The sequence below is a fragment of the Solea solea genome, chromosome 10 (genome assembly GCF_958295425.1).
Source record: "Solea solea chromosome 10, fSolSol10.1, whole genome shotgun sequence".
Taxonomy (NCBI): domain Eukaryota; kingdom Metazoa; phylum Chordata; class Actinopteri; order Pleuronectiformes; family Soleidae; genus Solea; species Solea solea.
The window spans coordinates 19,669,208-19,735,303 of record NC_081143.1 but is presented as its reverse complement, the minus strand read 5'-3'; the positions used below and the strand labels follow the sequence as shown (position 1 = coordinate 19,735,303).

General features: G+C 39.1%; 6 protein-coding genes across 10 annotated transcripts in view; all 6 read right to left on the bottom strand.

The window, feature by feature from the left end:
* The window catches only part of xpa (xeroderma pigmentosum, complementation group A), a 3,445-nt gene extending 79 nt beyond the window's left edge, over window positions 1-3,366 (bottom strand). Inside the window, exons 1-5 of the mRNA XM_058640605.1 lie at window positions 2,894-3,366; window positions 2,078-2,183; window positions 1,778-1,943; window positions 1,055-1,172; window positions 1-961 (exon numbers count right to left, since the gene is read on the bottom strand). The exon at window positions 1-961 is cut by the window's left edge and continues 79 nt beyond it. Coding sequence (XP_058496588.1) covers window positions 807-961; window positions 1,055-1,172; window positions 1,778-1,943; window positions 2,078-2,183; window positions 2,894-3,167 — 819 coding nt within the window. The 5' untranslated portion in view covers window positions 3,168-3,366 and the 3' untranslated portion in view covers window positions 1-806. The remainder of the gene's footprint in view (window positions 962-1,054; window positions 1,173-1,777; window positions 1,944-2,077; window positions 2,184-2,893) is intronic.
* A 1,783-nt stretch (window positions 3,367-5,149) lies between these two features.
* slc24a2 (solute carrier family 24 member 2) lies at window positions 5,150-21,136 on the bottom strand. Of its 2 annotated transcripts, XM_058641529.1 has the most exons (11): window positions 19,605-21,136; window positions 17,272-18,402; window positions 11,694-11,729; window positions 11,425-11,536; window positions 11,094-11,204; window positions 10,636-10,674; window positions 10,442-10,521; window positions 9,991-10,128; window positions 9,798-9,887; window positions 8,509-8,675; window positions 5,150-8,094 (listed from the first exon to the last, which is right to left on the bottom strand). In XM_058641529.1, the coding sequence occupies exons 2-11, from the start codon at window positions 18,193-18,195 to the stop codon at window positions 7,845-7,847; spliced, it is 1,947 nt and encodes a 648-aa protein (XP_058497512.1). In that variant the 5' UTR covers window positions 18,196-18,402; window positions 19,605-21,136; the 3' UTR covers window positions 5,150-7,844. The 2 variants fall into 2 exon arrangements, with proteins under 2 accessions (XP_058497512.1, XP_058497513.1); XM_058641530.1 differs by lacking the exon at window positions 10,636-10,674.
* A 3,257-nt stretch (window positions 21,137-24,393) lies between these two features.
* On the bottom strand, window positions 24,394-29,414 carry LOC131466991 (sialic acid synthase-like). The gene is made up of 6 exons (XM_058640649.1): window positions 29,152-29,414; window positions 27,921-28,136; window positions 27,250-27,349; window positions 26,523-26,677; window positions 25,985-26,251; window positions 24,394-25,378 (listed from the first exon to the last, which is right to left on the bottom strand). Exons 1-6 carry the CDS (start codon window positions 29,281-29,283, stop codon window positions 25,169-25,171), a joined length of 1,080 nt encoding a protein of 359 aa, XP_058496632.1. The 5' UTR covers window positions 29,284-29,414; the 3' UTR covers window positions 24,394-25,168.
* A 654-nt stretch (window positions 29,415-30,068) lies between these two features.
* Window positions 30,069-36,022, bottom strand: LOC131466992 (sialic acid synthase-like). Its single transcript, XM_058640650.1, has 6 exons — window positions 35,814-36,022; window positions 35,500-35,715; window positions 35,266-35,365; window positions 34,168-34,322; window positions 31,774-32,040; window positions 30,069-30,654 (listed from the first exon to the last, which is right to left on the bottom strand). The coding sequence occupies exons 1-6, from the start codon at window positions 35,943-35,945 to the stop codon at window positions 30,469-30,471; spliced, it is 1,056 nt and encodes a 351-aa protein (XP_058496633.1). The 5' UTR covers window positions 35,946-36,022; the 3' UTR covers window positions 30,069-30,468.
* Window positions 36,023-37,275: 1,253 nt separating this feature from the next.
* Window positions 37,276-46,861, bottom strand: clta (clathrin, light chain A). 3 transcript variants are annotated; one of them, XM_058640457.1, is made up of 7 exons: window positions 46,559-46,861; window positions 45,380-45,408; window positions 44,474-44,591; window positions 44,114-44,225; window positions 42,660-42,713; window positions 39,865-39,900; window positions 37,276-38,392 (listed from the first exon to the last, which is right to left on the bottom strand). In XM_058640457.1, exons 1-7 carry the CDS (start codon window positions 46,734-46,736, stop codon window positions 38,221-38,223), a joined length of 699 nt encoding a protein of 232 aa, XP_058496440.1. In that variant the 5' UTR covers window positions 46,737-46,861; the 3' UTR covers window positions 37,276-38,220. The 3 variants fall into 3 exon arrangements, with proteins under 3 accessions (XP_058496440.1, XP_058496441.1, XP_058496442.1); XM_058640458.1 differs by lacking the exon at window positions 39,865-39,900; XM_058640459.1 differs by lacking the exons at window positions 39,865-39,900; window positions 42,660-42,713 and having other exon boundaries at window positions 46,559-46,858.
* Window positions 46,862-47,993: 1,132 nt separating this feature from the next.
* Window positions 47,994-65,500, bottom strand: gne (glucosamine (UDP-N-acetyl)-2-epimerase/N-acetylmannosamine kinase). Of its 2 annotated transcripts, none has more exons than XM_058640444.1 (14): window positions 65,299-65,500; window positions 59,406-59,471; window positions 59,005-59,153; window positions 58,658-58,904; window positions 57,322-57,529; window positions 57,077-57,229; window positions 56,712-56,924; window positions 56,399-56,486; window positions 55,498-55,708; window positions 55,232-55,361; window positions 54,873-55,094; window positions 52,793-52,975; window positions 51,304-51,420; window positions 47,994-49,898 (listed from the first exon to the last, which is right to left on the bottom strand). In XM_058640444.1, exons 2-14 carry the CDS (start codon window positions 59,436-59,438, stop codon window positions 49,663-49,665), a joined length of 2,190 nt encoding a protein of 729 aa, XP_058496427.1. In that variant the 5' UTR covers window positions 59,439-59,471; window positions 65,299-65,500; the 3' UTR covers window positions 47,994-49,662. The 2 variants fall into 2 exon arrangements, with proteins under 2 accessions (XP_058496427.1, XP_058496426.1); XM_058640443.1 differs by lacking the exon at window positions 65,299-65,500 and adding an exon at window positions 62,915-63,108.
* Window positions 65,501-66,096: the final 596 nt, after the last annotated feature.

Here is a 66,096-nt window from a genome sequence, read left to right as displayed (position 1 = left end):
ACCTTATTATTTATAGCACATTACTGTGAAGAAAGAAAGAAAAAAAACACAGATCATGACATTTTTACCTTTAATAAACTACAGGATCTACACTTGCACTTAGATTGAACTGCCACAACATGAATGTGACAGCTTTTACTTGAGGATGCAAAGATGTCAGGTCTTTAATCATAGTCTTGAGTAAAGCCATAGCACCGTCTCTCTGTATCATCGCCATGTAAACATCTGAATGACATCACACCAGAATAATTTCTAACTACATCTTTGCCCAGCCAAATGTCTACATTGTAATTACTAAATTGATGTTATTAAAAAAAAAAAAAGTATGATGAGAGAGGTTTGAGCTGAGCAGTGGCACAATGCTGTAATCTGATTCCGTTCAGATGAAAAAGATTAATAAGCTAATAAATTAATAAGCAGCTTTTAGACCTGGTTGTGACGTTGGACACTTTAGAATTCATTTGACTGTCATTTAAAATGATGTCTCAATTCAGTCCAAAAACAGTTGGTACAAACTAAAACAAAGCACCACCTCAAAATTCACATTTTGAGGACCATGAAATTGAAAGTTTCAACATTGTGTCTCCCTTGATTTGTAAAAGGAGATTCCTAACAGGAAGTATAGCAACCAGCAACAGCAGTGAGAGGCAATCTGTTAAGTTTCTGCTAAAAATAGCAACGGAAACTCCAGAGTCACTGTTAGAACTGGCGTGACTAAACTGCCTTTTAAAGGAGAAATAACGTAATAATGCAAGAGTGATATTGGCTCCTTATGTAGGAGAAATGGTGTGTGTGTGTGTGTGTGTTTACATCTTCTCGTAGGTGAGTTCATGTCCGCAGGTGGTGCAGGTTTTCTTGTACAGGTCGTCCTCTGGGTCCACCACCTCCTCTGGTCCATACTGATGCTGGTGAGCAGTGGTTGTTTTGGTCCACATGCTGCTCCTCACTGCCCTGCGCAGCTCTGACACAAAAACACACGCTGACTTTGAAAAACAACAGACTCAGTGTAAACGGAGTTGGCAAGGTGGGTTTTTGTCTCAAAAAGGAAACTGACCTTTGACTTTCTTGTTGAAGCGTTTTTGTTTCTTCACCTCTCGGTTTCCTTCCCTTGTTTCCTTGGCCTCCTCCAGAGCCTCCTCTGAACCCCACACCTCCATACATCTGTTCTCCACCTGGGGTGCACCAACACATATATAAATAAATACACGGATAATACATACAGTACATAGAGTACATAGAGTTGTTTGATTTGTTGACTTCTTTGCAGTAAGAAGATCCAAGTTCACAACAAGGGTCTTTCTGTGTGGAGTCTGCATGTTCTCCCTCTGATGGGACACTCTAAATTCACTGTAGGTGTGAGTGTAAGAGTGGATGATTGTCTCTGTGTATATACACTAGAAGTTAATGTGTACTTATTTAGAGCAGCTGTAATTTAGTGCATTATATTTAACACAGGTACACCCTTGGTAAATTGCCGTGGGATTAATACCCAACTTCTTCTATGGACATCCTGGGGATGTGTGTGTTTTAATGTTTATGCTTAGGTGTTGTTGAGTCAGTTATGATTAATTTCATATCACATATAGAAGGAAAAAAAACGATAATGTGCAGAAATCACAGTTTTTATTTTATTTTTTAGTACTCTTTGCTCAGGTGTGTTTATATAGTTGGTGAAAATGAAAAAGAAAATAATTTTAATCAGATTGCATATAGGTTGCGCTGAAAAGAAAAGGATATAAGAGACTCTACACTGCAGGGAGAGAGAGTAAAGCTGTACCTGTACTTTGAGGTAGAGCTTCATATCCCCCCAGCGTGAGTTGTGAGGGTTTTTCTTCAGTATAAACCTGAGTGGAGGATCTCGCTTGTCCAGGTCACAGTTCTGGAGCAGGTACTGCTGCTTGGCCTCTGTTCTGGAGATCAGCTTGTGCTTCTCCTCATTGTCCCTGAAGAGAAGGATGTTTAAAAGGTACATTTGACTGTGATTAAGTCATGTCATTGTACAGCAAACACTAGAAATGTTTAAGAAAAAAAAAGGGACAGGAAAACAAAACTAAACCATGAGACATGGTGTGTGTACCTGCACTTGTCACACACGGAGAGGTCAAAGCTGTTGCTGAGGTAAGAGTCCATGAAGGGTTTTCCACAGTCATCGCACACCAAGTAGTCTGGCTTAATCACTGGAGCTGGAAAGGATAAAACACATACATACACAATTACATTACATTACATTACATGTCATTTAGCAGACGCTTTTATCCAAAGTGACTTACATGCACATACAAACACACACAGTTGTTTTTAAGGAATTCAAATTCAGTTCCTTTAATTTGAACAGCCTAAACCAGGGGCTACCAAACCTATTTGACCCTTAAAATCAAGATAATATCATAAAGGTTTTTTTTATACATATACAGTATACTATATAACTACAAAAAAACTGTTGACAATTCATTGCTGTTTTTTGCTCTTATAAAGTGGAGAAAAAAGAACTACTTTGAAATTAAATAAAACAATATTTGGATTGTATGTAGTTCATGCTAGAGAAAACCAGTATGTAGGGGTCCAAAGTATGTGGGTTCAAAGATGGACAGGAATCCAAATGTGTACTTCTTTGTGTGCACATTACTTCATTTAAGTGTTGGGAATGGCTTTTGGCAAGGGTTTTTCAATATCGCATTTGATGTAGACATCAATAATAAATATTTTTTCTTCATAGCTACAAGGAGCCACTACAGAGCGGCTGAAGAGCCAAATTAACCAGTTAATTCTTAACCTAACCACAATTCAGATCAGGTTTTGGTCTCCATGGCATGAAGACTATTGGTCCTGACAGGGTCAGTGTATTTTATATTATGTTATATATTATATTATGAACACACACACACACACACACCTGGCTCGTGCACCACCCTCCTGGTCCTGTGCTCTTCTTCTCCCTCCTCCTCCTCCTCGATGAAGAAACCTCCACCAGAGTCGACGGTTTTGGACACTTTGGAAGACGTTGCTCCCTCCACAGCAGACAAAGGGCGGCTGGCGACCCGGGCCTGTCGGAGCATCAGAGCGCGTTGCCGGTTCCTCTCGATCTTGGCCCGCATTGCTGCAGAGAGTTCGGAATTCGGACTCTGCTCTGGTTCGGGTCCAGCAGCGTCCACTGCCTCTGTGTCCATGTTGTTTCCCTCATACAATGATCACCGCATGAGGGCGAATCAAACTAACTGCTCCCCGTAATAGACTCGGAATTATGCTCTGTTGACAGGCTGTTGTTACCAAAGTAAAACATGCCTGTTTCCGGTGCCGTTTTAAAGTTATTTGAATGGTCTGTTGTTCACCTATCAAACAACATCCATGTTTCCGGTTTCTTCTTCTTCTCCTCCCTTCTCTCCTTTTTTTATTTTGAACTTTTAGGCGCATTATCGCCCCTGGCGGATTTGTAAAGTACAGCATCCAAATCGCAAAGTTTCTGTTCACAGTAGTCAAATATTTCCTTCAGTAAAGAGACTATTACTTTGATGACATTTTACCTTAACGTACAGTGTGTAACACTGGGACGGATTATGAGCAGAAATGTAATGTAACATATTGATGATGTAGGGGAAGTGTAATAATGTAAACATCTTAACTGTTCAGACAACAACGGTTATTATATTGTTTAATTGTTTTTAGTGTTTACAGAAATAATGAGTTGATATTGCCTTCACCTTAATGTATTTTCCGTATTCTTCTGTATTCTTTGCATTCTGGAATTATTGTGCAGTTAACATTTGTTGCCGCTAGTGGGCGCTGTTGCACCATGAGAGCAAAAGTGTCCGACCTCAAATCCGTTTGTAGTCGCTTTAAAACCACTTGATTACCTTAGACCAGGGGTCTGCAACCTGTGGCTCTACAGCCACATATATATATATATATATATATATATATATATATATATATATATATATATATATATATTATTTTCGTCCTTCTTATTTAGAGATCAATGAAAGTGTTTTCTTATTTGTGTGCATTACATCCAATGTCTACGTCAAATGTGATATTGAAAACCAACCCAAATCCTGACAAAACTGTCCATCTTTGGATGCACATACCTGTTTATGCCAGGCAAGTTTTCTCAAGCATGAACTACATAAAATAAAATCCAAATATTGCTTTATTTATGGGTTACTTTTAATTAATTATCCACCAACAATGGAAGGACTAGGTCTTTATAATTCTGTATCTACATATATATTGGCTCTATGTACAGTATATATGTATATGTATATCTGGATATGAAAAACATTACATGTAATATTATCTTAATCTTATCAAATGGGTTTTGGTATTCATTTTATTTGGGTGGAGAGGGGACAACAATGGCTCTTTTCATTCTAAAGGTTGCAGACTCCTGCCTTAGACAATGAATGAGCCTTTACGTGGCATCACCTTTGGTAACACACCCTGGAGTGCAAAACATGGTCCAGTGAAGTTCCATTGACACTCCAATGTTTGTTTTTTTGGACAGTTGTTGCTACATAGGGTGAATCATCAACAAGGAGACAAGTCTGAAGCTCATTTAAAACTGAAATAAAAGTAGCTACCTTATTTACTTTCTGAACAGTGGAAGGAGGGTTGACAGTCTTCTCTGCGTCCTGCAAAAAGGGGATATGATTATCAAATATCAAACTGACTGTTTTTAATCAAAGGAATACCTGAAGTTCAATAACAAAATAAAACATCACTGTGTGCCATTGTAGAGAGAGAGACACATAAACAGAAAGGCAGGGGGAAAGCAAATTAGTATGTTGTTTACTGACTGTCCTCAAGCATCCAGCGAATCCCCGTTGCATCACACTGGTCAAGGCCACACATGCTGCTGTAAGAGGCTTGTGTCAAAGAAAAGCAGATCACATCCTGATAGATGACACTGCAAATGTGCTTGCTGCTGTGAGGAGTCCAAGGTGAGGGTGAAGTGACCTGAACTTTTAAATGGTTTGTTAACTTATCATTTTAATTGGATCCTTTGAGATGAGAAGGTTTCCAAACTTGACAAAACCGTACTGTCGAAGTGACCCAATTTCATTGGTTAAAAGCAACATGCCAAATCAGTCATCATTAGTCTGTTTCTGGGCCTTTAACTCAAAACACCACTTGTGAAAATGTGAATTTTGATTTATTTGATCACATGACACATTATACACAGTGGAGCGACACATCTTTTTACAGTATAATACACAGTTCAGATAGTACATGGATATGATACCATGCTTGCATAATGTACACAGTAGATTCCAAAGCGAAAGCATTTCACCATTTGTCAAGGTAATCAAAATAGTTGAGAAGATGTTGCTAAATGCAGTCATTCACACACATACACACACACACACACACACACACACACACACACGTCTCACATTCACATGAGATATGGAAACGATGCTGCATTTACAGGCTAAAATTAGAAGCTGGAGACTTACATTAAAAACTGTCTTCAGGTTTGTAAACTATGCTCTGACTATCATTACATACAGGCTTTTATGTACATGCCTCGTGTTACAATACAAAATACACAATTGACCACTGGGGGAATGGGAATAATTGTGCTCAAATTCATGGATAAACTTATACAAACATATATTAATTTGTAGTGTAAAATATATAGTGATTAGTGAAAACGTTAAAATAAAAAAAAAAATAGTATGGAGAATATAATGTATAACTGCTGTTTATGGACAATCCGATCCAGTGATGTGAAAAGGGAAAACCCATTTATGACATAGTTTTGCACTGAAACTATTTAACAATTAAACACTGAACAACTCCTGCACCACTGTACGAAACAAAAGCAGAGGAGGATGCTATTCAGACAGATGAAAGCATTTTAAACATGTCTGGGATAATAACTTATCTCCCTCATATTGTTCTATTTGACATAGAAGAAGGAAACATGTGTCACATGTTCTTCTGTAGCGGGCTGTGGGCGACTGGACTTGCTTGAGTTCAGTTGAATACGTTTCACCTCTCATTCAAGAGGCTTTTTCAGTGGGAAGAACTGACACAAGGTGTTCAGTTCAGGGTCACCTGAACTGTTCAACTTAATGACTCTCTAGACCGGTATCAGCCTCAGGTTCTTCCCACTAGATTGGTCAGAACTGAAGAAGCCTCTTGGATGAAACGTCTTCAACTCAAGCAAGTCCAGTTGCCCACAGCTAACTACTGAAGAAGACTATGACCTGGATGACTGTTATAATGTCTGTCTGAAAACCTGTTTGAATTCTTTAAAAACAATCGATTATCAAAATAGTTCACTGATAATTAAGTAATCGATTGATTGTTTCAGCCCTATTTGTGAGTTTCCCTTCATCAGTTTGTAGAAAATTAATGAGAAAAAGAAATCCTCAAGTCCCCATAAACAGAGAGGAAATGCACATTCTTCTTTATTGTAATCTTTTTTGCAAACCTTTTGGAATATGTGCACTGGATAAAGTCATGGAAACCATTCTTTACCTTTAAATTAAAATGAAGATATTTAATTTGTATTAATGTAATGTAATGTAACTCGAATTCGAGAACAATGTGGGATGTTTTTCCTCGTCCATGTTTGGAGTTACGTACAGAGAAGTAAAGACATAAACATATGTGCACACACATATTTATATTCATATGTCCATTATGTATAATTTCTCTTAAAACAAACTAGATTTCAAACTGTATGTCATAAAATTAAAAAAAAAGAAGGTATCGTGTGAACATCACAATGATGGACACATTAGGCCTTTATGATATACAAAAGGCCTACAGCAGCCTACAGCAATGTATATGCATTATACAGCATTATACAGTACTTGGCATCAGTCGTTACATCACAGAAACCATTTTGTTTTTATAAATGCATCCATTCAAGAGAGAGACATGAAACTGCCGTCCTCCCGTCATTGTCCTTTCTCACTGGGAGCATTCCACTGCACCAGAAATTGTCCAGTTTTTTTGTCAAGTAAATTAATTAATCTTGTTCTAAAGTGGTGTAAGTAAAGGCAGACAGATAAAAGAACCAAAGAGGGAAATAACCAAACTTCCTTACAACCTTATGACACAAAAAACTCAAATAAAATAGTTGGAATATATTGATAAAAGCAGAAATAATGAGCATGATACATCTCATCCACTTCAGTCTTGGTCCATGCTACACTATTGTTTTCTTCAGTACATATCTATAACATGGAAAGTAGAAATGCTGAATTTGAAAGCAACACTAAAGCATCTCTCTGCTGATGACATTGCAAAGCCACACAGGTGGTGGAACGGACAGAGTTAAAATCTTGAGGTCTGAGAAGCAGCAGCTTTGTTTTAGACAGATGTGTTTCCCCGGTTTGATATATATGATCCCACCAGATCTCTGCAAACAAACAAACAAAACAAAAACAAAGTTGTTTTCACCCCTTGAGTCTTACACTGCCTCGTAGTCCTTTGATTAAAAAAAGAAAAGAAAAAGAGTTTTTTGTTTCAAGTTTCCATCCTGGTGGTGTTCCAATCACTTTCAGCAAATAATAGGTAGTGGATAACATGGTTTCAGGTGAGAGGAGTTTCTCTGACTAGGTGGCATAAGTCCATGAATGAAGGACTGGCTCGTCTACCACTTCTTCAAGGCTGTGACGCACCAGTCTGCACTTGTGTATGTTTATGAGTTTGCTTCAGGTACAGGTTGAAAGTGAGCGTGTGGATGTAGAGCCGAGTATCTGCGAGTGTGCAGTCCGATACTGAGCGTGTGTGTGTGTGTGTGTGTGTGTGTGTTTGGGTCAGTACGATAGATCATTGCACACATGTATGTTTACTCTCTGAGAATCAACCAGTCACTGTGTCTCTCCCTCTCAGATGGTGATGGGACAGGAGATGATTTTGTCCTCCAGCATGACGCTGACGACGAGGAACACGAAGTAGAGCAGGAACATGAGAAGGCCCAGAGACTTGCTCATCTTCCACTTGCAGGTTGCAATGGAAATGATGACGAAGAGGAGCATGATGAAGAGGAGGACGATGGCACAGAACAGGCCGTTGCTGCTCACCTCTATTGGTTTGAAGTCGTTGATGATGTTGTAGAGGAGCCAGGGGAATGGCAGACTGGGAGGAGGACAAGCAGAGAACATTCAGGTTGTTGTTGATGCTCTGATTCACAGCGAGAGCTCTTGTGTTACATACTATCTTATATGTGTCCTGTATGTATACACATTACATGTCACTCTCTGGGTGATGGAAGCAGGGTTTTAACAAAGGGGTAAGACATGTGTATGTTGTGACTGTCCTATACTCTTTGGATTATTTGTCTGGTCTCCTTGACTCATCATGTGATTTTGAAGGGTTGGAGGGTGAGGATGATCATGATAGGGGAAGTGAGGATATGGGGTGATTGAAAAAAGAAACCAAACACTGTTCTGTTCTGTCCTGTTTTGTTGTTTCCAATCTTCCCTATGATCTAAATGTAATGGTGCCATTGATGACAAGAAAAAGGTTCTCCTTGTCGTATGCAGGACTCACCCCACAGTGATATCAAAGATGTTGGAGCCCACAGAGCTGGACACGGCCATGTCACCGAGGCCTTTTCGTGCCACAATCACACTGGTGATGAGGTCAGGGATTGAGGTTCCGGCAGCTAATATGGTCAGACCCATGATTTCCTCGGTAATCCAGAAAGTCTCTCCAACCTGGTGGGAAGAATGAATCGCTTCATGTTGCAGCAGCACAGTTTTGATACACAGTAGAGTCAGAAAAGACATTATCTTCTGCAGTCTTGTAACTGGTTTGTCAGGTACATTTTGGATTAAATAAGATCATATTTGATATTATTGATATCACACAGGAGAAATCCAATTGCTACAGCTTGTTAATGTATGTTTTGACATCTCTAATGTTGTGTATTAAGTACAACATTCATTAAGACATAACCTTTGTCAACACAGACTATTATCTATTATAATAGTCTGCTATTATATGCCAAAGTGCGTGGTCAGTCTATAAGCATGTCTTCTCTGTACATGCATATATTCAAGTAAGGACAACTGAGGCTCATATAGTTAATTTTCTCTGAATTCTTTCTTCATGAAATTATTTGTTTAGACGAAATTATTTTAGCATGATTCAGCAACCTTAAAAGCACAGTATGTAATTTTAACGACATCGGGGAGCAGTGTAACACCGGATATTTCCTTCCTCACGTTGACATGACATTTCCTAGGAGGTTTGCCCCGGAATTTATAGCAGAGAGTAGAGACAGGTAAAGAGAATCTAAGTACACTACACAAATTACATGACATGTTATTTACATGTTACAAGTACACTAGTCAACACAATATAGATTTGTCTCATTGTTTTTTCTTTTAATTTTAATGCAGAAATGGTACATATTATACTGTATCTTTAAGTAGAAATGAGTGAATGAACACCGATGTGGTCAGAACTGAAACTGTAATGAGTGCTGCGATTTACTTGGAAAAATAAAGTAACTCTGCCACTGCGGCACAGACTGAGGGGAGAGCATTTCCCTGCTGGCACAAGCAGGACTATAATCCTTAATGGCACTTTTTTGTATTTTATCTGACATATCTCCAGAAAAAAAAGCAGAGGCTTCTCCTTGCACACATAACCCCACTGCTTCAGACCTGTCCTTGCATTTGTGCTGTTAAAATAGAACGCTCTTCGTCAATCTGGCTGTGGCTCAAGGCAGATTAGTCGGGATTAGCTGCCGTGGTCACACATTCAACACCCTGACTGCTGCACCCTGGTAAGAGGAGGCTTCAGAAGTACTACAGTAGAAACAGAAAATGTACCTGGTGAGCCCACCACACCATCAGGTAGGAGAAGAAAGCAATCCAACAGATGGCGCCAAGAAAAGTGACGGGGAAAAAACGCGCTGAGCTCTGAAAATAAGTAAATGAAGACAAAAATAAAAATGTCAAACAATAGAAAATCCCCACCCAAGTATGGGAACATGTAATATTATACATGCACGTGTGTGGTCACCTCTCGCCTGACGTCGGGCAGTGTGATCCACAGTGGAAGGACAATGGGCAGGATTACAAGGTAGGTGAGTCTTTTCCTGTTTGTGTCTGGCCAGGCCAGGCTCAGAGGCTGGTCTTCATCCTCCTCTTCCTCACCACCCTGAGGAGAGGTTTGTATGTTTTTACTGTATACATCAGTATATGTATTTCCAGCAATGGTGAAACCATAACTGAGTGAAACGTGTGTTTATTTATTAAAGATTTTCTTCTATACATGCTTGAGGTTCCTACAGAAATAAAAGGCTTAAACGGTTGTGGTGTTGATGCCAGTTGATGCTCCTAGAAAAATCTCTTCATAACTAACATTACTGGCTTTCTTTATTACTGACCAGGTCGACAAAGACATTTTTCTGTGAGCAGCAACTGGGGCATGGACACTTTCTTTAGAAGAATGCTAATGACAAAAATCGTACCTCATCTCCTCCTACAACACCGTTCATGGGTGGTGTGACTTCCACTGCTACGTTCGTACTGTTGGGGATGTTTTTATCAGCTTGAAGAAAGAAAAAGGAGAGCGAGAGAAAATGATTTTAAATACCTCTCATAAGAGCAGTGTGGTCAAATGTACTTAAGTGAAATAGTAAGAAAAAAAGATGAAACTTTGTACAGTTTGCATTTCTTGAAAGTTGTGTCTTAGAGGAGACTCCTGTGTCGGGAAACACAATATCCTTGTTAATTTTCTCAGCAAACAAATTAAAAACCGTTACTCAATAATGAAATAAAGTAAATAAAATGACTTTCCACTCGTGGTTGTAAGCTGCCACTGGGTCCCATGTGTTATTAAAAATATCACAGTAAAAGTGGGGGAGGCTTAGTGATGATTTCACTCTTTGGCAACAGTGCACACACTTTAGAATGTAACGTACAAACTCAAAACTACATACAGCTATGTGTCACAATTGTATTACCATTATATAATTACACCTGCGATTAATATACTGTAGATTCATCTGTGAGCAGTTTTAAAATCCATCAACTAGCCACTGTTACTGTAATGTGACTAATTATCTGCTAATTGACCTGTCTTTGGGTTTCCACATATTACAATTCATCACTGTTACCCACCTACACCATTGGCAGTGGCAGCGGCAGCAGCAGCAGCAGCAGCGGCAGCGTCTTCTTTACACTTCTGCTTGGCCATTTTGTGAAGGATTGAGGCCTTTTCTTTGAAATGTCCTGAAGTAAGTAAGGAAATAAGAACTTTCTATAAGTTTGTGAATTAATGTAAATGAATACATCTGTGCAGTGGGGATGTTTCATGTTTCAAACCCTAAACACAATATTTTAAAGCATCGTCTAATATTAACCTTTAGTTTAATTATTGGTGGATGAATGTACTGTAATAATCAGTGCATTGTCATTTCAGTGCGTGGGTATTCCCCTCTTACACCCCTACCTTCATCGCTGAGTGGGTCCAGTGTGTGTATCATGAGCTGGAAGATGCTGTTTCTCATCACAGAGTTGTGCAGAGACGCACAGCTGCCCTCTCTCTGCAGTCTGGGTTTTGCCTGCGACAAAAACACTCTCATGTAAGCAAATGTGAAAATGTACATATTTATTCTGGTCTAACCTCTCTAGTTAATATTGAAAAAATGAACGTGAAAACAGTTTGTTCTTAATCAAATGCAGTACAAACCAGTACTTAATGATAAGTTAAAAACATACCATCAGCTTGTTCTCGTCATCTCCTGGTGCAGTTATCTTGGGGAAAACAGAAACAAATATATGTTGTCTTTTACAGCTCTACACATACAGTGACACTAAATAGCCGTCAACAATAATATTTAATGTTTCTTAAACACTGGTGTTTCAGTTTGTGTTGCTCTCTGTTAGTGAGAGAAAAAGAGAAAGTGAAAAAAAATCAGCCACTACATTTAACTCTGCAGATCCAGAAGAGATCAAAACACAATATTTGAAATTAAAATGTAAAAACCACTTCAAGGAAAGAAACACAAGCATCAAAAGCAACGGCCACTCACAAGCAGCGTTTTTTCCCATATAATTTTTTTGTTATGTATATTTTTTTTAATTTACTTTCAACACATAAACATATAGACAGACTTTGTCCCCAATTAGACAAATTGTCCCCAGCTGATTGGTCATTTGTCCAAAAAAAAAAAAAAAAACGGTCCCTGAATATTTGAAACACATAAAGAAGTGAACTCACACAATTGTTCTTCAGAGGACATATGCAGCACAAACACACAAAAACAAACAAACACACACACACACCACTGAGGGGTAGGTTTGACAAAAGTACACAGGTGATGACGTCAGGTGTGGAAGGAAATCAGGGACTTGGAGATCAAACAAGTGGGATTGCAGAGTTTTGTGTGGAAATGTTGTGCTTTGTGAATGTACATTAATTGCTGTTACACTGACCACCACAGGATTCTATTTATTTTTATAGATAGATGGGGGAGGTTTGCACAGACTGTCATAGTGTCCTACACTGTCCTATACTCTGTACTCTGTAAATAATCAAGACACTGATTATGTGTAACTTTAGCTAAATCTTAAAAAGTCTGACGTATCGTTCAAAATCACTAGATCGAATATCAGACAGATAAAAATGTAAAATGTGATACAATTCAAAAGTCCTATATCTCACATGCTTCACTATGCAAACATATAAATAAAAATCAGCAAAATCATTTTCGCTAAGTGATGTGTTGTCGGTTTATTTATTACTTTTGGGAGAACAATATGTGTTACACAGCTGGAGAATGATGTGAAATGACTCGGCAAAAATGTCTTCTCAGCTTTGGACACAAAAAAGTGATATGGTCCCATCCCGATTCCCAACATACAGATCACAGAGCGACTTCCCTAACATTCTATTACATTCTTCCAAAATGGCTGTAAACTCCTCCTCCTCATGTACAAAGCACTTAATGAGCAGTTCCTAATACCTAAAGAGCTAATTGCACCTTACCATCCCAATATATTACTTATTTCCCTAAAATGCAGGCCTACTTGTGGTAGTAGAATGGGAGGCAGAGCCTTCTGTTACCTTCTGAGGAACCAGCTCTCAGTGTCAGTGTTAGAGAGGTGGACACCTTTCAGAGTTAGACTTTATACCTTCCTTTTGATGAAGTTTATAGTTAGGACCTTAAGATAACATATAGCACTATACAAATACATTTTGATTTGATTTGATTGGCAGAAACTTAATATATTGCCCATAAATATGTTTGTATATAACTGTGTCTAATTATTTGACAGTAAACTTAATCCTAAAAAAAGTATTTCATATGTACTTTAGACAAGGGCCTTGCTTTACAGAGCGGGCCAAACTTGCATTACTATGTTTCCATAGCAGCCTTAATGGAAAACTCAATTTGTTTTACAGTCTAACTATTAGGTTAGGACAATGTTTCGGTAGTTTTGAAATGACCAAGACAAATAATAGGAAACGTAAAGAAACAAATCTGTGTCTACTAGTCAACACCAACCCTTCTGTCAATTACTGGGCTGGCTGTAACAAACTTGTCGTGGATGTTGGATAACACATGTAAACATGTTTGAAAAAAGTCAGTTACACTATTTATAACAAGTTATAAGTTATAATAAGAGACATCACTAGTGTGTCTTTAATATAAATAAGAGCTGAACTGTACATGTCCAAATTCATTCAGTACAGTGCACCAAGACCAGAATCTCTTTCTCTCTCTCTCTCTCTCTCTAGTGTCCACCTGACCATCCAAGCTGTTGGACTTAGCCAGGATTAATCGACAAAGATCACCCCTTTTAGACGGGTTATTTTCAAGCCTGCGTGTGAAGTCCTGCAGTCACTTTCACAGGTCACTGTGCTGTCAAGAAAACATGATCTCACATCATCTCTGACCAAATTACTGCTAGTTTTTAATTGATGATTTGCTCTTTCATACACATTTTTGGGGGGCATTTTTACCTTTTGTTAGATATAACAGAGAAGTGTAAACATGGAATGGGGGAGTGGACCGACAGCAAAATAATCCAAGCCACGCTCAAACCCGGGTCACTGCAGAGGGCCTAACCTGCAGGGCACCAGCTTAATCAGCTGAGCTTTCTGGGGCCCCAATTATTGATGGTTTTTGCCTGAATAAATGCTCTAAAAATGTAACGCAAGAAGCTCCAATCACATCAATGTCAATCCTGGTGGTCAAACATGGAAATCACAGCTGATGTTAAGAAATAGCCTTTGCAATTTTTCAAAAGAGATTTTAAAATATAAAAACACACAGTCGGTCAAAATTAAGCCAACAGCTGCAAAGTTGAATTGAATTGTTTAACGTTAATGCGGATGTCACGTTTATGCTGATGTCACTGTTAAAATAAAACAGTTAAAACAGTTAAACAGAAAAGGGTTTTTTTATGGGGAAATTTAAAATTTTACCACTTAGTAACCAAATAATTATAACCTTTGCTAAACAGTTACTAATCTAATGACTTAGTCTGTTTAGTCACACTACATTGTGCTTGCATTGTGATTCAGGGCAGAGGTTGTTAATGGCAAGAAGAATATGGATATTTTGTCTGCAGAGGACAAGAGTGACCATGTGCTGGACGGGGTGTTTATTGTCGTCACTGCAGGTAAGCAGTCCATAAGGGGATCAGAGAGGATTGACATCTTTGGTGCCATCAACAAGCAAACCACCACATCTCTCTCTCTCCCTGCAACATAGACTGCATGCAGCACATATAATCTATAGAACCTCCACAATAATGCATAAACATAAAATCTACACCAGGTTATAAGCAAAACTGCAGGCTGTGAGAGGAGCAGTCAGTCATTTCTCTCAGTGATTTGCTGATTCCTGCTCCTTCAAGGAGCATCTGACTATTATTAGCGACTCTAATGGGATTAGAGAGCATTAAACTGGGGGATTATTTAGCAGCGACCCACACATGAGAGCAAGGCAGTTGGACAGCAAGTGCCGGACAACTGGGAGGGAAAAGCTGCTCTTGGTTTGTGGGGAGGCTGCCTAATAAACAGCTGATTCCCAGAAGGGCACTAATGTCAACCAGAGCTTCTGCTTCTGTAACAGCACACTAATGTACTGGCTCACAGATTTGCTGGAGGGGGAAACGGTACATGACATTTACAAATACTACACAGTTCAAATGAGGTGGAACTAGGTGGAAAATCTTACTTAAAAATTTTAACAGTCTATGATACAGGAGTGTGTTAGTCTTGGGCAAATAACATAACATGCAAGTGAGAGGCCAAGTGATATTTTGGCTAACTAAATCTAGATCTATTATGTCACAAATATACAAATCATATGAAGAAGCTGATCAAAGAGGCTTCAGCAAATACTGCTGAATATTGGAATATTTGCATAGCAAGATTTGATCGGCTGAAGCTTGACCTAAAGCTGAACATTCCTCAAGTTCTCTCTTCAAATGTGAAGCAACAGGCCGACAATGCACACAACCATTAATTGTTCAGCCCTTTTCAACAATAGTGCCTGAATGTAACAATCCTTTGTGTTCATTCTAAATTGATTCTGTGGTTTTACATTTGAATATCAATGATTACGAGACACAATCGATTAATCACAGCAAATCATTTGATGAGTAGGTCAAATTTGTCAATAGTTTGACAGCCCTGCTTTATTTTCATACATCTAGAATCAAATAAGTAAACCTCTAAATAAAAGCAAATCCTGTGTTTTCATTATCACCTACAGTGTTACAGGTTTAAAGCTTTAAAGCAGATGTAATTTGGAGGAGCGTGACAATGAGCTGAGGAGGACTTCTACTCGTCTGAATTTATCTTCACAAATGACTTTGTTTAGAAGTGGACTTCACCTTTTAGGCCTATAATGATACGAATGTTCATACTTTATAGGGTAAAATAAAGCAACACTGCACTGGTACATGCCCCTGAAGAACTGGTGTTGGGTGATGCTGGTCTAAGTTTTAACATTTGTTCACCTGAGCGCCGTATGAGATTACAACATCTGAGAGCAACAGATCTGACTCTAGCGGCACACACGGACAGAACATACAGCAGACAAACAGCAGAGAGACAAACGTGAAAAACGGGCGTTTGTGTGTTCAACCTTCACATCGTCAGTTCTCTAATCTCAAAATGATACTCGCCCCGTCCTCTCCTCCCTGAAAGCTGACATGAAGTGATTGGATAAGTGATTGCAGGGTTCTAAGTGTGTCACAATCAGCTAAACCCGTCAACAGGAGTCACATTGTGCAAGAGCACCACGGAAGAATAGACGGCAACGTTCCACCTTCAGACTGTCCAAACATGTGTTTATGTCATGGGCACAGAGGCTTGTGTGGTCTGTGTTTGATGAGGTGAAACAGGTGACCCACAAACACTCAGGAGACACTCCTGTCCACTTCAGCCAATGTCACGACAAAGACAAGGGAAGCTAAAGGGGATGAAGTGTGCTGATGGGGAGATTTCACAATCTGCATCTTTGTTTTTTTTTGGTTTGAGACAGTACTGTGCAAATGTCTAACCATTTGATTTGTAGTTTCAGCAATGTTATAATGACCATCTATCATTTATCAATCACTTTTTTGTAACACATCCAGAATAAATCAAAAATAATCTGATACAGGTTAAAGTGTCAGGTATTCAGTGTGACCTGCCCTCACACCTGAACAATAGTACAACCCTGGTTCTCTTATAACTGGAGTTGACTCGTAAATTAATGTTATTGGTAAAACTTGTGTTTGTCCTACTAGTAATGTTTGACAAATATCTGCAGTGAAAAAGATGCCTGAGCTTTATGAGCTTCATGAGTAACATAAATAATTACCTGCAGCAAATAAATAATTACTATTTAAGGAAGAACAATGCAATGGCTATGTTTGTACTTTAATCCAGAGCCTGGCTGGATTTACTGTATGTCTGGACTGAGTTACTAAAAGTAGTGAGTGAACATGAAACCCGTACCTCGACTTAGTCAGCATGAAGACACTGCAGAGACAGGCTCTGCATCTGACACTGCATGAGCCACACAGGTGGCAGGATAACACAAATCTTTATATCCCTGCCGAGGGGAACCAAGGATGGTTTGGCTGCCTGACATCAGATTTCTAGAATAGGAGGCTATTCTCAGCATTGTTGTCTCTGGTATGCTTAAAGATTTTGTTGTGCCTGATGAGGATGCTCGTTCAGTGAATGACAGTATTGGGGTACATGGATATGTGCATGGATGGATGATGGATGGATGGACCCACATTGAAAAAAGGAAAGGAAAGGAAAAATGGATGGATGGATGAGGCTCACCTTTGGTGCAGTCACCAGCTCTTTCACCTGGTTGTTGCCTATCCTGCTCTTGATGAAAAGTTCTACTTTGGCATTGAACTTCATGAACGTCACATAAGCAGTGTAGCACAGCAGCAGGCTGATACTTTCCTCCATAACGATTTGATTATCCAGAAAGAAGTAGATGAGCATGAGCAAGCCAATGATGTAGAAGGAGACATCTCGAAACAGAGGCCACCAGGTGAGGTTCAACACCTCTTTAGAGAACAGGGCGCACATCCCAATCACAAACAGGATGTTGAATACAGCTGAGCCCACAATGGTCCCAATACCCACATTACTGTGAGAGATAAAAACTCCAATAACAGAGGTGAAGAGCTCTGGGGCGGAGCCACCAGCTGCCATGAACGTGGCCCCGGCCACATCATCAGAAATCTCCAGCTTTTCTGTGATGACCGTGAGCGCAGGGACGAAAAACTCATCGCAGACGATGGCTAAGGCTATGAACATGTACATCATGCCAAACATATGAAGCATCACGTAGCCCTCACGTCTCTCCTGCACAGTGAAGTAGTCCTTTGGATAATCCCCATGATTCATGTGGACATCAGCTGATGGCATGGCTACAGGTGTGTGCTCAGGTGCAGCTGAGAGGTTCTTGTACTGCAGAAGAGTTCTATGGGGCACTGCAGCCTCTGCTGAATCCTCAGCACCCGATCCCAGCCCTGTGGCCACTGTCGTGGCCAGTGACAAGGCACTCCATGAACAGACTGTGCAGACCACCACGACGCTGACGGCGAACCCCAGAATCCGTCCGGGCCGCAGCTTTCTCCTGAAGCGCTGGTAGCGGCGTCTGGGGCAGCTGCTGTGAGGACCCAGAAGAGCGGAGCTTGAGGAGGCCACCATATCTTGCCTTCTAATGGGTAGCATGAAACCCATGGCCATTGGTGTAGGTTGTCAGGCAGAGTGGAAATGTCTGGAATCGCCCCCCAAAGCTGGGTTAGTGGTGCTGGTGGCTGAGAGGGTGGGGGTTTGACAGGCCGCTGCGGTTCACCGATTTGTTTGCATGCTGCTCCCCGGTCTAAACACAATGGAGACCCGGAAGTCTGATTCCTGGATCCAGCCCATCGGAAGGTTCCCTCATATTAATCACTGGATGAAAAAAGCAATTGTTTATGCAAGTCAGGAGATTGAAAAAACAAACAAAGAAACAAACACATACATTTGGAGTAAGAACATTTTACTCACAGTTACATGAGTGTGGTGCATCTTTTTAAATTCTTCAGCTCCTGATACACACTCACTCACAGGCCTATAGCCTCACTCACGATACTTGTTTGCAGTAGTGGAAAGAAATTAAGTACATTTACTCAAGTAAACATTTGAGACCCTTTCATGTGACAATTAATGCTCATTTTCTGCTACATCTCAGTGGAAAATATTAATCCTTTTTAAATCAGTACATTTATTACCTGTTCCTAGCTGCCTAAAATGTGAAGGTTTTTCATATAAAAATCACAAATATGGTTTTCTAAGATACACACACTCAATGGTGTATATAAATGAGCTCAACCTCAACCTGAATATAAGTCATAACTTCAGGTTTTATAATAATATGACAAGGAGTGTGACAATTCTGCATGACAACTTATATTTTAGTACTTTAAAATTACTGAGTAAAGGTGGAGGGAGGCATTTGAGTATTTTACTGTCTTCTATTGGTTTTACTCCATTAAAAGGTCCTGGATATTTTTTCTCTTGCTGTATATTTTTCTTTTTTTTTTTATAAGTACAGAAATTCCATTGACATGTGACTACATAAAACACCTGCACTATTCTATTAAAATTAGCTTCTTTTTTTTGAGAAAAAATGCTAAATGTTTTTGATAGGAGCAGTATTAATAGCAACAGTTATGTTAGAGCACTGTGGCCTTCTTGAAATTGTGCTGAGAATAGGCGAAGCTTGGACATTAGTGAAAGCTCATTAGGAAGCTATTTAATCCCTGAGGAGACATACTTAGTTTGGCCGCGGCTTCTGCACAGTCAAAGTCAAAAAGATGATACCAAAAAAAAATGAACTGGATGAAAAATAAGATGCTCATTTACAGATCAGCCATTAGGCTACAACTGCAATGTTGGACGTTGTTTTCCACAATGAACAGAATAAATCTACTGGCAAACACCAGTGTCAGTCATTGTAAAACTTTTATTTCACTTTGAAATCCCACTGTGCTCCAGCAGCAGTTCTTCAAGAGACACTCTGGATTTCATGAAGACTTGAGCATGAAGACAAAGTACAGCTGCACACACACACAAAAAAGACAAAACACAAGCATCATTAATTGTTCTCATACCGCTTTTGGATATTTCCCGTTCCGCAGGAAGAACTCCAGCAGGTCGGGCAGCACCAGAATATTCCACTAAACTGAATCTCAAGGGAAACAAAATGTCACAGGAGGACTCAGTGTTAAGTGTGAAGGTCCCAACAGCAAATCCTCAGTGAGATTTTCCTCTCAGCAGAGGTGGAGCTCCAGTACATCATTTGACTCTGCCTCCCTTCTCCCTCCTTATCCCCCCTCCCTCTGTCTGTCCATGCCACTGTCCAAGAGCGAGGATCAGTGCCGTCTCTAACACCATCCCCCCTTTCCCGTCTCCCTGAGTGTTGCGTATGGTTTCCTCCCAACCCCACATCCAGGAAAATGTTCTCTTCCAAAATGAGCTTATGGAGCTCGATGAGGCTGAAGCCTATTGTGCCATCAGATCATAGAGCCGTACATGAAGCTCTTGCAAACTATCCTAATGGCTCTGTGACACAATGTGCATCGAGCTTCATAACCTTGAAATGAAGGTGTTAGGATGAATGAAACTTACATCTTCATTCTGGCACATTATTTTGATCAAATGTTCTGTCAATTGTGTATTTTTGGTGAATAACAAGGCTTTCTTCATTTATTCCCCCCCCCCCCCCGTGAGCTTTTCTAGTCTTGATGAGCTGCTTTACATTACAGTTTTACTATTCACACGCTGGGTTTAACACGACATGGGTTTAAGTGTATTGTTCAAGGACACATATAGACTAGCAGAGCCAGGAATTTAACCCACAACCTTCCCGCTGAAAGAAAACTTGCCCTACCACTGAGCTACCATGGCTCAATCCTTACTTCTAGTACATTTACACTTCTTTAGTACATTTTATATCAGAAAATTACATTTGATACTTAAGTACAGTAAACGTCATATACTGAAAGACTTTTACTTAAGTAACATTATAAAAAAGGGACTTCGACTTCTACCAGAGTCATTTTCTGGTAAGATACTTTTACTCAAGTATCCCTTTTAGGTACTTTATACAAGACTGCCCACATGTCTGTAATTGGCTTTGAGCACAACACCTGCTCTTAAAGGACAATCCTGCATCCTTCACATATAGCACAACAGCAAAGCCTACTGACACATGCTAATCTGGACCCTCGCACAGACAGGACACCGAGACGCTCAAGTGCAGAATCACAGTATAGTGTGTGTTAGGAAGCCCTTTAGGAGACGACCTCCTCCTCCTCTTTTTCAACAAAAGAGTCAAATTAATAAGGAAACGAAAAACACATCTCCCAATCTTGCCCAGAGACTCGAGGTTGCCAAATAGTTTAAGGATCCAATCCCACATGAACCAAAAGACTAATGTTCCTTATGACTTACAGTACTGTGCAAAATCTCAGGCCGCTGTAGATTTGTTATTTTTTTAGCAAAGCTATAATGACCATGTAGTCGAATGACTCGTCACTTTATTGGAACAGATCCAGAAACGACAGGAAACATGTATGCAGTTTTAAAATGACCACTTCTCCACAACTCAAGCATGTTGTTCCCTATTCTGTTGTGAATAGGGAACAACATTTGAGCTCATTGTCACGTGGCTAAAGCTTTCAGTTCTCATGTGCTTCCATATGTTCCTCCCATTAAGGAGGTGCTATGTGTATGACAGTTGGATTGGTATGCTGTGACTGTCATTGAGTTCAACTCATACAACGTGTGTGTGTGTGTGTGTGTGTGTGTAATGCTCAAGCATGTCTTGAATAAACCTGGCACAATAGAGCACAGCTTTTACCAGTAACATTAATAAGGGTTTAAGAGAGTCAGGGCGATGCTGTCAGGGCGGGTCACCCTAAATGCTGGACACGTTAACCTGTGGTCATTTTAAAACTGCATACATGTTTCCTGTCATTTCTGGATGTGTTCCAATAAAGTGACGAGTCATTCGACTACATGGTCATTATAGCTTTGCTAAAAAAAACTGTCAGTCACAGCATACCAATCCAACTGTCATACACATAGCACCTCCTTAATGGGAGGAACATATGGAAGCACATGAGAACTGAAAGCTTCAGCCACGTGACAATGAGCTCAAATGTTGCTCCCTATTCTGTTGTGTACCTCTGTGTCTATAGGAGAGAATAGAAATGTAAAATAAATTGCATTTTAATAGGGTTCTACGCACTTTGTGCTCGAACCTTAATGATTATTTTTTCAAATAAAACATCAAATAAAACAGTTTTTTAAGTATCGTATAATTATAGTAAAATATATTTGATATTTTTTCAATTAATTAGTTATTTAATTAATCAATTAAGAAAAAAGTATTAATATAAACTTTGGCAGCTGGTGACACATTCCCTGCTGGGAACCAGCCTTTGTTTCTCACTTCCTACTGTTCTTATCCAGTTAAACAGGGGCATACTTAATGGACTGGACTGCTATCCTTCGCTTACAGTCACTCTCTTTCATCACCCAGCCGTGACCATGGAGTAACACTGAAAATCTTGCTCAAATAAAAGTCAGGTTTCATGATTTCTCTGGCTGTATGTTGGTTGCTCTCCGGACTGGGAAATTCTAACTTAAGATTGTCATAATGTAGGATTACATGTCAAGGCCACAGCTTGAGGTCACGCCTGGTTCGGAGCAGAGGTGTTTGACCACAGTACACAGATTCTTTTTAGGCCATCGCTGCTAGATTAACGGCTATGTAAAGTCCTGACAAGGCTAAACTTGTTACACAAGCAACCAAGTTAACCTCCTTTCAGGTAGGCTGAGGAACATCGCCTGCAGAAACTGAAATACAGATAAGTCTCTTGGCATGCAGAAGGAAAACCTCACTTGACCTTCGGTAGATGTTTCAGGTTAGTCCATTTTACACTTGGTGGGGGGGGGGGGCTATCTCAGCTGACATAGGGTGATGGGTGGGGACACATAGAGACAAACAACGATCCACTCACATTCAAAACAAAAATAAATACCAGTGTGGTCCAGTAAGAGGTGACTTTATATGGATTTACAATGCACTTATTTCAGTAAGCTGTAAAGTTTGTTATTTTTTTGCGTTCATTTGAGTGCCATTTTTTACTGGCGATGAAAAGTGAAAGAGATTCCCGTTGGTCTGTGAAGCTGAGATCAGCGGCAGCTTATGGACTTAAAGCTCCTGCCTGAAATAGCTGCTAAGTTATACATGATTTAGAGAGAAACCCTTCATCTATGAGCAGGGAGAGCCCAGGCAACCGATCGATGGGAGTTACAGCCTCTTCAGGGACACTGGCCACTCAGGAAGACACGCCCCCAATCCTTTACACCTATCAGCCACACCCAGGTTACAGTTTTCTCCGAACATTTTTGCACAAAATATGGAAAATTTGGCCCAATTTTCTCAAAACCTTGAACACAAACTGAAAGTGGAACGTGTTAAAATCAATATTATATACTTGTGTCTTAAAAGGAATACTTTTTTTTTTTTGCCAATCGCCATGTTACATATTCAAATAAGGGTGTTGCAAATGCACGGTTTTGTAGATGAACAAAATTGACAAAATAATGCAATTTGCGGCCAAAGATTTGCAAAACTGTGATTTACACAAATATTTGAGTGAGACCAATGGAAGTGTGTTTAGACTGCAGCAGCTTAGAGTCGTGTTGTTATGCGAGTTCACAGAATTCTGTGCACGGTAACATTTTGGCGTGTATAAAATGGCGCATTTCGACAGGTCCACCCTCTATGACACCTGAATAGAGGAAAGATGATAATTATCTAACGCTCTCATGCCTTGAGGTGAGAATTGATAAACCTTTTTAACAGGTTAAGTCTCAAAAGTTTAGTTTAGACGTCAAAGGGGCCGTCATGATGAAGTCTACTCTGTTGCAGCTACTCACAATCTGCTTATGTTTCAAAAACAGTAGCTTACATTTCAAGTGTAAAATAGAAAATGTGGGCCCACTATTGAATCATTAATCCCAACACATTACGGACAGTTAATCGTCATAGCTGAGACAGCAGGTGTAGAAGGATATGAGTTCTACACAGTCCCACCTCTTCATCCATGACACTGGAGGCCACAGACAGACAACTAAGCATAAAATCCTCTGCCTCTTAAATGCAGAGAGGATTACACCTGCATGTCATTGAATGGGATGTTAAACCGTCAACCACATAATTAAAACAAATAAGAGAGAGCATGGGTGTGTGTGTCAAGTCTTGGGAGAATGAGGGGAAACTTTCACAGTGGCAAAGACTTGTTTTTCCTGCTTTGAACTCACGCTGACAAAAGGTTGACTCTCCAATCCAGTCAGTCGTGATATGAACAAGAGAGGAGCAGCTCCATCTAGAGATCAAATCAACAAAACTCCAGTGAGTTAGAGTCAAACTGAGACTTGAAGGAAGAAGAATGTAGCACTAAAAAGTAGAGCTGCACAGTATGATAATAAAAAAATTCTAATATCAGGATTTTAAAAAAAATCCTGATAAAAAAAAACACCTCAAAATGTCCAACAAGGAAACACTTAGTCTACATCTTATAACATTTATGTTTAGATTCTTACCAAGACTTTTAAGAGAGGATGAAAAAGAACTGCAAAGAAAGAATCTTCTCAAATCCGAGTTGCATGAGGAACATAGAGTTGCAACAACCTTTTGTTGTCAGGCACACAGAATATTAAGGTGCCAAGAGCAATTTTTGATGACATGCCCTAGGCCATGAATTGTAGTACAATAAACAATACTGACAGAGAGAAATGTTGAACTTTAAAAATCCAGCCACGACAACGAGTGTACCTCTCTACATGCTTCACAGCTGTCAAACACCAAAGCAAATTGCACGGAGATTTTGGCAAAGCTGATATTTTTATTGGAAGGCTTCATCTTTTCAGATCATTGTAGATGTTTCAACAGAGTCCAAACAGATTTCAACAAGTATATGTTATAACCCTCTTATAACCATCATGATAATCAGGATACCTGGATTTATTTTGATTTTTTTTTGGCAGTGGAATTATCAAGATAACTTCAACTTTCAATCAAATATCTGGCAATTATATCTGGAATTACGGTACCGAGAAGCTGACGTCACAAACGTGTGACGTGCTGGTGAATGTTGTTGGGGATTGGACGGTCGGAACAGCTGCATAAATACAAAACCTGCCATATTTAGTCACAGAAATGGCACTGTCAATCTTAACAGCTCCTTAAGTACAAAGGAAATTACTCCGACCTTTGAACAGGCACTTTGATTATCAGAGCCGTGTGATAAAATGACCAGTAGCAGTAGCGCTTATCTACAAGCTGAAAGATAAGCTACAAAGCTACTTGCAAGATAATGACATGGTTTTAAGTACTATTAAGGCAACTTTGAGGAGCCACAGCTATATCCACACTATTAGACTTTAATTACAATTAATGTCCAATTACAGTAGATCACCTTTTGCTGAGTGCCCGTCCATGATCTGAAAGTCAGGAATGTCAGCAACAAAATAAAATTACCATCAAAGTTCCACGAATGTCATGATTGGTGCCTTTAGAATTATCCTCAGGGGAAACTTTTCCCCTTGCCTCTCAAATGAAGTGCCTATGTTTTTTTTCCCCTGCCCGTCTCAAACAACCTCAGCATTTAGCCCTTTTTCCATAACTGTCCACCACTGCCGGCACAACGCTCTCATCCTCCTCCACGTCCTCCGTCACAGTCTTACCAACCAGCTGGAAAATGTCCTCCGCTGTGACGCCCATGGGCTCGGCCACTTTCACTGTCAACATGTCTAGAGACAGGACAGTTCCCTTGGGGATCTTCACTTTGGCTACCACCGATTTACCCAACTGGTGGGGGGGGGGGGGGGGGGGGGGGGGGAAGAGGTCAAATGACAGTGTTATTGATCTAAAAGCACAAACTTAACGATACACTGTGTAAAAATGTACAATTTAAGGCATAAAATAACCATGATATGTCTTTAGCGATCGTTCATGTTTATGTCATACGATAACACAGCGAGATGGGTGAGCAAAACAAGTGTCCACATTGGAGATGCAAAATGTAGATGAAAGTGGAGAGGTATGTTGGTTGATTTAATCCCCTCCACATGTTGCCGACATGTGAAAATTAACTAAATAGGCTTATTTATAAAAATAAAACATAAGGTGGGACAGTTTTTGATATGTATGGGTATACGCATGAACACTTCTGGCAACCAACGACAGCCTTGTTTGGAAATCTCAACCATTGCTTGAATTTGGATAGCAGTACGCATGTTGAACACTACTAGACACAGTTTTATATACTTTTATATATTTATATATATATATATATATATATATATATATATATATATATATATATATATAAATATAAATATATATATATATATATATCCATATTTAACTCTTGTGATTATTCGTATATTCATTTGAAGAAAGAGTATATGTCACCTTATCGTGGCATGGCTTTTCGCAGGGTAACATCTGCTTGACGCCGTTACCCATTGCCCTCTCAACGAGCCGGATAGAGCGGACCAGCTCAGTCAGCTCAGACGGCTCCAGTGAGGCTTCATGGTCATTTCCCTTCCACGTCTTGTTCAAGGTTATGTGGCGCTCGATAATCTTTGCTCCAAGAGCCACAGCTGCCACAGAAATATGAATCCCAGACTCGTGGCCGGAATAACCAATGGGAATATCAGGAAATTCCTTCTGGTATTCCTGTTTTGAGTAAATAAGTGATGATAAATGTTATGTGTCATAATGCTTGTATGTCAGAATCAGCTTCTAGCTACAGTTAATAATGTTAATAACGTAGGGTTATTAACATTAAGTGAAAAGCATTTTAATGAAACATTTCTAAAAAAGAAAAATCCAAGGCTATTCTGTTTACAGTGATCACTCTACCGACTCTAACACAAAGAGCAATTTAAAGATGAAATATTTGCATGATGACTCACATGGGAGGAGACACCTGTTCTACTCGTCTTACCTTGATCACGCTGAGGTTGACGTCTTCAGCTTCCAGTGGGTAGGCGCTGGTGCACTGCAGGATTGCAAAGTTCTGGTTGTGTTCTTTCACAGTCTTGTAGACTCGGCGCATTGTATCCATGGACTGCATCCCACTGGACACGACCATGGGACGTCCTGAGACACACAAACACAACGGCAACAAGTTGATCGTTACAACGCAACGCTTCTTACCTTCAGAGCTGCAGCAATTCATAAAGTCATGTCAATGCAAAGCAAATCTCTGCTTATAATCAACACAAGTCTTTTTTTTTATAAAGTCATTGATCTGGTTCGAATTGTCCAAATGTTCTCATGTTGTCCAGATATTCCACTTCCGCATTGCAACCATTTGTGTGTGAATCCAGTTTCCACGGAGAAGACATTCAGAGAATATTCATCCACACCCAGAACAAAGTTTAGGTCATTACATTTTATTACCAAGAAGCATGCAATTATGTACACGTACATTTTTTCGACAGACAGATTAATCAATTATTAAAATGATCATTAGTGAATGAAAAAAAAAAGTTGATATTTATAGACTTCCTCGCAAAGTTCTCTTTGAGTTGCCCCTTAATGGCTAACTGCAAATGTTGTCCTACTCCCTGGGCTTCACTGTTCACTTTTTTTAAATACAGTCTATGTATAAAATACATCCACATCATTCACGTGTTTATGACTGTGAATAATGACCAGGCGATGCTCACCCTTCTTGGCAGTCTTCTCCAGGTATGGAAAGTTGTTGGTGTCTCCCGATCCCACTTTGAAGAAAGGCACATTGAGCTCATGGAGAAACTCCACTGCCATCTAAAGTCAGAGAAGATTGTGGTTAAAGCTGTAGTGCATAACGTTTCAAATATAAAGGAATGTCTGTTACATTCAAACCTTTGTCAAATTTGTTGTTTTTTGTTTTGTTTTCGTGTCAGTGACACATTTTATGTCATGACGGAGAAAGCAAGGCAAGAAGCACAGAGTTAAAGTAAAGCGTCATACAGCAGCACTACGAAAACACTAAGAAGCACATATTTTTTATAATGATTTTAGCTTCTCATATACAAGATTTCCTGATATTGAAAATACATGCTCCAGCAACAGTGCTCCCATCAACTGACTACGCGTGTGCATGTGCAAAGGATGCAGTCTGGACAACTAAATCTACGGTAAAATACAGGTATACAACACACAACTTACTAAAGTACTGTAGGATAAACTCTGCCGCTCAGCTTCTGTCACTTTTTCTCTCTATCCGTGTGTGAGTTTTTGTAATTACTCAGAGATGTCCACAGGGGGCAATAGTGGTTCTGCACTGGAGCTTTAAACTCACACTTATAAACCTGAGCTTGACTGAAACGTCATGAAGCCTCTCCATCTTTCTTACCTCATCCATCCCTGAGGCTGTGAAGAAGATCCCCACCTCCTCAGCATATTTCTGCAGCTCCCTGTACTGCTCATGGCTGAACTCCAGGTGGCGCTTGTGTTCACCATACGTTTTTCCCCAAGAGTGCTTGGAAGTGTAGGTCCGCTCCAAGGCTTGCTTGTTAAATTTATGCTCCAATTCACTCTTCTGAAATTTGGCACAGTCAGCCCCACAGTCCTGTGAAGGTGGATATACTGTACAGTAAGTGGGGGCCGAAAAAAACGGAGATGAAGCATGGAAATAATTTATGGGTCAATTAATAATGGGTCGTCCAGAGCAGTCATGTTTCCTGGGGAACAGGAAACATGAAATTGTGATTTATATATATATATAAAAAAAATCAATCAATCAATCAATTGGAAATGGCTGGTTTAAATTTTAAAACTCACATTATGTCACATGAATGGCATAGTCTAAAACGTGATACTACTAATGGGCGGAAGGTACCTGGCTGAAGAAGAGGGAGTTTACAGTGGGATAATGGCAGAGAAAGCTACGCTAAGAGATGCCCCATCCGCGTTCAATAAGTAGACTTTATGCACTTCATGTTCTCCATGTTGTGAATAAATAGAGAAATCTTGCACTTTTAGCTTTTCATGGACGTTTCGTTTTGTTCAGTTAGACAGTTAGATATTGTGACGTATCGCGACATGATTGTCGTGCAATATATTGATTATCACAGAGCCGTATCGTGATATTATTGGTATCGTGGACCGCTTATAGCGTATTGTGGGGTACTCACTATGTGATTCCTACCCCTAATTTTTAGAATAGTTATATTATTGGGCTGTCAGATGAAAAATCAAATACAGTTGGGAGGAATGAACAAAAACATGTCATGTACAGGAGCTTTACTACAACTACACCAGCATGGTAGAGTTATTCTGTGGCATGTATACATTTAAAAAACAAATTCCACTTTATAATATTCTACAATATGGTTCAATATCAATATCCTTTACACAAAAAGTCAATTTACAATCACATTACAATTAAAATAAAAACGTTAAAGGTACACGAGGACACTGTAGCTGTGTATAATATCATATTCAAATATAAATTGCACTTTTTAAAGTGAATTTTTACAAAATGAGACGTTGTGTCCTGCTGTGCGCGCTGTTTAAGATAACAAACATGCTGAAAGAGGGAAACAAGTATCTCTATGCGTCGTCGTTCAGTGTGGTTATATTACCTTTGCCATTTTGATCATTTTCTTGGCAATCTCAATGTCTCCCTGGTGGTTTTGCCCTATTTCCGCTATGATGAAGCACGGATGGTTGCCGCCGATCATTCTACCAGGACACAGCTCAAACTTTAAAGGCATTTTGTTGATGGAATTAATAAAGACCGAGGAACGACCAGAGAAAGTAAGTATTTAACACACGACTGGACAGAGGAGGGAGTCAGCTGTACGTCTGAGGAGTGGGAGAAGCGACCGGACCAGTCAGAGAGCTGCACATCCTGTACGTGAGACAGCACTTCCGCTTTTGTAGTTCAACGTAAAAGCTTTCTGATTAATATTTTCATTATTCTCTCTTTTCGGTTGCTCTTTATGTTTCCATATTATGCTATATAAATAAATATGAATAACAAATACATAATACATTATAATTTCATATAAAAACGCGAAAACATGTCAGTAAATGGGCTTGAAAACCAAGTTAATATCTGAAAGACATCATGAGTTATTATTCTGTGGTAAACTGTTGAACATAGTGCTCAGACAGGACAGCAACAATGATGTAGGACTAGAATAGAGAGTTGTTTAAAATGTCAGACTTTTTATTTGCAAAGTTACACAGAAAAGTGATACATTTTTTGTAATTAATTGTAAATTTCCCCAAACATCAGTATACATATTTAGGCACAGTTGATAACAAAGAGAATAATTATTACCATTGCTCAATGTTATGAATAAAGAAAACAGTGGTGACAATGCAAAATGATATCACAAGCCACCTTTTTAGTTTTTTTGCACAAACGTGTTTGCATGTGGGCTATCATGTTTACACAGAGCAAAACACAAAGCAGTCATTCAACTATTAATTTGTAGTTAGTTATTTAAGATTATTATTTTGAATGCAGAAGATAGAGAAGCATACAGCATAATGATGATTGTATGGGCTTTCATTTTTAGAGTAATTGTGTTGCGCACTTGTTATAACTGTTATAAAATGATTCGGAAACAGACCTTTTAACATGACACCCCACAATCAAACTGCTTTTAACTATCGTTTCACACCAGCACACCCCCTGATAGTAAACAGCATCACATGGGGTAATTTTTGCCTTTCTTTAACAGTACTGAAACTGTTGTCTTTCTCTTTATCAAACCCTTTGTCTGCAGGGTGTCACACAGACTCTTTCTCTCTACAGTGTCTCTTTCTGTTGACACACTGCCTGTTTATCTTCTACCTGTCTGCCACTCTTTCTCCCTCATTGTTTGTCCTTCTATTTCCCTCTCTGTCTGTCTGTCTGCCTGTCTCTCCGAATCATGGTGGAAGATCTGTTATTCTATCATGTCGGCCAAAATGCTGTCGTCCCCCTCCACGTCCACTTTAAGCTTTTTGCCCACCAGCTGCTGCATATTCTCAGGAGCGATGCCCTTTGGCTCGCCAACCTTCACAGCAAACATGTCCAGGCTCAGCACCTCGCCTTTGCTGATGGCGTTTTTGGCCACCACTGACTTGCCCAACTGGAAAGAAAAAGGAGAAGACACTTGACGGATTAATAAAACTGACAGACAGCAAAACAAATGACGTTAAGATTGTGAAGTAAGTTGATAATTACTTAATTATAATGTATTTGTGACTTTCCTGAACTAACATGATGGCACTGCAGAAAACAACAGCATCAAAGCAAACTATGAAAGGTTAAAAACCATAGACAGTTTGCCCTGTGGCTTTGCTGGATGAACACAACCTAAACGTAGTAATTTATTGAATAGCCATCAAGGGGGCGACTCTGCTAGTTGCAAAAAGATGTATGTTTGAAAGGAAATTCATGGGAAAATAAGACTTCTTCTCACTTGATCAGTGACATTTTTCAATCGCTTGTTTCATGGTCTACCTTAAAGGCACATGGTGTCAATTTTGTAAATGATGTTCCCAGTTAGAGAAAAACAGATGATAAGGCACATTTGACTTGACACCAGTGTGATTGACATCCAATAAGAGCCTGGTTTTCAGGTGACGTCCACAAATTTCTGGTTGTAAAACTTCGACATGGGGTTGGGGCAAATCCCCAGTCTTGAGGCTTCGAAACAGGAAATGATAATGCGTTACGATCAAGTGATACCGCACCTTGTGGAAGATACCAGCTGTCAATCAGTCTGTTGTCCACTCATTCTGCGTGTGCTATAGTTTATAGTCTATTTTCATCTCAACAGGAATTTGTTTTATTTGTCCTGAAACTAAACTTTTGATTGAGGCCATTAAATCCTGTGTTTCCTATAGACTTCCATTCACAACATGCTTCTTTTTGCAACCACTGGTGGCTATTCAACATTCTTACTTCCTGATTGACTTCACCCAGCAAACCAGAACACTTCTAAGTATATGTTCTGTGTTATGTTATATATGTATATATATATATATATATATATATATATATATATATATATACATATATATGTATATATATATATATATATATATATATATATATATATATATATATATATATATATATATATATATATACATATATATATATATATATGTATATATATATATATATATATATGTTTTTTGTTTTTTTTTATATGAGAGACTAACTGGGGGAAAAGGTTGACACTGACTCAAACCAAACCAACCTTATCATGGCATGTCTTCTCACAGGGCAGCATCTGCTTTACAGGCGTTCCCATTGCCATCTCCACCAGCCGGATGGCTCGGACCATCTCTGCCAGCTCAGATGGGTCCAGAGATGCAGCATGGTCATTCCCCTTCCAGGTCTTATCCAGGGTCACATGGCGTTCCACAACCTTTGCTCCCATCGCCACTGCAGCCACTGAGATATAGATCCCCTGCTCATGTCCAGAATATCCAATAGGAACATCTGGGAATTCCTTTTGGTATTCCTTGAAAAAAAAGTGAAAGGGCACAAGTTTGCCACTAATACTTGAACTGTGTGTCGTGTATACTGTTTGTTATCTTTTCTTTCTTTTAAAATGTGTATGTGAATTATCAGTAATGCAAGTGTTGCTGTTTTAATAATTATTATTTATAATAAAATTATTAAAGTTTGAATGATTCATGGACAAACTTGAGACAAGGGTGGGAAATTTACCTTGCAGGCTTCTCAGAGACAACATGACAAAAGATAAAATCACCACTCCCACATGGTGTCACTGGCTAAAAGGAATGCTGACACACACAGACACAATCACACACACACACACACAAAGGAAAGTAGACAGTTTGATTGTTTGTTAACCCAACATACAAATATGCTCTTCCTCCTCCAACGTTTGGTGAGAGTGTCTGATGAAGGAGGGAGGGAGGCATGTTGGCTGAGACAGCAGTTTCCAGTTTAACTGGTCTTCATGGGCATTCACCAAACTGAAGTGGAATAAAATAAACATTCATCATCATACCAAAGTATGATCGACCTGTCCTGGTAAGGGAATCTGTTAATCCTGTGGTATCAACCTCTAGGGCTTTTTATTTAGTACTTTTAGTATGAGATTTTTTTTTAATGGTCATGCAGACAACAAGAAGATGTATATAAAATACTTTCATACACATGCTCATGTGTTAAAGACATCAACGTCAGTGAGGGAGAAAAGTTCTCTTTCAAATTGAAAGTCTACTGTAACTTCACAGAGTGACAGGTCACAAAGATAAAAGAGTAAGCATAGTGTAAACACTTTTCTGAATCTCATACATGTACGTCAGGAACGTGTTGTTTAACATTCTCAATTCAAAAATGCCCCGGTATGTGGAAAGTTATGGCATCTCAGCTTCCTCACGACAGCTAACTGAAACTGAATTGTGTGTTTATGAAACAAACTAAAATTGTAGTGAAAATGTACTTATGGTCCTTTTCCACTATACGGTCCCAGCTCGCCTCGCCTCGCCTCGCCACGGCACGGTTTAGGTTGCTTTTCCACTAAAAAATTAGTACCTACTCAATGTGGGCAGAGTCATCACTGCACGGCTGCATGAAACTGCCGTCACTTCGTTTTACACGCGACACACACAAACGAGTGACTAGTGACTTGAAAAGCAGTTGTTTAAGCAAGTTTTACTGAATCCTTAGAATCAGATAATTAAAACTATGTGTTTTAAGCACAGACTCTGTCTGACATGGTCACTGGACTGAAATACAGCGGCAGGGTTTGTGATGCCACTCACCAGTCGCGATCAGCAGTGCTGTAGTTAAATACACCAGACTCCTCTGTTAAATATTGAGATTTTATAGTATAGTAACATAGTATCGCCTCAGTTCGCTTGGAACCTTGCCACTAAAAGTCAAGCCGGTGGAAACATGCCATCAGTTTTCGTCTAAATTCATCTCATACACAATCCTTTTGAGTTCAGATGAGGACGTTTTATTTGAGACAGCATTTCGATTCATTCATAATAAAATGTTTTTAATTTGTTTTTGTTTAAAATGTAGAACATAAGGCTACATAACATTTGTGATGTAGTTAATTGGGTTGATCCAACCTCAGCAGTATGAGATTTTTCTTTAATGGTTACTAAATAAAAACTAAAACTAAAGAAAACTCCTATTATAATATTATATATCCTATTATAAAAGCTATTATAACCTTCTAGGACTAGGTTTGCTCGCAGCATACTGAAAACTGAAGCAGACATTGAGTTTTAAGTTATCCACGAGAGATTGAAATCATTTTCAAATGGGAGGAAGCACACCTTTGATGCAGGGACAGTGTATATTAAAGGTTAAAATGTGTCATCTCTGGAGTACAACAGGGATTAGTAAGGGTCTCTGAGACATGTGAATGGTACTAGATTCTGAAAAACACATTACATTTGACTCCAATACATTCACGTTTGATGTCACAACATCTGTCGAGCAGCGTCACCCTCATGGATAACGAGTGCTTGAAACCCTGTCACGTCTAACACGCAAAGTGGAACGACAGGTTGCCGACTCTAACACAAAGATCAATTTAAAGATTAGATATTTGCATAATGACTCACATGTGAGGAGACACCTGTTCCTCATCTCATTTTACCTTGATCACGCAGAGGTTGACGTCTTTGGGATCCAGTGGATAGGCGCTGGTGCACTGCAGCAGAGTGAAGTTCTTGTTGTGCTCCTTCACGGTGTTGTAGACTCGCCGGATCGTCTCCATGGACTGCATCCCAGTGGACACCACCATGGGACGTCCTGACACAGAGACAAAGTGATGTGTCATAGTTTTCACACACATATATATGTATCATCACTTTTTTAAGCTTGGCCATTACACAAAGTATCATTTGAATGACCATAATGTGATAAACAGTACTATCGAAGATAGAGAGCAACTCTCAGAGTCATATTTTGTACAACCCCACCCATGACTCACAAAATATTTACCCATTCATTCCGCACGCAGTTATCAAGGGGCATATCATTTTATTTTTTTAAGCAGTGTTAATCTGGACATGGAGCTTTTCTTGTCAGCTGTGTTTGTCTGTTTTCTTTATTGGTATATTTCACATGGCAAGAGTTAGTGAAAAGACCCATTTTCATCTGTAGTCATAGGCCTGATTCTGCAATAATCTCCGTTAAAAAAAAATCTGAGGATGAAAAAAAATGAATCCATATTTAAATTTGGATTAGGATTTCTGTTGTTCACTGCAAGGTAAACAACAGTGTATTGCACTTTTTTTTGGCACCTGTTATTCAATTCAATTCAATTCAATTCAATTTTATTTGTATAGCGCCAAATCATAACATACATTATCTCAAGGCACTGTACATAGACAACATCAAAGAGAGCAGAGAACCCCAACAGTTCACACATTGAGCAAGCACTAGGCATCAGTGGAGAGGAAAAAAAACTCCCTCTTAACAGAAAGAAATCTCTGACAGAACCTGTTATCTGTTTTTCCAGACCACACCTAGCAATGCAAATAGGTGTAGTCTAATAATAAAAAAAAAATAATAATACCAAACATCAAGCTTGGTTTAAAGAGAGAAGACAGCTGTGGGAAATCAATTTACCTTTCGGCTCAGTCATCAGAGATTAAAAAAACAAAACAAAACAAACACAATGAAACTTAATTGTGCAACCCTTTACAGTTGTCATACAGTTGTCAGCGTAGTATGCTACACCATTGTGTACCTTTTTTGGCAGTTCTCTCCAGATACGGGAAGTTGTTAGCATCGCAGGAGGCAACTTTGATGAAAGGCACATCCAGCTCATGCAGGAACTCCATAGCCATCTGTGGGAATGAATGTCAGTATGGAGCACATAAACTACAGACGGTGTATTCTGCTATGTCAAAGTATCGTTAGGTTAAATAAAGTCATGTACCACACTGTCCTTTTTCACCACATTCATTAAAACATGTGTTACCTCATCCATTCCAGAGGCCGTCAAGAAGATGCCAATTTCTGTCGCATACTTCTTCAGCTCCCTGTACTGATCGTGGCTGAACTCCAAGTGGCGCTTGTGGTCCCCGTAGGTTTTGCCCCAGGAGTGCACTGAGTTGTAAGGACGTTCCAAAGCTTTCTTGCTGAATTTATACTCTAATTCACTTTTCTGAAACTTAGCACAGTCAGCACCACAGTCCTGCAGTGACAGAGGAGAGGAGAGAGAATACATTTGACAGCACAAATCAACATACATGTTTTATTTATCTATTTTTACAGAAACCTTCTTTAAATTACCTTTGCCATCTTGATCATCTTTTTTGCAATCTCTATGTCACCCTGGTGGTTTTGCCCAATTTCAGCAATGATGAAGCAGGGATGGTTACCCCCGATCATTCTACCAGGACACAGCTCAAACTGCAGAGGCATCTTTGCTCGTGGAGAAGTGATGAGTGACAGCAAACCGTCTTGCAGGTCTCACAGAGTGAAATGTGAGCGCTTTTAAAGTGAGCTTCCCTCTTATGTTGAGAAGGTGGAACAGTTAAAAGGGTTCCACCTCCCTCTCTCTCTCTCTCTCTCTCTCCTGACACTAGACCAATGACAAGGTGTAAAGAGCTGACGAAAGACAGACACCTGCTGTTATCACCTTTTTAAAATTCTGACACATCACTCACGCACGCAAGCACACCCTGAAAAAGCCCTTTAAAGATGTTTGAACAGATTTGAATGCTTTTTTATAATGAATGTGTTCGTTGCATTATATGTGTACAGGATGTGGAAAACATGATACAAGTGATGACAAGTGTGCACAACTTAGACAATAGCGCTTCATATGACTACCCAGATAAGTGATGGCATTAATGTTCTATAAAATGGACCAAAATTATAAAGATGAAGCTGTTTAAAAGTCAATCTTCTTATGTGTTTAACCATTTTGAGTCTTACCTTGTCTAATCTTTTCAAAATCTCAGATAAACTAATAAAGATTGCACCAGGTGGCGCTTCGAGGAAAAACTATATCATGTTTGAGACTAATGGTTAGGTTACATCTTACTTCGTTGTACACTGTTCTTGCATCAGAAACTAAAGATGATATCATTTAACCTGCTAGGCATGAAAAGACACACAAAGGTTGGCACTTCTTCCCCATTTTATTGTATGTAAGTGCTTGCTAGTTACAGCTAGTAGGTTACGTAGCTTTAAGTGTGTCCTCAAAATCGACTGGCCAACACTCTTTGCATTGTACTAAAATGTCTGGGCCCTTATCTTCTGTCTGTATGAAGTGTTTTTATGTATTTCCAACCCAGGAATGTCTTGTGCGCCTCCGACATCGTTGCTGCTGACTGACTGCGGCAGAATGGCACATGACCAGAGAGAGACAATCAAGTGTCGGCTTTAGAAGGAGGCCGTTGATATGAATAAAACCTTTGATTTGATAAATCCGAGCTTTTGCTGCGATTTTTAAAATGCAACTAAATCTGTAGTCATGGAAATTTCCAAAAGCAACTGTAATTCAATTACACATTTTCTCCCAATAATGTAACGGATTACAATTACGTAAAAATGGTAATAAATTACGTAACGTCGTTAATCCCCAGTATGTACCCATCTATCTATCTATCTATCTGTCAGTCTTGACATGAAGTGTATAAGACAAAACTCTATCAGTAACAGTGCTCTGCAAAGCTCTTGAAATACTTCTTAAACAAAATATTTAATTTATGCCTTTTGACAAGTTGAAGCATGACAGGACAATGAATTTCATTCAACGTTTAATGATATTGAAATCAAAAGGACAATGATCACACATGGTCAAGCAACAGCTGGCTGATATTTAGTTCTCTTTAAAACCACAACTGTCTAATTTCAGTGACAAATGTTTTATATTCTGTATATATATTGCCTTCTGTATATGTACAAAGGTACACACAGTTCATACACACATTTGTTTGAGGTTTAAACACACATTCTAACAGGTTACATATGTTGTAATGACTGGACTTTGTTCAGTTCCTGACTGGAGAAGAGGGAGGATCTTCAAAAGGAAATGCATAGATTGGAAAATTTAACACAACATACCACAAGCAGACTCCACACACATGAAAGTGGGCACGCATACACACACTTCAAAAAAGGACAGTTTTCTTGTAGTTTGGTCCTTAAAATACACAACAAAAATCCTTCAATACTTTTCTGTAAAGATGGGAAATGATGAGGAGATGTGTTGGGAGGACAAAAAGGTGATTAAATCAATTCAACACCAATAAAGACTCATAAGACTGACGGGTAAAGAGTTAAGAGTACAGCATCATGGGAATGATATTGTTTCGGGGCCATGAGGGACAAGGATTTAGTGTAGCTATAGGCCAAAACAAACATCAACCCTTCCCTTTTAATGGTCCAACCCACTACCCTTACAGACGTTTACTCAACAACACCAACCATGGTTATTTCTGGCATAAACTCAATCATGTCCGGATCATTTTATACAACAAGGAAGAGGATCAGACTAGTCTATAGAGGTCCACTCCACACAGGTAAAAATATTTTGGGGGCTATGTGTGGCAAACAGATAGGAACAGATGAGGTTCAAGCCCCTTTTGTCTTGAGAATATAGACAATTGGACATCAGTAGTTGGGTTGGTTGGTTGTGTGTGGTAATAAGAGGATGATATGGAATGATGACGGAAGCAGCCTTGGCTGCCTAGCGGACGAGCGGAGATTGCTTCAGGGAGATGAGCACCGAGCGCATGCGGGACACGTCTTTGGCCTGCTTGCTGGACTTGGGGTTGAAGTCGCAGAGCCGAGCAACACGCTCCCACTCTGTGCCGGGGTTGTTCTCATCCAGATCTGAAATCATGGCCTCCTCAGCCGCCCTACATGCAACAGGTTCACAGGAGAAGGAGAGGACACGCAAAAGAGAACAATCAGTGGGTGGAGAAGCAAGGTAAACATAGACAAACTGTATGTACATACCTGACAATCCTCTGCTGATCATCAACAACTATGTTCTCATAAAAAAAGTAGAACAACTGCATGGTGCCCCAGGCCCTTAACAGTGTTGACTTGTCAGCTTGACTGACTAGAAAATGACAGCGTGGAAACAATGTAATGTAATCTCAGCACAGGTTGTATTAGTTTAACTCTTGATATACAAGTTGTTATACAAGTTTTGTAGTTTTATAGTTGTTGGTTCAGCAGAGTCTTCATCAGGGCAAGACAGTCCAACAATCCCACAGACACGTATGTGTACTCTCGTCTTTCAAAAAGAAGCCCACTACAACAGTTTCACCTCCTGTGACATGCCCCCAACTCTGCTGACATATTCATTTTTTAACTCTTCACAACGTTGAGAAGTGACACATATAAAACACTGATGAGAAATCCAAGGAGAAAATAAACTGAAGTAAAAAAAAAAAGGTGATGCTAATAATTAAGTCTGATAAGCATTTGTAAAAAGGGCATTTCTGCTAAGAGGTGAGTGAGGGTGGTTTTCCCACATACACCCTGAAGTCGCAGATTTACAGTGTTCTCTTTCCTCAACAAGAACCAAGTATAGAGTTGGCGAGTTCATTCTCATACTTGTTCTTGAATAAAAAGGAACAATAAGAAGAAATTCCTTTTTTTAAACCAAGCTCAAAAGAACTGTAAAGCACTACTGGGCCATGCAATTTGCTGCAGCTGAAAAGCAGGCTATTTTGGGGGGGGGGGGGGCGATGGCACCAAAGAAGGCATCTACTTTAATTTCATGTGTCATCATTGTGGAACAAATGAATGTGTTTTTGGTGACAGCTAAGGAGTTTACAAACTAAAAATTTGGATCAGCACTACAGGACTTAGTAACCACATATGTAAAGTAAAAAAAAAAAAGAAAAGAAAGAAAACATTAAAACGATAATTTAAAAATGGGATCAGTGCCACCAACACAACACGTTTTGAAATGCAAGCCACAGATTATGGCAAAACAAATGAACGCCCTCTCCACACCCAACCCACAAAATATGATAATTCCACTGCCACGTTTCAAGTCTATTTACGAGGTTGATTTATAGTCCCCGCCCAACCTGTACAAACAGCACAATACACAAAAGCAAAATGGGGGATGAGAAGCCAATGATCATTCACTGTCACAACCATCTACAAAACACAAGGGACTTAAATGGCCACAACACCACAGAGGGGACAGTTTAACCAAACCTTCATCTAGGCAGTGGATCTAACTGAGGGGCTAATAAACTGGGTTATCTGTGCAAGGCATCATGATCCAACACACACAAAGAACTTTATCTACCCCCTGTCAAATATATAGGTTATTTGGAGGTTCTGGGGTTTTATGTTTTTACTTAACTGGTCTAGGCGGTAGCAAGGATGGTTAATGTGTGTGCTTTAAAGGTGCATAGGAAAAGAAAACAAGGAGAAACAGTTTCACAAGTCAGAATTTAGAAAAGAGAGAGAAGGGAGGGGACAAAATGAAAGACAACAAAAATGAGCCAAATGCAGATGTTGAAAAGCAAGCATGCAAAAGCAGCATTTATATAAGCTATGTAAGTATGCAAGTGTTCTACAGACAAAGTAGTGTGCAGCCTTTGGTCTCATTTAACTCGTAGTAGACTTGGTAGAATTATAAAAATGTACTGCAAATTCTGAGCATCCTTTTAAAAGGCATTTTTGAGAAATTATTTTAAGATTTGTTCATTCTCTTGTCACATTTTATTTCTAATGATGTATTTATAACTTTGAATGTTCATACGTAAAATCCCACAGACAGAAACTGGTACGATACGGGAAGCACCATCAATGCTACAGCTAAACACTTTTGTCTTTTCTGTGTTACTAAAAAAAACATCTCATATGACCAGCTTAGGTGTACATTAAAATATCTCGAAGGGCCATTCCCAAAGTGTCACATGCTGCCCCTTAGTGGGCCATAACAGTACTGCAGGTGGGCCATAAAAGTCATTAATTATAAATAAATGGTTTCAATTTGCAGTTTTGTGATTAAGTTATAAATTGCTGTAAAATATCTATGAAACATTTTAAGAAGAATATTACACTGAGCACACTGATTTTAATATGTGCACCAGAATTCATGATTTGAAGCTGATATGCAAGTGAATGGCATGATTGAGTGTCAGTCAGTCAGCACACGGGCCTAACATTTCAGTATTTGCAGGTAATGTTATTTTTAATCTGTAGATTGTTATTCATGTTGATGGAGCACAGCTGTAATAACCATATGGATGGGTTGACAATTCAGAAATAAAGTGAAGTGGATAAATTATGAATCTGCACTGACATGTTGTATCCCCATGTTCACATGAAGACAATATTTATGGGAATTATTGAACCTGTGTTGATCGGACGGGTAATTTAAGGTTTGTGTGGGCCTCATAGGACTTTCAGATTTCAAAGTGGGCCCTGGAATGACTGATATAGACAATAGAAAGAACAGAATAAATATACATCTTTCCCTAACTGTTGACAAAGGTGAGTTATCCAGAGCATGCAAATATTCCAAATAGAGCAGAAATATAACACTTTTTTCTTTTTAAGAGCCAATCAACCGGCTTAGTGAAGAGAAACCACATTTTGCTGCTTCATGCCGATTGCCCATAAAAAGTAAAGTTTTTGAAAAAGAAAAAAAATGTGCACACCATAAAGCAGACTGGAGGACATTGCCATGTAAATGGATAGAAAAACCAAAGGCTGCACACAGCTATCATTCTTAACTAGCTAGTTTGTGCAGACCAGCATGTCATCCTGAAGGACAGCAGTAGCTACAGGGCAGCTAACATTCTTATAAAGCATGAACACATTTTTTCAGTTTGAAGCACTTGTGTATTCATGATATGACCAGTGGAGCACCCAATATAATGTCGCTGCACATTTAACTGCAGAACTTTGGACAGTGAAGACATGAAGTTATTCTTGAGCTGATTGTATCATATTACTGCACCTTTATAAAATAACAATTATTTTATACTAGATGGAAGTTAGAATTAATGGCCTTTTCAACCCATACAAGACGATAAATATCATCAATGGCAGTAAAAAGTAAATTCGATTTTCCGAACCCCATAGACAGCTCAAAGCTGTAGTTTGTAACCCGTCAATATAAACAAATGTTGGTTTCAAAATGGGTCCACACAACTCACTCTGTGTATCTTAGTAAAGTGGAGTTATGTTTTTATTGGTGATTAAGCATGATGCATTATACATCACAACTGATGGGGGGAAGGGTGGTGGTGGTAGTGGTTGCGACACAAGCAGTGTTTTGGCAACAGAAGTTACACACTGGAGCTTTAAAAAGGTCCAACTGCACTGAGTAAATTACAATAAACTGAAAACAACTGTAGTTGAGGTTCATAAGGGAATTAAAAGCACCATCTGCAAGTTCAGTTTGGCACAATACTGCACTTAATTGTCGTCTTTACAAAGGTGATAGCTGTGGCCGGCAGTGAGGTAAAGCTGAATTTTTAGGAAGATTGTTGTAGAGACTCAAAGGACGGAACCATTGTCAAGATCAAACAAGTCAGCAGTAAGAACATCTCATTTTTATCTTAAGGTGATACTGAAGCATACTCCACATCCATATATGAACACACAATTGCTTCAAAACAATCAACTGACATGCTACTCTAGAATATATGCTGCAAATTGATTCTGTTAAAATCACAAATATAGAAGCTGTTGGGAAAAAACCCCAAAACATGTTCTGTAAGACTACACACAATTAATGTAAGCGAGAATGGTGAGAAATTCATAAAAATGTTTCTGCAAAAAGGTAAGACTGCTAGAATGATTTGAAAGGAATTGATGTGTAAATGAATGTTGACCAAAAAAAAACAAGGCTAAGGTTGTTCTCTTTACTGCAATATACCGTGACATGCATCCACTCACAACTAGCATGCAAACGTGGGATGAAATCACTGCAGTTTAAAAAACAACAACAAGCTAGATGAGAAGAGAAACAAGTATGAATCCCAGCAGAAGTTACAAGTGGAAAAACTAAAGATGCATGTAAAACACAGCAACACGGGGGAGTTAACTAATGCCCTAATCTAATGACAGGGATATGATAAGCTGATGATGATGGAGGAAAAAAAAAAGAAAAAGAGGAGGATGTTAGTTGGAGCAACATACACATAACCAATGAGCTCAGAGAAGGGCTGCTTGTAGAAGTCTTCATCCAGTACCCTGGACAAACATCCGCCCCAACGACAGAGCAGCAAGAAGGCAGGAGAGAAGAGAGACAGCGGTAAAACGGAGAATAAAGATAGAAGCATACACACAATAATACATTCAGGCATATCATTTAAGTCTCTGCGTCTGTGTGACGACTTGATGCGTGTGTTTGTGTGTGGAGGTGCCTCTCAGCTGGAGACATTCAAACGGTCAGAAGATTATTTAAGAAAAGAAAAAAAACAGCTTTGCGTTATTAGTTCATTAACTGAAAATTCACGACACAGTATAATGGAAGAACCATGATATTAAGATATATAATAACAGTTTAACCATAATTCCATATCCTTTTTCCATCTTATTAGAATTATGTACATGTTTCACCCATATAAACACAATTATTAGTTCAGAAAACAAGAAATTTGTTTAAAATACAACCTCAGAGTGCATCAGGCTATCTGATGTTATTACTGCATTATCCAGCAGAGGGAAATCTAACAGCAGTGCAACCTTAGATTCATTTTGATTACCCTCTTTGCCCATCAGAAATTGGAGGACGCATACATGATAAACTGTCCTGAGCAGAAAATTATGACACCGAAGTTTCTTAAAAACAGAGCATGGAAGTATTTCGGGTTGGTCACTGTAGATGGCAACGTAACAAGCAAATCTGTTGACTGACCTGCTAACTTCCCAACCAGGTGAAGAGGCATGTTAAAAAGGTGCAGCGCAAAAGTGTTCAACCCCATGTGACTAATAGTACGAGTAATAATAAGCGGTGGGAGTGGTTAAATATTTTCAAAGAAATAGCGCGTCATGTACTTGATTTTTAGAAATAGGGACAACCTTAGAGTAGTGAATAGTGAAAATAACTTGGCTGATGCCCCACTTCTGAAGAATTTGACTACATTTGTGTGAACAGTATACAAGTTACATAGGCAAAAACCATCAAAACGGTGAGGTTGTACAGCAGAAATAGTTTAACCAGTCAAGCAGACACACAGGGTCGGTGCCACGGCTGCTGTTAGTTCATTATTAATGGTGCAGCAGGGCTACATTACAGTGCAGCAGAAACTGACACGGTTGCCTATGAACTTGTAAAAACAAGGTGTTACCTGGTGGAGGAAACAAATGCAGCAGACATTTAGCCCATAGAACATCCATCCAACCGTTTTTCATGTTAACAACGGGAGGAGAAAACAACACATTAAGAGTGCGATTATTAAGCCTACTAACAGCTTGTGCATCGTATTTGGTCATATGAAGAACTAATCGTATCCTTTTTAAATATTCACATATTTCCCAAGGTTGTGATTGGACATCATTGCCTTGTTTGTTTTTTTTACAATAATATTAGCCTTCATTTAGGTCCATTAATCTTCAGTCCTGTTTCAATAGCTTTAAGACACCAGTACCTGTTATTGGTTTTAGTTTTCTCCAGCTGCTCATTCTGCCTGGCGTGCCATTCTTCCAGTTCCAACTTGGCCTTGTCCTTCCACTCCGACTCCTGTGTGCGAGAGTTGGCGTCTATGGAGGAAGATCAGCAAAGAGAAAGTCAAAAAGTGAGGAGGCGGATGCGATGGTAAAGTCATCCAGAGATGATGATAATAAGAATGAAAAGGACAGAGACATGAGAGGAGGATTTCATGATAAATGTGTTTGGTCTGATAAATAATTTTTAAATGGGTGTTCTTTAAGTAACATTATAATCTCAGACAGCAGAGTCTATCCTGTTCTCACTCACTTCTTAAAAAGAAACTCTGATCATTGCTTACCTAGCACCTCAAGCCGTTCACTTTGCTCCTCTCTCCATTTGCGTAGGCTTTCAGGTTCAGCCTGCAGCCGGTCTGCATTGGAAATTGCTGCATAAGCATCTGATGGACCATTGCTTTCCTGTGAAACAAGGACAATGATGACTGTAAGCCATTTTCCCAATGACTATATATGGTAAACAAACTCCTCGTGATCATGACTTTTTTCTGGATTCAACTTTTCACTATTATCTGAAACTTGCAGACATTATTACTGTTGGCCCTGTCTTGTCCTGAGGTCAAATATGCATACAGTAAGAAGTGTTTGTAAAGAAAAAGATATTATTAAAACGAAATCTGGCCTATGGTGAGTTTTATCAGCTTAGTTTCTTAAAACAAAAAAAGTCATGACAGGACAAAAGGAAGCAATGTTGCAATGACAGCTCAGGAAAAAGGAAGTTGGAGCAAACACAACATTTAAGATATTGATTCATCTGAGGATAGTACTAAAATCCCTATTTTTCATTCCACACTGAAATACTACTATAAAAATGTATCTTATTCACTGAATAACCACTGGAGCAAATCACAAATTGTCTACAGTTTTTGGACCAACCCATTGGTTTAATTTTGACTTCCAAGTTCCAAGATTTAGTTGTGCATGCACACAATTGTTGCTATGCTACAGGTTTATGTTTGGTGGACAAACTTTTAGATTTATATCCAAATAGGGTAGTCAAGAAAATCTGTGCAAGATTGGAAATAGGTAAAAACCAATCAAATTACTTCATGGCTCATGCTTTATCCGGCAGGGGGATTTTTGGATGAGAAACAAATAAAAACCTCTGATTTGAGAGAAAAACAAACAAACAAAACAATGCAGAAAAAAAACAGACAGACCGAATTAAAGCAAAATAACAAAAATATTACCCCATAGAGCTCTCCATTGATGGCACCATCTAAAATGACACATGAAAAATAGCTGTTACAGATCTAGCAAACACATAAAACCACAAACATGAAGAAAAACTTACAATGACCAGAGAAGTAAACACATATTAATTATTGTTTATAGAATGGTTATGCAGATGTTACACTGTACTGTACTGTACCCTTTTAAGAAAACGAAAGGAGATAGTGTACAAGACTTTAGTGGAAAGCCCTTAATCGTTTAACATAGTGACTTGGTATGGGCACTTTGAACCACTAACCCACTTTGAACCACTAACCTCAGGAAGGTATCTAAGGCTTTTCCTCAGTGATATTAACATTGCTGATGGCAATGGTCTGTCAAATGCATTTCAGGACGTTTCATGTTTGCTTTTTCGCTGTTCAAACATCCAAAACTTATGTGAATATGCAAAAACTCAGATTCTGGACAAGACCATAGACTCTGATCATTCCTTAAAAATATAAAGAAACACGTTTTAGTTTTTTACCAAGCACAATTAAATTGTTCAAATTGTGACTTTACTAGACTGTCTTTAGTTGCCAGTAACTGAAATCGAAGTTCCAAGGGGAGCCAAAGAAAATATTGCACATCGTGTACAATACCATAAACTAACTTTCCTGAGCCTTACTGAATGCTCATAATGTAATACACACGTATTTCATCACATGACAAGTCAGCATTTCTACAGTTGCTGAACCCACACGCCTGCAGCCTCAAGGAAACGAGGCTGTCACGACCAAAGGTCATTAAGCTCCATCGGCTTCCTCTGTAAGGCACTGTAAGTTCAGCTGACTTAGCTGGTACAATTACACACAGCGCTGTCACAGCTCCATACACAGAAATGCAGGACACCAACAAGAAGACATAGTGTTATCACACAACTTTCATTTTACGAACACGGGCAGAGACCTAAAAAACACATTACGTTCGTGTAATTTTGTCAATGTGTATGACGTGTGTACGGGGAAACGTTAGCAATGCTCACTTAGCTTAATTCGCTAGCTTGGCTAACGTTAGCAAGCTGACTAAGAGAGTCCACTCAGGTGTCAAGACCAAATTACTAATAACGAGAGTAGTTTTTCCATACAAACACAACCCCGCTAAGATTAAAGCTAGGCTGACAAAAAACACGAATGTGAAACAAAGCAGTCACTCACCACTGGGGTCGTCCAGCGACGTGGGGACCTCTCCGCTGTCCAGGATGCTGAAGCCTTCGTCGTTTTCAATCCCGGCGATCTCGCTCTCCTGCTGGGCCAAGAACGCGGCAGCGGGGTCCTCCTCTGAGCCGACACCGTTTCCAGCGGGGTGCGCGTTTAGCATGTCAAAATCATCCATGGTGTATGTGTTCGTGGCCGGTTAAATGTATGAAACTGGGGAGTCAGGTGTAGCGATTGTCCAAAGCCGAGTAGCTAAACGGGAAGAAGGATGATTAGAGGGGAAGAAATTTACAAGCTAGCGGAGCGGAAACGGGTGAACAACCAATAAAAAACCAGAATATGTGACTGATAGTAGAAAGAACCAATCACGTAGCACCTGATTCAAAAGTGGACCAATCGAATCTTTGAACCTTCTGCATACGGGTCCCATGACCTGTGAGAAAAATCCGCAGTCGGCGATTTTAGGCGATACTGAAGGCGTGATCGATTTTATATTCTTGTATTGAAAATTAAACTCGAGTTGTGGCGTTTTCGCCACAAATTTTATTTCTAGCTAAATGTTTCAGGAGTTGTTTACATTGGCTCCTTTCATGGCCCATTTCATAGAGCAGGGTGTAGTTGGTTTGTCTTGGGTGTGTTTTTCACCGTCTACCTTCACAAACCCTCCAGGTCCTGCTGCCTGAGTTATTGTAAATAATTAACAACAATGACATTCTAAAGGAGCTCTGGTGTGGTGTCAAACAACCAGTCAGCTGACCAGCAGGGCATGAATCAGCTGAGCGTAACACACGTTGGCAGTCAATATGTGATGCAGCTACTACTACTTCTAGTCTACCACAATTATTAAAAAAACAACTTTGGAGTTTGGAGCGAACAAAAAATTTACATTTGAATGGAGCTTTAATATAATAGGTACATACTCTCCTTGTGCTAAATAGTGTAATAGTAATGTAATAGTGTAAATAGTGTCAATAGAGAAAAACAAAGGTGTCTCCTCAATTGCTCATTACCTAATATGATCAGGCATAAAGAAATTGAGTGGCTCCAAAATTTCAATTAATTTCAAATGATTTTAAAGGTCCAGCATGTAACATTTAGGAGGGTATATTGGCACAAAGTTGGCATACTATCCATAAGTATGTTTGTATAATTATATTATCACTTTCAAATAAATAAATAAATAAATAAAAAGGTTTCCATAGCCTTAAAAATAAGCCTTCGGTGTACGTAAGTCAATGGCCTTACTTTACGGAGGACACCATTGTGCACTGCCATGTTTCTACAGCAGCCAGAGAGCTCTGAACTGCACAGCTCACTGCACAAAAAAGCACAATATCCTTTCTGGTATGTGAAAGCCCCTGCAGTTCCCTGATGCACAAAAGTTTGGGTGATATTTCTTCTGGTACAACCTGCAGTCTCAAAAAAAACCAAAAACTTTTTAAACTGGTAAATGTTTATTAGACTTTTGCAAATGTGTTAGAGGGATGTTATTTTGGGAATTAAAAAGTAACATCAACAAAATATCAATATAACATAATATCCTGTAACTGTACAATTCCTAATAACTCACATGAGTAAGTGGAAAAGTACCATGTTTTGAATTGACTTGACTGTTTTTAAGTAGAAGATCCAGATATTACAACTCTGTTGGAGCTCTAGCTTATACCGAGTGCAAAAGCCAGTGTGGTGATAATGGATTTTTCAAGTCCCATTAGCACCAGTGAAAATGGGACATGAATGTAATTTTGTCAGTATAAATATCCAGGAGACTCATTCAATGTGCTCTGACTAATGTTACAGGCAGTGTGCAATTGAAAAAAAACCCCAAAAAAACAAGCAGCTCAGTTGAAACTTTTCTTCTACTGGTCCCAAGAAAATAAATCACCCCACAATGAGATTGGTATTTCTTCTCTTTAAAAACATTTTTCATTACACATATGGAAAGGCTGTAAATGCCTCATTAAAACACATTTTTATGTTGAATTTTCCTATGATAATGATAGTCTTTGTACAAATGAAACACAAAGGCTGCTTAAAATTAAATTGGATGAACAAAAAACAATTATTTGACACGGACGTGCGTTTAAAACTTTAAACTTGACCGACATGACCGATGTAACAGCATAAATCACAGGACCTGCGTAGTAACATATTTCCCAAAACACATGAAGCAAACATTCACTCAGTAAAATATTTGTAACGTATGCAGTAATACAATGTAAAACAAAGAATTTAAAACGTAACCTGATTCAGACAGATAATTCACCCTTGCCATAATGTAGCAGCAATAGCAGTGATAACTAACTATCTAACTAACTACTGTTCTTAAAGCATTACACCTTAAATAATTTAATGAATTACAAAACATGGATATATGACAGAGTAATTGGACGGTCACTCTTAAATGAAAATTTAGTACAAATTATCCATACAAGATGAAAATAAATGTGTAACAAAGTGTTGACAGTGAATAGAGAAGCAGTGTGTTTCAGTAATATTTTTGGTCACAACTGAAACAAGCTTCTCCATGCAGTCCACTAACTAAATGCTTGCTGCTGATGCACCACATAATAGGTAGTCATTGGAGTAAGGAAGATTTTTTTTCAATTTTGTCTCATCTTTTTAATATGACTATGCAAAGTCACATAAACTGACTGACTTCCAACGAATAATCAAATAATTGAATATTCATGCTCAAAACCACATTACATTACAAGTAAAGTGTTTGAAGCCTGTCCTGAAAGTGTTCTTACATAAGAACAGTAGACAGACAGATTACTGGCCTGTGCATTCAACTCACTTTACACATGAAGTATTCAGGCTTAATCTGTTTAACCTCTCACTCCTAAAGCAATTTGAATTTTTGTGGTCAACACAAGAAAACTGCAACTCTTTTAGGTTATCAACAAGCAGCAAAATAAAATTACTTTTTCTTTTTTAAATATCAGATTTTTTACCACATGCCCCCACCTCCTTCATTATTCAAAATGTATGCTATAAATTTTATTTTAAATTTAAATGAGTTATGGTTGTACTATCTTTTCTGTCTTGCAATCATATCATTGAAACTGGTTCTCAGTAAACCAGGACTAGTAGTATAGCCTTCAGTATGTTCTTCTTGTTGTGTAATCTAGCACCATGCTAGCAGCTCCAAGTAATGCAGGGTCCTCCAAGTCTGATGTGACAACTTTGATGCTCTGTGCAGAGAGGAGAGCTCTCCCATGGACAATGTGCTGCACTGGGTTCTGGTAGTAAGAAGCCAAGACTCCAGATAGAATCACAAGAGAGGGGTTTACTATGTGGAGGATGTTGATGATGCCCACACCTAGAGCTGTGCAGGCTGCAGACACAAAGATAAAAACATTTTTACAAGCATGTTTAATTATTGTCAGTGAATTTTTCTCGGCAATGGACTGCACCATTGTTCATCATTCATTATCAAGACTGTGGCGGTGCACCATATTATAATTTGTCCCACCACAGTTTAATAATGACTCCGTTTTTCTTACACTTCTAATATTATCACCGGAGACTTCTAACTTGATGTTGTGTGTCCATTACTTTCTTGTAGAGCTCAGTGCAGCAGATTTTGCTTCATGCTTGCTCACTCACACGTTTTTACTGTCCACATAGACAACAAGATCCCATAAACACCATTCAGACATGGTATTAACATGCGCACTGAGAAATCTGATAACAAGTGGGCAGCGTTAAGTATTACGTAAAGTTCACACCAAGTGGCAACCAGTCATGACGTCAGAGAAAGAATCTGAACTTCCATTTTGAAGCCTCCAAAATCGCATTTCCATTGCCAGGAAAATGTTCACTGACGCTATAAATCAAGTGGAAACTAGTATTTTCACATAGACTTCCCTGTAAATTATTTTCCAACCAGCGGAGTCGCCCTTACTGGCAACTCAAAATATTCCTGGTTGTTTTTAGAAGGAACCCAGAAGCCTACATCCATTATTTTTAATATACAGACTGTGGTTCACACCACCATCATACATGGGGAACTGCAAGCACTTGCATGTGTGTGTCCACTAATGCCCAAGATGGAATCAATCAATTAGGTAAACACTACTGCAATGTGGAGGATATAAAAATTACAAATCTTTAAATAAATGAATAAATGCATTTAGAAATAAATAAAAAACTTTATTTATATATCATTATATATTTATATAGTTTGTCTATGCATGTTGCCCTGTGATAGACTGGTGAACTGTCCAGGGATTACCCCCCCTATCGCCCTATGTTAGCTGAGATTGGCAAAGCTCCCCAGGCGACCCTCATGTGGAGGATATTGCAGTAGAAGACGGATGGAAGATATATTTATATAGTATAGTAGTGACTACAGTTAGCCTTCGGTTAATAACGTTCAACAGGCTAAAACACAACAAACCCGACTGTGACAGTGTGAATGTGTACTTAGGAGAACTGTGGCGCGTGTGCACTTTTATGTTCACCTGCATAAAACCAGATCTACAATCTGAGCACTGCCTGTTCTCTGGCAGGCAGAAGTTGTATAACTGAGTCCTCACACGCCTGTAACCAATACTGCATTAGACTGAGCCCCAGGCCCCTATAGACGTATATATCTCATTATCATACCACACCTAAATACAGAAAAAATAAATGTAGAAATAAATAAATCATTATTTTATTTATTTCCGTTCCCTGGTTCATTTACTAGTTTGAGCTTTGAGCAGAATTTGTTTTGTGTGTGTGGTCTGTGCTCTCACCCTTGTTCAGAATAGCATCGGCTTTAGGGTTGCCCAAACCGGCTGCAGTGATGAGGTGGGCAGCAGTGACCGGCTCAGAAAGCTTCATATCCATCCCCTCCACCTTCAGCAGGTCCTCTGAAAGAGACACACCAACACTCAAGTAAGATATTATGCAACCTAGGGTATGTAAATTATATGTCTAATAACGAGATTTGATTTAGATTGTTTTATTTATCTAAAACAATCAACATACTGTGACAGAAAAAATAAAGGCAGATGAATCAATTCTGATTGATTCTGTTAAGCACAACAACAAAAAACCTACGCATTCAAGAAGGAGCAGGCAGAAGCATAGTGCTTTTTTGGTCCTGCCCCCACTTTACAATATCATATAATTACACAATTGAATATGTATAGATACACTGTATGTATGCACACTGCTTAAAACAATGTAGGTCATACAACAACATACAACAATACAATACAACAATGTAACATCATATTGTACAACAATAAACTGACTAATACAAAAAAATAAAACAAGATATACATAAACACACATATACACATACATATATACAAACTCATATATATATATAGTAATTTTTTGTATATTATCTGGTAAATGATTTTGTTTTACTTTAAACACAATTAGTGCCGTTTTAACATGTGACAATGTCCATAAATTCAACGGCATGATTGCTCTTTTTTGCAGCGTGCAAATCTTTTGTAAGGTCCTCCTGTAGGTGTTTCCCCAAACTTCCACACAATAGAACATATATGGTAAAATAAGCATGGAGTACAGAAGATGTAGTGTTTTCTGATTCAAGTGTCTCGTTATTCCAATGCTCCTGGGCATCTTAGTGCCCAGATAGCCATACTTAATGGATTTTTTTGTCTTCTCCCAACCAGAAATGAACAGTTAAATTATTAAACATCCCTGTAATAAAATGTCTACAAACGATAAGACTGATGAGATGTTTGCAACACTGTTGTAAACTGATAGAAGATCTGTATTTCTTTCTGACATCATCTGCTTTACCAGTCTCTGCTATTACTTCTGGGGTAAACCCCCTATGAAAAGTCGGCGTGAGGTAGGAAATAGTTGGTACCACGATGTAACCATTGTATTGTCTTATGCATTTTCATTTTACTGTGTGCATTTGTCACAGATCATGGCAAAGAGGAACGGGGGAACCACGCAAGACAAAAAGGCAACAATGCCCATGATCCCGTGTTGCTTCCCAGCGTCATCAAACTAGGTCCTTTGTTACTGCTTTGACTAAGCGATGCTATAGCACTGTGCATTTAATCCACAGTAAAGACTTCTCCAACACCACAACAGTGATGGTAAACACTTTACAAACTATATAGGGTCTGCGCTCTATGGCATCAATTGTAGATACAATGTGTATAAGACACACCTTACACTCTCAGTCTACTCATAGGTGTTCACTCAGTCTCAGCCCATTCCTCAAAAACACAGATATTACTATAAAACTCTTACCGTCGTGCAGCCTTTTAGCCTCTCTCTGCAGGGCCATCCCAGACGCATAGGCCTCTATGCATCCACGGCTGCCACATGAACACTCGGGGCCTTCTAATGAAACCATGATGTGACCCAGCTCTGCAGCGCAGAAGGTGCTGCCATGGACCAGCTCACTGTGGTGGATAATTCCTCCACCAATACCTACAGACAGAGACAAAGACATGATGTATTTATTTTCCTTGACAGTCAAGGCAATTAAGCGAGAGGTCTAATTTACTACATGGAACTCAGTGCAACCAATATCACCATTTTACCAGAATGATTAATGATTAAGATAATTCAAAAAACAACTGAAAGGAATCATAAATCATAATCAAAATATTTAAGGTCAGCCATTCCAAACTAAAAAAAATGCTGTGGCCAAATTAAATTCTTCTATGGCCCACTAAAATCTTAAATCATACTTCTGATCAACACATAAAAATAAAACAGCCATTATTTTCCAACATATAATTAATTCCAGAGGCAGGAAATAATATTTAAATTTTTTTCAATGTTTATTGTTTTCAGTCATTTATATCTTATTGCCAAATTTAAAATGAAAAAAGTCTCCTTATTTATTTTAATCACACAATCACATGTATACTTTTCAGCTTTTACCGCTGTGATATGTCAAAAATTAGATCATGTCATGTACTGTAAATCTATCAATCATGTTCTGAAATTTCAACTTGAGAGTGAAGAAAATTACTCAAATTGTTTGTCTTTGAAGATTTGTTATTCACGTTACCCGGTGCTCATGAAGCTAAATTTATATCTATTCACGTTTTTGCATTAATTTTATATGCAATTTCATTTCTGGACAAATTGGCGGCACATTTGGTGTAAGCGTACTACGGATAAAGGTTACTTTCAGGCATGCTCGGCAACCCCCTAACTGTTGCATGTGTAAATGTGACAAGTAAACATAAAAGAAACCGACTGATAATAGTCAGTTTTTCTTATAAGTTTGATATGTCCTGCGTTAGTGAACTTACCATAGCATTCCTACTGTCTTGAACGCACCACCTGTGTGTGATGCGGTTTCTCCGATACAGCTGCAGACAGCTTATGTTTTACTTTTGCCCCTTTTCGCCACTATCCGGTTTTTCTTGTTTACTGCTGTGTGTAAATGCCAGTATGTTACTGTGTTGTTTGGTTTTGGTTGTTTGTTGTATGGTGTTTGCAGTGCCCCAGCCTTTAGGGGGCCCTAAGCAGAATTTGATTTGGGGGCTCCCCCTCCAACCACACAGACTCATCTGTGTGTGATGATTATTGACACAAATGTCACACTATAGCAATTACCAATTGTATTAATACATACGGATTATGAACTATTATTCCCTGAGCACAGATGCCTAGGGAAGGACCACCCTATTTGTTCAAGAGTGGGTGTATACGGGAAGGGGGGTCTAGGTTTCCTCCCCCACAAAATTTTGAATCTGGTAGATGCGATTTCCCATATTCTACTGCATTTTTTTATTCTACTGAGACATCATCTCTCCTTTTTAGTCACTATGTCTCTAGATTGTTCAAGACAAGAGTCCTTTTAAATAAAAAAAAGTAGGTGTTAATAATAAAACCTATGGAGTTAAAATAATCATTATTTATTTGATCCACCCACTCTGCATACACACTCCCAATTGTGTATTCAGTATTGACGTGTGGCAGGAGGTGAACAGGACACATGGACAATGGACAATAAGTCCTGGTAATATTGACATTGCAAACCATCACATTATTATTATTATACACACCATACAGCCTCTACCTGTATAAGAAACCTGTGCCTCTGCCACTCTCTGAACAGAAGAAACACACCGCAGTTTGTTTCTCATTTGTATATATGCATTTTTGCAAATATCTTCACTACAAAGTAGCTGAGGTTTGTCCAGTATGTCGCCATTTCTACATACATCTTTTTGCTAACTCATTTAGTAACAGTCAATAGGGAAACTCCCAAAAGTGAAATAAGTCAGTTCAACTGCTCACAAACTCACCAACATTCCAAAAAAAACAACTGGATTCATGCAATTTTCAAATCCTGCTGCATTGTCACCTGTGCCTGTGATGATTGTCACAAAGTTCTCCACTCCTTTGCCGTGGCCAAACTTCTTCTCAGCCAGTGCAGCACAGTTGCCATCATTGTCGACCCAGACGGGGAGGTGCATGGCGTCCGAAATGGGTGTTCGGAGGTCAATTGTGGACCATTCCTGGATCAGCTTTGTTGAGTGCAGGACCACCCCTTCTTGCGGGTTTACTCGTCCACCCGTGGACACCCCTGAGATATCAATGACATATTTGGACAGAACGGTGTGAAAATATTTAAAATGAGTATACTATTCAAAAAGGAATGTGAGTGCATGTTTGGTCATAACAACATGATTAAGATATTCGTATTTGTGTATTTTCACATACCAACTCCTAGTATTCTGCAGTTGAGGCACACAGCCTCCCACATGGCTTCAAAGCACATCTTCAATAAGAGCTGCATCCTATCCTCAAAGGTCTTTGGATTAGGCTGAGTATATTTCTTCAATATCTTACCCTGCACAGTGAGGTCAGTGAAAGTGACACATCATTACCTCATATCTTTGTGAATAGATGCAAATATCATTATGCTAAATACTTAATGCCCATTAAAATACAGCCACATCAAAATAGTAACAGTCAGTAAAGCCTACCTTCATGCATACAATAGCCACTCTGAGGTTGGTCCCTCCCAGGTCAACTGCCAGAGCACTCTGTGTCTCCAGGATGTGATCAATGTCTTGGGAGAAGGAGTCTTTCACTGGGGGGAAACAGAAGGTCTTCTGCAGGGGCTCGTCCAGGTCAATGGTGCGCAGAAACTTGAGAATACGAGTCACTGCATTGCCATCACCATAAATCTTGCCACTGATGAGAAACAGAAATCCAACTTAAAAAAAAAACAACAACACATAAATAAAATCCCATTTTAGGATGTATGAAGTGCCCATATTATGATATAATATAAAAATTTCCACAAAATTGTGAGGAAACTTGATGTAGACAGAAATCAGAGAGCCTTGGTCTAATCTAATTTTAAAGAAAGAAAGCAAGCACATCCATGCTGCATATCCACTTATCCATTTAACAACTCACATGTTAAAATGCTTATCATCACTGGAGATTGTGTGTTAATATCTATTAAATAATTCATACAATTTATGAGTACTGCACAAAAGCCTTATGGTACCACCAGCTTCGTTGTTTTGTAATTATATTTTTTAATATTAAGACAAATACGGATTTTATCAGTAACATCTACTTTACATGTTTCACATATTTTTTGCATAGGGAAATATTTACACTGTATGTCAATATGGCACTGCTAAACCAACAAATGTAATGGAGGAGTTGCCTTGAGTTATTACTGTGACAGACTTACATACACTGATGATAAATAGTGTGTTTTTCCAACTCAATAAGTCAATGAGACACCTGGATCTAAACAAACATAATATGTCAATGTTTATATAATCATGTTGAGAACCTGTGTGTGTGAAATCTTTTCAGAGCATGCATAGCTACAAACCAGACAGACTAACAGAACTTTGGCCATACCAGGGATATCTCTTTCCAAACTGCAGTTCCAGAGCATGGTAGATCTTATTGTGAGTATCAGCATCCCGGACATGAATAACATTTTCACCTGGCAGTAAGGGAACAAGTCATAAGAATACGGTCATTATCATTGAAAAAATAATATTGCTTAGATTACCAATATGTGAAAATGAATACTGAATCACAGTCATATATCTAAAACTCCATTTGAAACTCAAACTATTCACTCATATTTTGGTATGAGACAGCATAAAATCTACAAATACCCCAAGCAATTCATGTCAGTATTAATAAAGAGTATCTGACTTCTCACCTGTCTCTCTGCCAGTTTGCCTTGTTCCCAGGTTAACTACGGCTGTGCCGAAGGCCCCGGCCTCTCGCACTCCACAGCTGCTGTTTCCGATCATGCAGCCGGCGTGGCACACCAGCTGGATGAACTGTTCAAAGGGAATATGCTTCACCGCTCGGAAGTTGGGGTGCTGCTCGATGCCTTTTTTCCGCATCACACGCACCATCTCCTTACTGCCTGTTTCCATGCGGAAAAGGGGCGATTCAAGAGACATAGATACTTAATATTATAATCAATTTTACTACATTAGAATATGACATGTGTACTTGGACAAACACTCAAACATAGAAAAAACCAAAACAAGTAGGGGACCAGTGGGTAAAACGAACCAGCATCGATGTTCGGGAAGAGGATAAGCGTCTTCTTGTTAAAAGAGAGCAGGGCATCGAGCATCAGTCCATAGATCTTAATAGAGTGCTGGATGTCTGTGGTGACTGGGTGCTGCAAAGCCACAATGTAGTCATGTTTCTGCACAGTGTCACCTGTAATATAAACACACCACATTTCACAAATAAACACTACTTCTTTTTTTTACTATAATGCATTTCTTTCTAGTGACAGCATCCATGCATACCCAGCCAGCTCTTGATGACATCCATGTAGTTATCTTTGTGATAAGTTGACAACAGCTTATCATATGAGGGACAGCCAGCCAGCAAGATGCGAGAATGATCCTCACACATGGCAATGAGGTACTGCTCCGCTCTGGGTGTGCAGCATACATGGTAGTGGGCCAGTTTACTGATGGCGTGGCGGATTGAGTCATCAATCGTTCCACTTACCTGAGAAAAAAAAGCATGACCATGTTGGACGAGAAACAAATACAACCTGATGACCAGCCTGGCCTTTCTGTTTGGAGTTTGCATGTTCTCCCTGTGTCTGCGTGGGTTTTGTCTGAAGTCTCTGGCTTCCTGACATGCAGTTAAGGTTAATTGGAGACACTAAATTTTTCATGAGCCATAAATGTAGGTTTCGCATATTTTATCAATTGCTTATTGAAAACTGGATTTGGTGCGCACATGGGTGATGGGTGTGTCACTATCGAGAGTAGCAATTAGTGGCAATAAGTTACTCTAACCAGTTCACCGGTTGCTGTTCGTCAGTCATGACGTAAGGGGTACACGATGGAGCGATGCCTTTTGTTGACAGCGTCAATGCATATTTATGTTTCCATGTGTTATATGTGTAAGTATGAGCATTCTAATCTGAAGCGTGTATAATAAGAGTGGTAGAGCCACTAAGAATTACACGCGTTTGTGTGCATCAGTAAGCTCCCGTGTTTAGCCTACAGCGGCTTGGTTTTGAAACTGTTTAATATTGATCAGCCGCTATAGATGTGAATGTGAAAAGTTGTTTGCCTATCTATGTCACCCTTGCGATATGCTGGCAACTTGTAAAATGTTCTCTTGGCCAGTATCAGCTGAGTCTAGCTCCAAATACCGCGACCATTAAACAATGAGGCCTGGGTCATATTTTCCACATCTGTACACCTTCAGAATACACAAGGAGGTGGAGTGGCTCAGTGGTTAAGACCGGTACCCTGTGTGCAAAAGACATCATGGTCGCAAGTTCAACTCCACCCCTGGCTGATTGTACTCAATTCCCTTGTCACTAATCTTTTTTTAGTCAGGACGCTAAACATGGGCACTTGCTTGAGGTTATGCAAGGAGGTACCCACTTGTACATCTCAGCACTAAAAGAATACTAGGACATACAAATGAGGGTGAACTCTTGTTAAGAAATTTAAACAGCTGGGAAGGACTATGAGATCAGGTATGCATGTGCAGGACAATAGTCTGGGACAGACCCTAATTGCAGAATAATGGAAGTACATACACGTATACGGACAAGGAAAGAAAGAGTATGACAGTTCACGGTTTGATGGATGTTCTCAAACAGTTACTGCTAACCTCTCCCCCCTCCACGTGAAGTATTCTAATGTTCATCAGTGCTGCAGCAGTTGCCAAGGCCAGGGCATCAAAGCGGTCACCGTGGATGACGAGGATGTCAGGATGCAACCGCTGTAAGACATCAGGCAGTTTCACCAATGCCAGCCCAACACTCTCGACCATGGCTGCTTCATCCTCTCCTCTTACAATGGTGTGGAGCTTGGAGCCGATTTCAAAGCCATCCTGCTCGATCAAACGAAATGTGTTCCTGAAAATTAAGTTGAATAAATAAACCCAGCTGATCAGCTGTGGATGGTTCTCAGCTGGTCTCTGCAACAGGATATTGTTTGGCACCACTTGTTTCTTACCCATAGTCATCAATGAGATGTGAACCAAGCACCATGACTTCCAGTTCAAAGTCATCAGGGTGGGATTTGATGCCACACATGATAGGGGCTAGCTTGGAGTAGTCCGCTCTGTTGCATGTTGCCACACACACTCTGAGCTTCTTCTTCAACTACAATAAAAAGAAGATGAACCAAAAAATACATTCAGACAGCACTTATTGTTTTTAGCCGATTTGATTTTTATAATAAACACACTAGATCGACATCAAGTATGTAATTGATCCATTACTGAGAACAGCAGGATTATTACCATGTCCATAAACGTGATATACGTGTGTGTGCATGTATTTCTGCCTCATATCAACAACAGAATCCACAATAAGCTCCCATGTTCATATTTAGACAAAAACAAAAGGGCATACATAATTGTGCTCGGTCACATCTTTTTTCTCCATCCTTTCACTGCGCGTTCTCTGATAGTAAAGCTCCTAGGAAACAAACACAGAGGAGAGACTGAGATCCAGTAAAACATGAGATTATCCATTATTTACAATCAAATCCACCCACAGTTTATACTCACTTGGGCCTTCCAAACATTCAGATGCTGAGGCACGAAAACACAACAAAGCTATGCTAAACATGTTATGTATTTTTACATAAAGAAAACATGCTGTGACAAGGTTAGAAATGTGCCATCATACAAAGCTTTGCATGGAAGTGCAACAGTCGGATACACTCTGGTCAGCATGACAAGAGGAAATCTGGTTGGGAAAATTGATTCTTTACTGTAATATAGTACTTTAACAATTAATTGATTAGTTAAATTATCAGGAACCATTTCAATAATTAAACATCAAATCATATTTTTTTGTAAAGCGACACTTCAAAACATACACAATCTCAAGGCACTTTACATAGAAAGGCAGAAACCTTACAATATTATAAAGAGACCCAACAGTTCACACAATGAGCAAGCACTCAGCAATCAGTTGAGAGGGAAAAAACTCTTAACAGAAGCAGACTCGTGCTTTTATCTGCAGCCATCTGCCTCGGCTGGGGTGAAAGGAAATATTGAGGACAGAGGGGGGGACAAAAAAGGGAAAGATGAACAGAAAAAGGGAGGGGCCAGGTAGAGATGGAAGATAGACCAAGAGCAGATGTATAACATACTGCTGTAAACGAGCCAGAGATTGTAGATAGACAAACTTGTTGCACAAGTTGCACACTTAATTATCATCAGCAAGGTCAGTTTTTTGAGCCAGAGATTGGCCCAAACAAAGAGCTGTTAAGCTGTAAAGGTGATTAAAAAAAACAATAACATGTAATCATGTCATTCAGCTCGGTCAGATCTATTAAACCAACTTTCCAGGATACAATTACAGACAAAATGGTCAGGGGATTAAGCCTCAGTCACTGAAGGTTTTCACAGATACATAACATACACGCCTGTTTGTTTCTTCACTTGTGGCCCATATCTTTATTTAATTAAAGAATAAATGTTGATTGTCTCCACTTAATCTGTTGTGTGACTCATGATGATTATGTAGCGCCTCTTTGGCTGGGTGCTTCTCTGTTGGATTAAATTGAAAAAAGTAATATAAGAGGCATGCAAAGTTATTTTCTTTCAGCCAGTGTAGTAAACCACAGGGACCTCAAATTCTTCAGCAGATTGAGTGCTTGGATTAAAAAAAAAGAAAAGACTGAGGTTTGAGCTCTGACTGACTATGCTCTGTGTCATTCCTTTGCACTTCTGGGAATTAAGGATGAACAGAGGGGGTCACTGACAAGGGTATGAACAAACAAGAATTCAAGGGGAAAAAACATAGCAAGAGTTCCCACAGTGGTGCAAATGTTCTTAATGCTTTCCATTCCTACTGATCAATAGCTGAGCTGCAACACAGGCAGGCAGACAAGAACCAGAAAAAACTTCAACACTGTAGGCCATATTAGAGTAGTAGGACCATCACAATAATGTTATCATTTTTATAGGGTTTTGGGTGTTATGCCAAAATATTCTTTTATTCATAATTTTTTAGATACTTTATTAATCCCCTTAGGGAAATTATTCTCAGTCTCAGAGCGACTGATTATTCTCTGCATTTGACCCATCCTAGAATTAGGAGCAGTGGGCTGCCACACTGAGTAGCGCCCGGGGAGCATTGGGAGTTGGGTACCTTGCTCAGGGGTACCCCAGCCCTTTTTTGGGGTTTTTGACATAAATAAGCAAGTCATCCAACCTTTCTTGAATAAATAAGGGTGTGTGTGTGTGAGCTGTGTCTCTTGTTGTGTTTGCGTGTCACTTAATTTTGTCTGTATTTGAGGAGAATTAAGAACAGGTTTTGAATTAAACTTTGCCAGTGTGGACATTCAAGTACAATTTAAAACACTTGTGATTAATTCAAAAGAGAATGGCAACAGCTGTTCACCTTGCAAACAGAATCAACACTTTGACATTCTGGCAGTTTTAGCATTTTTTCATGCAACTGGTCTATATGTAAGATATAAATTTACCGATTTTGTTTACTATGTAGGGCAGAATTACATCTCATTACACCCCAAGCATGTACATAGTGTATATCCTGCCAGTAATTAGGGCCCGAGCCACGAAAACAGGCCCTATAACTTTGCCATACATTGACCGATCGCCTCAAAACTTCATATGTCACGAGAGACGGACCATGAACATGTCTACAGACACAAACTTCACCCAAAGTGATGTCGTCATTTTGAATTGAGGTCAGGGAACTGCTGCACTCCCCAACTTACGTGGGGACGCTTGCATCCGGTACGTGGGCCCTGTCATGACTGCGTGCAGTCCTAGTTATTATTATTATTAGAAGAAGAAGACACAGGTTGTTCAGAGGAGCCATAATAAGATAACTGTCAGCAAAGCTATTAGAATATAAAAGAGAAAAGGACGATCCAATAGAGAGCTCATGCAGTTAGCATTCAAAGTCTGTGTGGGACAGAGAGGTAGCTGCTTTTTTCCGTATATATCCTATATACCATTTCAGCATTTCCCCTTTTATTTTTCCTTCTACTGTAGTTGACCCCGACAAAAAAGCAGAAAAGAGATTTGTTATTGTATGTTGTTGATAATGGCCAACAGTCAGATAAAATGTGCAACACAGAGAGTCATTTACAGTATGAAGTGTCATTTACAGGGTTCGTACAGCTTTTTAAGAGTAAAATTCAAGCACCTTTACAGCACTTTCAAGATAAAATATCAACCAGGAACCCAAAAACATTACGCCAATTTTATTTTAATTTCCAGAAGACATTTTATTAATTACGACTGTCAATATATAGTAAATCCAGCATTTTCCAGCACAGTGCTCAAATTTCAAGCGCATTTCAAACCTTGAAAACACTATATTTAATATCAAGCATTTTCCAGACTTTCAAGGCTCTGTACGAACCCTGCATTTAAGTTAAGCTTTATTTCACTTCATATCCATATTCAAAAATGAGTAAGAGTCAGGTCAGGACAGTGTTGGACAGCCCATTTTTAACATAATTAAAAAACCTGAGTTCAAATGCAGTCTTCTATTAAACACAGGACAGTAGACAATAAAATAATGTCACAACACAAAGAGCAATACTTAGATTCAATCTTTGCTTTTGTGCCATTCTTAAAATGTTCATCTATCAGGTCACACACAAACAATAAACCCCCCTCTTGTAATAGGTCTTGTGAATTATGCTAAATCTCATTCAGCACACAGTGACTTCAACACTAGCATCACAAGACAGCACCAGGCGCCGGCATCTTGTGGGGGTTGGTGTGCATGCAGAAAGCATTGGAAGAGGCGAAATCAGAAAAGAGGCAGAGGCACTGAACATACATAGAAGAAAGGATAAAAACAAACAGAGAAAAAAGAATCAAAGAATAGCAAAATTAAGACAAAGAAGGAGGCAAAAAATTACTCACGTGAGGATTTGTGCACAAATGACTTTCCATCCCACACCTCAATTGCCTTTGATCCTTTTAATTTTTATTTGGCCCAGTCACATTAGCAAACAAAAGAGGAGCATGTAAGAGACATGGAGCAGCAGTAAAGGAAAAGAGAAAGAGACGACAGCCGCAATGGAGACATGCAGGGTGGGGGGGGAGGAGCTGCAAGAGACTGGGCGAGTGGATGTGGCATCCTGCCAGACATGCATCAATGGGAATTATATTTGTTGTCTTTGTGTAAAGCCTCTAGACCGGCCGGTCTCCGGTTTGTCCGTATGAACCCATAAAAAACACATTGGCTGGTTGGCACAGGATGAACAAAAAAAAACCAATGTACAACTCTTAGCGGTGGATAAAATACATCTTATTTTGCAATGGCAACACTTAAAGTGTTACAGATTAAAGGGACTACAGATTAGGAAGTAAAGGTATGTGTTTTTTAAGAGAGAATTTTACTTAACGTGTGATGCTATGTCTGAACCTAATAGTAGGAGACACTTTGTTTCACATTTTTATTTAAATTTCCCTCTTCCACATATACTTTTGACCATCTCATAATGAACAGTGTTGTTTGTTCAAACTTTATAGAGATGATGACCAATTTTCACACATTAATTGAGATGATCTACATTTAGGGTTGTTACCTTCTTCAAGAAGGTTATGTTTTTGGCCATGCTTAAAAAAAGGACAGATTTGAAATGTTGTGGGGATGTAGATTATGGCCCAAGCAAGACATTTAATTGTTGGTGGTGATCATCTGAATACTGATATGGATTCATGATTCAGGATTCAGTTATTTAACAAAAAAACAACAAAAAAAAGAGTCATAGTCAGCCAAGTCAGTTTTCTTTTTTTAATCCAATCACTCAATCTGCTGAAGAATTTGAGGTCCCTGTGGTTTACTACACTGGCTGAAAGAAATAACTTTGCATGCCTTTTATATTACTTTTTTCATTTAATCCAACAAAGAACCAACCATCCAATGAGGCGCTACATAATCATCATGAGCCACACAACAGATTAAGTGGGGACAACCAACATCAGTGTATCACTTCTGTTTGTTTAATAAGTTCATAGACCTTCAGGCGTCTGCTCTCTTTACACCACCACTAAGAGTTCAAGGTAACTAACCTTGTTCTTTATTCTGCCAATATTCTTCTCCTTAGATTATTTCTTCAAATGTACAAATTACCAAAAAATATATACAAATAAAAGTATTACTGATATTCAATTGCCTGAATTTAGTACAGAATTCTTTAGACTGTGCCCAAAACAGTTGTGATGTACAAAGTGTCTCCCAGGGCAAGAAGTTATGAGTCACTTTGGAAAAAGGGTGCAAGCATAATTACTATGTGGCTTTCTGTGCTCATGTCAACATCTTTAGTTTTGTTAATGCAGATGCACTCATGTATCAACTCTCTGTATCTGAATTCTGTGCTATGATACTGGACAGAAAATCTTAAACCTGTATATGAGGAAGAGTATACAAGGAGAAAGATATATACATATATACATATACATTTGCCTATATATATATATATATATATATATACATATATATATATATATATATATATATATATATATATATATATATATATGTATATATATATACACATACATATATATAGATCCACTGGATCCAGAAGACATTTAGGCAAATTCTTACATCACAAGAACCCATCACAAAACATTTAACCGATTCATCAAAACTGTAGACGGGAAGTTGTTAACTGGACAGACAAACTAAAAGATAACCTACATGGCCGAGGTAACTAAATAAATGATTTAACACCAGACGATCATGATTTGGACACATTCTTAAACACACAGATTTGTACATGAATAAATGATTTAGAAGTGTGGTCACCTTTTATGTTTCATACGCCAACACACACTCGTCTCGTTATTCAGTAGCTATACCATAAAGGCGCCTTTGGTGCAGCCAGTAGAACAAAAGTTTGGTATTGAATATCCACTTCAGTGTGACCTAAAGCATGACTTTTAGAGGCAAGATTGTTGAAGTGCGCTATGGCGAATATTTAAAGCCAGCATCTTTTCAAGCGTGGGTATTTGGGATCGTTGCGAACAGAACAATGACTTTAGCTAGTATTGAGCTACGGTTACGGTGATATGCTAGGCTAAAGTCCACTATACCGTTATAGTCGTTGAATAACTAACTAATACCGTTATGTCCACACAGAGACCGGGACACGTTGACGACATCACACACGCAGTCATTGAACGCCCCATAGCTATGTAAAAGTTACAGCTAGCGTTAGCCGGCGAAACGCACATCCCAGTCGTTAGCTTTAGTTATTATTTTCAAACTGGCGGATTCGCTGTAAAACACACTTTACCTTGACGTGTCCAGAGACGTTGTTCTTGTGCTAAGCTGAAAGTATCGATGGTTTCACGCACTTCTTTCTCTTCTGCTCTGGCTTATCAGTACTCTCACATCCACCCACACACTCACTCACTCACTCATACACACAAAATCACCACCGTGCTGAACACCGTCAAGTACCAGACAGGCAGTGTTGATCATGCTTTGGCCCTTCACAGTAAAACACATCCGGAAAAATAACAAACCGTAATACGCTGTGGCTGATTCAAGCTGCTCCAGAAACATGGGGGCACAAGATGGCGGCCTCCGTAAATCGAGGCCCTTGCCTACATAAACATGAGGCTAGGAAAACAAACAAGGAAAAATAATAATAAAGTCACTGTAATTACATGTTCAATGTCTGCTGATGAATCATCCTAAATGTTACAGTACAATAGTACAATAATATAGTATAATAATATAGCCCATATTATGGAAGCCCATTTCTATGGAAGCCCATTTCCGCCACTTGATGAAAAAAAATGATGAGATACTAAGTTGAAATTATGAGATAAAGTCGAAATTATGAGATACAAAGTCAGCAGTTCAATAGCAGCTCATGTGTGGTGTGGGGAGACCGACACAGACATGGATCGCGAGTATATTGAGGACTACTTCAAATGTGGCTTTACAACAATGAAATCCTTCATTTGCTTGCGGATTCACATGGGATTCTACTAAGCAAGCGCACCCTTGAAAGGATTTTAAGCAAGAAGCAACTTATGGTGTTAAAAAAAGTACAGTGAGAAGAAGGTACTTTTGTATTGTGTCG

What these genes read in the sequence shown, in the direction of transcription:
- slc24a2 (XM_058641529.1), bottom strand. Translation starts at nt 18,195, where the DNA reads ATGGCCATGGGTTTCATGCTACCCATTAGAAGGCAAGATATGGTGGCC. An exon ending in ACTTTCAAGAAATGCAAACT is followed by an intron (nt 10,522 to 10,635) that starts GTACAAAGTTTC and finishes TCTTTCTTCAAG; the next exon opens with CTGATAAAAACATCCCCAAC. An exon ending in TGGTGTGGTGGGCTCACCAG is followed by an intron (nt 8,676 to 9,797) that starts GTACATTTTCTG and finishes TCTTCCCACCAG; the next exon opens with GTTGGAGAGACTTTCTGGAT.
- LOC131466991 (XM_058640649.1), bottom strand. Translation starts at nt 29,283, where the DNA reads ATGCCTTTAAAGTTTGAGCTGTGTCCTGGTAGAATGATCGGCGGCAAC. An exon ending in AAATGATCAAAATGGCAAAG is followed by an intron (nt 28,137 to 29,151) that starts GTAATATAACCA and finishes CCACCTTCACAG; the next exon opens with GACTGTGGGGCTGACTGTGC. An exon ending in AAAAGCCATGCCACGATAAG is followed by an intron (nt 25,379 to 25,984) that starts GTGACATATACT and finishes CCCCCCCACCAG; the next exon opens with TTGGGTAAATCGGTGGTAGC.
- LOC131466992 (XM_058640650.1), bottom strand. Translation starts at nt 35,945, where the DNA reads ATGCCTCTGCAGTTTGAGCTGTGTCCTGGTAGAATGATCGGGGGTAAC. An exon ending in AGATGATCAAGATGGCAAAG is followed by an intron (nt 35,716 to 35,813) that starts GTAATTTAAAGA and finishes CTGTCACTGCAG; the next exon opens with GACTGTGGTGCTGACTGTGC. An exon ending in CGGCCTCTGGAATGGATGAG is followed by an intron (nt 35,366 to 35,499) that starts GTAACACATGTT and finishes TCATTCCCACAG; the next exon opens with ATGGCTATGGAGTTCCTGCA.
- clta (XM_058640457.1), bottom strand. Translation starts at nt 46,736, where the DNA reads ATGGATGATTTTGACATGCTAAACGCGCACCCCGCTGGAAACGGTGTC. An exon ending in TGAACGGCTTGAGGTGCTAG is followed by an intron (nt 44,226 to 44,473) that starts GTAAGCAATGAT and finishes CTTCCTCCATAG; the next exon opens with ACGCCAACTCTCGCACACAG. An exon ending in CCTTGCTACCGCCTAGACCA is followed by an intron (nt 38,393 to 39,864) that starts GTTAAGTAAAAA and finishes TGTTGCATGTAG; the next exon opens with GGCGGCTGAGGAGGCCATGA.
- gne (XM_058640443.1), bottom strand. Translation starts at nt 62,944, where the DNA reads ATGGAAAGTCATTTGTGCACAAATCCTCAC. An exon ending in TGTCATCAAGAGCTGGCTGG is followed by an intron (nt 57,230 to 57,321) that starts GTATGCATGGAT and finishes TTTATATTACAG; the next exon opens with GTGACACTGTGCAGAAACAT. An exon ending in GCAAACTGGCAGAGAGACAG is followed by an intron (nt 56,487 to 56,711) that starts GTGAGAAGTCAG and finishes CCTTACTGCCAG; the next exon opens with GTGAAAATGTTATTCATGTC.